Source organism: Zosterops lateralis (genome assembly GCF_965231275.1).
Source record: "Zosterops lateralis genome assembly, chromosome: 12".
Taxonomy (NCBI): Eukaryota; Metazoa; Chordata; class Aves; order Passeriformes; family Zosteropidae; genus Zosterops; species Zosterops lateralis.
In genome coordinates this window covers 14,558,723-14,628,650 of record NC_139772.1, presented here as the reverse complement: position 1 = coordinate 14,628,650, position 69,928 = coordinate 14,558,723, and the positions used below count along the sequence as shown (strand labels likewise).

Here is a 69,928-nt window from a genome sequence, read left to right as displayed (position 1 = left end):
TTGCGGCAGTGGTGCCTGCGGGTGAGCGTGGAGAACTTGGTGTGCGTGCAGCGCATGCAGATGTCCGTGGCCTTGTCGGGGATCCAGGGAGCCGCGTGCTCCCGGCAGGGCTGCCGGCCCGTTTTGGTCAGCAGGTGCTTGATGCACTCCTCCAGATGGCTGATCCACTCTTTTCTCTCTGTCAGGGAGGCTGCTGAAACCACAAAGGACTTCTTGGAGGTTTTAATCATCCAGCGGTTCTTCATCTGCAAGGTGTCTGGCAGCATCTCCAGAGTGACATCTTCAAGGGGGATGATGTGCTGGGAGTTGTACTTCCTTTTGTTGATGATTATGCTGCCGTAGACCAGGATGTCGTTGAAAAGGAAAAATATGCGAGGCTTCGGTTTCTTGCGGCATTCTTTGGTCAGAATCCCTTCTCCCAGCAGGACCCTGCCCGGCAAGGACAAGGGCTGTCCAGAAGCCCCAAAGCAGTTTTCCACAGCAGCAATGCGCTGGCTGTTGATCTCGGTGTTTGCCAGGTGGTCCACCATCTCCAGCTCACTCTGAAGAGAGGAAAACAAAGAGGGAAGTGGTGACACTGCAGACATCTGCACCAGGGTGAAGGTGAGTAGCCAGTGTAAACACAGGTGAGAGGCTTCTAATGCAATCTGAGGGTCCAGATAATCTCATCAGCACTCCTCACTTTAGTTTGTTACCTTTCTAAATAAAATCTTCAAATTTTCTGACCTCATTTCTCAACAGCCCAGCCTATAGTGGGATGGTTCAATTTGCAGCAATGGAAAGCCCTTGAAGGCACAGCCAGGTCTCCCTGGTTGTGCTTTTTACCAGCCTGCCTGTGTGCCCTTAGAAAAGAAAACTGCTTGGTCTGAACCTGATTTTATGCAGATCCATAGATCTGCATAAAAGGCTCTTGAGAGCAAGCCTCCCATTTCTGACTGCACACCTGCTGTCTCAAGGATTGGTTACAGACACACACACTCCCCACAGCTCCATTCTGGGCCAGAGCTGAGGCAGGAACCAAAGAAAACTCCGCGGTATCACTTGTTCCTGCTGGTCTTCCATGCATGACAAAAAAGGTAAAAAAAAAAGAAATTACAAAAGCCATCATGATGTGAATAAACCCACACAAGCTAAGCCTTTCCTCCATTATCCCAGGACTGATGGTGCTTCCAAATGAAAGACACATCATTCTGAAAACAGTGTGAGCTCTGCTGAAGGGGAAGTGGAATGCAGCACACTCATCTCTCCCTCACCTCTGTACCCTCCTTCTTACACAATCTGGGGGGTTGACAGAGTGCTGGGTTTTTGTTCTAACAGGAAACCCAGGTGAGGATAACTCTGAAGTGAAAGCAGCTGCTTGCCCTTGGCAGTCTGCAGTAAGGAAGGCGCTCCCTCCTGTAAGTCGATTTTTTTGTTGCCCCTTGTAGGCTGGAGGGTGCTGCCCCAAGGCCAGCTGGCCATGGGAATGTGAGTCATTTCCTCCTGCAGCGAGGTAGCTCAGGCATCACGAGGCAGCTCCGAGATCACAGGGGCATGTGCTGTTACCCTGGTGCCTGCTAATGGTTCATCCAACCACTCACCCAGAGCTCTCTCCACTGGCATCCCTGTGCTCCCTGCCCACATCCCTGCTGCCAAGGAGGCTGGAGGGAAGGGAAGAGGAGGATGACAATATGCCTGGTCCTGTGTGTGTGGGACAATCTAGCCTTGCCCCTCACCCGCAATAACCCCTTTGCTGTGCTGGAAGGGAAACCACAGAGCTGCTGCTGAAGGCTGCTGCACACCGTGAACCTCTCACCTGACCCATCTGGCAGACAGACCGGGCAATTCCTCTGAGTTCCCAAAACTTCCTTCTCCAGGGTGAAAAAGCACAAGGCCAAGACACAGGTTTAGCCATGGGAGACCCAAATGAAGTGACCTACCCTGCAGAAATAGCTTTCACTGGGAGGCACTGAGTGGCGAGTGCTCCTGAAGAGCTGCTTTCCCGAGGTCCCCCTGGAGCTGAGGGAAGGATGTGTATCCTCAGGGCCTCAAAGCACTGGAATGCACTGGATGGAGCTGGGCACTGTCAGGCACATCCACTCGTGGGTGGGCAGCTCACATTTACTGACTGCTCTGGCAAGGCTGCAGCCAGAGGGGGAATCCAGGGGCTGAAATCACACCCCAACCAACCTGCCATGGCACAGGCATGCAGCAGCTGGGCAAAGGGTCTGTTACTTGTCATCAGAGAGGAGAGAGCCTCCATCCCCCACGTGGACCCATCAGCCTGAGTGGAGGAGAGGAGATGCCCTGCTGCAATAAGCACCGTGTGCTTTTACCTTCTCCCTCTCAAATACACAAATTAGGCTGTAAAACACAGGCTGGGCAAACTCTTGTCCACAACCATGCACCAAACTGCCTGACTAGGGCTACCCAGACTCTCACCTGTCCTGGGATGTGGTCTCTCCACAAATCCCTGGATGAGGAGTTTCTGTGTGAAACAGCAAGATGAGCACACAATAAAGGAAAATCTCCAATTACAGCTTGGGATCCTTGGTGTGCAAAGAATGCAATAATATACGTCAGCTCAATGGAGCTTTTGGCACCAGCAACACCAAATGGGATAAACCAAAGCAGTCCCACCAGTTTCTTTTCCTCACACTGCTGTGTTATGGAGCTCTTAGCCTACCTCTTACTTTTATTTTATGTAGTTTAGAAGCATGGCCCAACCTCTCCAGAACTTATGGTACTTGACATAACTCTATTTCTAGGGATCTCTGCACACCAGATTCCAGTGGAAACTAAAATATTTTGTCAGATATAAAGACCTTGGCTGCACAGAACCAGGAAACCTGAGCTCATTTTCAAAGAGGAGCTGTAAGCTCTGCTGCTGTGAAAGCTTTAGCTGTTGCATTGACCTGAGTCCCTGCACAGGCCAGAAAGCTCTTGGACGTACTGCACAGAGCAAAAGGAGAAGGGGCTGGACACAATCCTGTAATGTGAAAAAAAATGAAGGTGAGCTCTCATTACACATTCTACCTGCAGGTATGTCCTTACTCCTCCACCCTCTGGTTTGCTACCTAGTTAAAGTATCTCGAGTTAACCTAAGAAAAGTCAATTCTGTTCTGTAGTGGGAAAATCTTCTCTGCTAAGACTAAAATTGTTGGCGACTCTAGCCCAGGTTATTTCTTGAAGGAGTTTTCCTGGGATGCAAAAGTAGAATGTTTTCTTTCCATCTCTCTCCCTGCTCAGGCGTAAGCAACTGGAGAACAGCACATACACATAATAAAAAGTAAAACAAAACAAAACAAAATAGTAGGAGTGGGATTTACAGTGCCTGCCTTCAGGCTTGGACAACTCACTCACTCTATCCCCCTGTGTGCTTCCTGTTCAGGTAAGGGGGGAGAAACAGCATCTGAGGGACTGACTCATCACATCCCACCACAAGCCAGATCCATCCTGCCCTGAGCTCCACACAGCACTCGGTTTGACTGACCACATAAAACCCAATTTCATGCTCATACTGTGACTCACTGCAAATAATCCACAGTTTGGCTTTGGAATGCAAGCGCTTTGTGAATCTGGTAAATAAAGATAGCTGCTGAGTGTTACTGTGGTCTCCTTTCCTGGGAGATGAGAGCCTCTCCCTTTGGAACAAGGAAGTTTTATCTACTTTATTCCTCTTGATAAATGTTTTTTTTTCCTGCTTGCTCAAGTTTGCTGTGTCAGGTCAGCAGGGTCACAGTGCTTATTACCAAGTGCTACATATGCCCATGTGCCACATGCAGCAGCAGCAGCTTACCCAGCTGAAATTAGGGTGGCAAGATGTGTTTTTCTGGCGTGCTGCTTTTCACAGAAGTTTTTGGCATGGCAAATTCTGGGGTTGTTTTTTTCATCAAGATCTGTTGGTTCTGCATGTGATCAAATACTATGCAGTGAATATGACATGTTCAAAGGAAAAAAAAATACATCTTGGCACTCCACTGCACAAGAAGCACACCACAACACTCAACAATGAGTGCTTGTTCACTTGTGATTATAAACAGCCCTGTCGATGCCTGCCAGGCACAGCATTTCAACTTAAGCTCACGGGTCAACAAGTCTGGGGTATGTTTTTCAAGTCTGTATGTATCCAAGGCTTAGGTGTACCACTGTAGAGAGCTGTTCTACCTGATCCTTCCCAGCAGAACTGACAGCCCTGGAATCCACCGCATACCTCGTGCATTCCATGCATGGGCTGGTCATGACACCGAGATCTGACTGCTGAGGGCTGCAGGCAGAAAATGCCCCGAGCCTCATCTCTCTGCGGCTTTCCCTGCCTCCCTCTCTCTGCTTTGCTCTGAGAAATCTCTCCTGGAGATAGGGCTGCCATAAGCTCCTGCTCACCACGGACAGCAAATAGGACACAGCTGCCCGAGCAGGCACTTAGAGCACGAAGAACAAAGTTCCTCTCCCTTTCCTGCCTGAGGGTATTTCAGTTTGCTGCTCCCCCTTTCCCGGCAGGCGGTAACCGCTGGGGCAAGGGGGGCAGGCTCTGGTCACCCCCTTCCTGCCGTGCTCATGAGGAACCCCCTCAGCACATTTCGGGACCGGCTGTCACATCAGGCCTTCAGGAATGTCACCAGTCCGGTGGGACACGGGCTGACGGAGCTCCCAGGCTCCTCTCCACTGCTCAGGGCAGGGTCAGGGCTCGGGGCTTTGGGGAGCTCAGATCGGTGTTACCAAACCCAGCGCCGGCAGCCTGAGCTCCGCTGCGGCTCCTGCAAGTGCCAGCCAGGCTCCGAGGCGCCCAGGCAGCAGAGGAAGGGAGGGAAGGGAGGGAGGAAGGGAGAAAACCACGGAACTCGAGGCAGAGCCTCCTCGCCCGCTCCGCTCCCCGCTCGCCCCGGGGCTCCCCCGCTCCGCCGCCCAGCGCACTCGGGACCTGCGGGCACGGGCTGCCGAGGGGGAGCCACCCAGGGAACCGACATCTCCCTGTCCCCCCCGAGCCTGGGGGCTCAGGGCCCCGCTGGAACAGGCGCCGGCCCGAGCGGGGGCCGCCCACAGCAGCGGGAGCAGCGCCCGGGCTTTGGGGAGCGGGCAGAGCTGGGAACTAAAGACTTCCCCTAAAACCCCAACAGCACACCCGGCCCCTAAAACCCCAACACACCCGCCCCTCCAGAGACCCCAACAGCACACCCGCCCCTCCAGAGACCCCCAACAGCACACCCGCCGCTCTGGAGCGGAGCCCGGGCCGCGCACAGACACCGAGGGACCCCCGGAAGGGCAGCGCACCCCGCGGGACCCCGGGCCGAGCCCCCCATCCCCCCGCCGCTCTGTCCCACGGGCGGAGCCGCCAGACCGCTCCTGTCCCCCGCCCCGGCCCGCGGGCGGAAAAGCCCCGGCTCGGCTCTGCTCGGCTCTGCTCTGCTCTCCCCCCCGCCCCGCACCGAAGCCCCGCTCGTCCCGTACCTGCCGGCCGGCCCCAACCTCGCTCCCCCGGCTCCGCTCCGCTCCAGGGCCGGGCCCGCCGCCGCTCCCGCCCACCGCCAGCGCCGCCAATGGGCGCCCGGGGCCGCGCCGGGCCGGGCCGGGCTGGGCTGGGCTGCCCTGCCGGGAGCGCCAGTGCCGTTCGCCTGTGTGTCCCGGGTGTCTGTTTGTGCCCTTTGCCCGTCTGTGTCTCCTGCCTTTCTGTGCCCCATGCTCACCTGTCCATTATGCCTGTCTGTGTCCCCTGCCCTCCTGTGCCCCATGCCCTCCTGTGTCCCTTGGCTGTGTGTCCCCAAGGACTGTGTGTATCCCGAGGAGTGTGTGTGTCCCCGGAGCTGTGTGTGCCCTGCTGGCACCCACCACCCTCCTGCACACTCTCCTCTCGGCCCCACAAGCATAACTCAGGGTTTGCTCTCAGTTTTGAGTTTCATCATCCCCTGATCACAGTGTATTCCATCAAGCAGAATGGCACACGTGGATGGTGTGTAAAGATTGTTTCGGTGATAAAGTACCCCCAGTGTTTTACTGTTAAGAAGAGGGATGTAAATGGAGCTATACATTTCACTGGTCCAAAACAGAAAGCAGATCTCTTCTCAAGCTTTGGATCACATCTTCTAACCATTTGTGATTCCAGTTACAGAGGTTTGTGTAGAGAACAAGCTGTTAACACCGAAATCGGCATTGCAGGGAAATCTTTTGCATTCCTCTGTTCCACCCACTCATCCCTCCTGCAAGACACTGCGGAGGGTGGTGGGACCAGTGGGCAGAGGCTGTGGGTACCCCCCAGCACTGCTGAAGGTGCTGCAGGGGAGCCGAGCTCTGGCCCTTGGCAGGTGCAGCCCCACAACTCCAGGCCTGTGCTGATCTATAATTCAGGTGCTTGCTCACTCTCTGTAATGGCTTTTCTATTTTTAATGGGAAGTGATGGACCTGTCAAGGTATTAGAAATATTTTTTTACCCAGGTTTTCATTTTCTTTGGTAATAATAATGTGGGCTGGGAAGCCCATGGTGCACTTTAGAGCTAAAGTGCTTGGCAATCACAGGAGTTTCCACAAGACCTTGTTTCTTTACACTTTGTGTTTGTGTCAGAGGAGCAGATAAATGAGGACATGGACTCAGTCCAGTGCAGTACACGGCTGCCTAGAAGTGTATGAGGGAGGGTCACAGAGAGGGCCAGCAGGTCACTGATAAACCCCTAAAAACCTGGGAGAAAGCTCAGCACAGAGGGGAGGCTGCTGGGCTGAACAGGCTCAGGTTATCACTTGGGCTTTGGTGTGGGGTCTTTTCAGTCCTCTTGCCTTTTCTGTGGGACTGAGGGGTCTGTCAGTGCAAGGAGCATGGTCTGCCTTTGCAGGCTGGTTCTCACACCTGGGGCTGGTCTGTGTTGAGCTGGAGTACCAGCTCTCTCTGTCCTGGCTGCCTTGGGAGCAGTCTGCTAACTCTGGGGCGATCTGCCAGGCTTACAAATGAATTCTCTACAGAATGCTGGGATTTTTTAAAACAAGATCTAACTGTAAATATATGTAAACTATAAATACACCAAGCACTGAACTAAATATGCCAGAGTTTGTCTTAGATGTCAGACCAATTCAGATCTAACCAGCCACAGATTATTACTCTGAAACTGTTTTTTTTTCTTCTTCCTGTGTGCTAAAATTATTCTGAATCTGCTCTCATGTTGTCCTAATCATAGTCTTTATTACTGAGATATAATACTTCAGTTTATTTTTCTTGTTGTTTCTCAGTATGCTCACCTGGACAATACATCAGCCAAACACAGCACTGGGTTGGCCAAACCACCTGGGATTTGGAGGCTTTTCTCCCTCTTCTGTCAGAACTGGAGATGTGTTCAGGCAACTGTTGCATAAGGCAAGGGAAGCCCCAGGAAACACTTTAAGCAGCTGCAATTGAGAGCAGACTTTCTGTTGGTATTTTGTTTGTTTGTTTTGGAAGCTCTTACACACTTGTTTGAATTCCTTACTGAGATACAAACCGGGAGTTTCACCAGTAATCTTAAGAGTTATTTGATAGGCAGGATCAGGAGCTCTGTTTTTCCTGGCTGTAAAACCAAACATTTGTGGGACCACTTGAAAAAGCTGCAGCCCAAATTACCAGCTTTTAATGCAGCCAGAGCAAGGTGAAGAGACTTCATCTGATTGCCTCTGGCATTTTCTCCAAAGCCACTTGTTTCTCAGTAGCAGAAGTATCTTGCCCAATTGGGATGCAATAATTTCAAAGCAAGTAAAGGAAACTGCAGCTGCTCAGCTGAGTCAGCCAAAGGTAAGCTCTGCAGGGGAGAAAATGTTTTTTTTTTATTATCTTCTAGTGGCAAAATTACTACAACAGCCTGCAGGAAAAGATTAGATTATAATAGTAAGAAAAACATCTGTTAAATTCTCAGCTCAGTGTATGTTTAGTGCAAGTTTGAAAAAAAAAAGGAAAAACAACCCAGGCATTTGATAAAATTCTTTTTAATAAAACTCAATATTTAGATTCATTTTGGGATGTTAGGAACCCACTGTGATCATAGGATAGACAGTGATTTTAACTAATTGACTACATGGGGCATTTAATCAGTGGACAAGACAGATTTTAGCCGTGGAGATTTTATTGAATTGAGCTTGGCATACTGTGACCTAATGAAGGAATAAGACAACTTGTGTTCATCATACAGGTTACTTGTAGGGATGAGTGACCTCTGTCCTGAGTGAGTGTGGTGTGTGAGGGGATGAATGTTTGTCTGATCTGGCTCCTGGGGGATTCAGCTCATCAGCCTCTTCTAGAAATGTGTGGCTTGCCATGATTGATTTGTGTCTCTGAAGCCCTACCAGCTTCATCTGCCTGCTTTAGAAATGAGTTTTTTTCAAGTCTGACAGTGCAGAAATCACATCCATGCTCAGCTCTGTCAGTACAGGCTGGGACTTCAGAGTGCCAGTTTCCAAATTCCCACTAGTCCATTAGTGCCTCGAAACTGCTGCCCAGCAAACCTGTTTCAGAGGATGCTCGTGCCTTTAGGGCATCTCTCAACCCTGGTGCAGGAAATTGCCCACTTCTTGAGTGGCTCTGGCTGCAAAATGGTTGTCCAAGTGATGAAAGTATTTCTGAAAGCAACCTTTGCTTGCTCCTCTGCCTTTTGCATAAAGCAATATTCAATCAACGTGCTTTTGTTTTTTACAGAGGCACTGCTGTGCTTTGCATGCAGCACTTTATTCTCAGGATCTTGAAGTGCAGCATAAATGCTAATAACTGTGAGGGTTTGTGCCCTTCTCACAGGGAGTTCCACTCTTGGGGAGTTTCCTTTGGTCACACGGTGCTTGGTCACCGGCACAGAGCAGTCAGTGGGTTATTTGCTATTGTCTTCAGCAGCAACGGGCTCTGGCTCAGAGTGAATCACTTGGGAGCTGAGGAACATTCCCCAGAGCTCCTGACTCACAGCCCCGTGTGCCTCACCACAAGGCCATGTCCCAGCTCACTGATCTCAGTGATCCTTACAAAAGCTCTTGTGTATGAGGATGACAAAACCTCTCACATTTGCAGATTCTAAAGTGTCCTGGATTTGTGAGATAAGAATGTATTCTATTTGCCATCTGTTGGAGGTGGGGGGCAGTTATCTTATCTCTTCCAAGAACAATGTCTCCCTCCGGGGAGATGTCTCCTGCTAATGGGCCATTAAGTGACTCACTGCATGACTGATAAGGTACATCATCCCATTGTGAGATGCTCCACCCAGAAGGAGGAACCAAGCATTCCTACCTGCATAAAATAAGCTTGGTCTAAGCCATCGGCCCCAGTTTTTCTTCACTGGATTCCCAGAGGAGCAGCCATCTTCGCTGGATTCCCAGAGAAGCAGCTTCTTCCCTGCTGGATTCCCAGAGGAGGACCAGGCCCATCTACTCTATCACCAGACCTTCACAGAGAACTATACCCTTCTACAGGATCTCTGCTTCAGCAGCATTTCATCTGCCACTGCAGGAGGCACAGCCACCATCCAACTGGACTCTTACCAACACCCTGACTCCTCAGGGTGTCAGGTTTTCTGACTGTATCAGTAGTTTTGTTTGTACTAATTACATTTGTTGTTCTTTTTTTTTTTAATTTTAGTTTTTTCTAGTAAATAACTATTATTCCCATTCCCATACCTTTGCCTGAGAGCTGTTTTTCTTTATTTTGAAATTGTGGTAATTCGGAGGGAGGGAGGGGGTTTACCTTTTCCACTTCACAGGAGGCTTTTGCCTTCCTTTACAGACTCCTGTCTTTTCAAACTAAGACAGATTTTGGCGCCCAACGTGGGGCTCGAGGGCATTGAAAGGAAAAAGGGAATAATAGTTCTTAAGTAATCTAATTGTGTGTACTGATATAGAAACATCTTTGAGTGTCACCATGTGGTCTAGCTTACCTTGGTTTGGGTGGCACGTGATCGTGGCTGTATTTCTCCCATTTGCAGGCCCTTATCTAGATATGGGTCCTATAACTAAGGCTACTGTGGCTGTTATCCAGTTTGGCTTATGGGTTAATAAGGTGAGGAATTCATGGATCTTTAACTTCCTCTGGAAGGCAGGTACATGGATTCAGAGCTATCATACACTAACTGTGTGTTTTTGGGGTTACCTTAATAATGGTACCTATTGTGAAGAAATGACACCAGGGGAGATTTTCTCCCAACCTTTTAACCATCTTTTTGGGTCTGCTCCACCAGTTTTTGAAGGGTTAAGATCCACTCTGAATGCTAATGATGTCATACAATGGGTGGTGTTGTTGATATGCCTGTTATACTTAGCACTCAGAGATAAGGGAAGATTAACATGGAGAACTACCCTGACACCTACACCAGAGACTAGGGATGCTGCTGAAGAGCCTGACACTGCCCCAGAGACTAGAGATGCTGCTGTTCCAGAGCCTGACCCTGCCCCACAGTCTGCCTCAGAAATGAACCACCCAGATTGGGTGGGAGTTCTGGTTAAGGAGATACGTGAGATGCTGAAGGAGTGCATTTCCCCAGCTATTGAGAAACCCTCACTTTGCCTCCAAGAGGGACAGCCAAATAGTACAGCAGTGGAACCCACAGGTGTTACAACTGTCCAGGGTCCAGCCGAACCACAAAGGCAGTCACAGCCAGCAGCAGTTGCCCCGGTAGAAACAAGGAGGTCTAAGATGAAAGCTGAGCACCCAGATAAGGATAGGAATGGAGGAACCTCACAACCCACAGGGGAGCCAGAGGTTGCAATCATCACCGAGTCCCTGAGGTATGAAAGTCTCCGTAACCTGCACAAAGACATTGTGCGACGGGGACGTGAGGCTTATACTACCTGGTTACTCCGGGTCTGGGATCTTATGGGTACAGGCGTGCAGCTGGATGGTGGTGAGGCAAGGAACTTGGGACCCTTGACCCAGGACTCAGGTATGAATCAGATTTTTGTAAGGGAGCCAGGGTCTCTTTCTCTCTGGGAGCGGCTTTTAATGAGTGTCAGAGAGAGGTTTGTCCACAGGGAAAGAATGCAGGAGCACCACCATAGGATGCGCTGGAAGACCCTTGAGGAAGGGATCCAACAGCTGAGGGAAGTAGCAATATTGGAGGTACTCTTCGGGAGGGATGGACAGCATGACAATGACCCCGACAAAGTCAGGTGCACAGGGCAAATGCTGTGGAGCCTAGCAAACCTTGGGCCATCTCAATACACCACTTTTATTGCAACAATTGATGCAGATACTAACCGAGAGACCGTGGGTTCTGTTGCCAACAAGCTGAGGAATTATGAGAGCATGATCAATGGCCCAATGCAGGCTCATATCTCAGCTGTGATTAAGGAGTTCAAAGAGGAGATGAGGGAGATGAGGGAGGAGATGAAGAAAGTTAATGCAGCCCCTGTGCGAGTTACAGGCCCCAAATTCAGTGCCCAACATTCCCCAGCTAGAGACAGAGGGTACACCCCAAGGGCCAATTTGTGGTTCTTCCTGCGTGACCATGGGGAAGACATGGGTAGGTGGGATGGGAAACCCACTTCTGTCCTGGCAGCACGGGTGCGTCAGCTCAAAGAGGGAAACTCTAACCGAGGAACTTCCACCAAGGTGAAGGTAGCCTCGACCTCCCATGACCGAGCTGCCGGGTATGATGTGTCAGATCCCCTTGAAGGAACCTCTAGTATGTATGCCCAGGAAGGGAATAATAACCAGTGTTAGAGGTGCCCTGTCTCTAGCCAGGGAGAGGCACGGGAAAACCGGATCTTCTGGACAGTGTGGATCCGATGGCCTGGCACATCAGAGCCACAAAAATATGATGCTTTAGTTGATACTGGTGCGCAGTGTACTTTAATACCATCAGGACAGGTGGGGGCAGAGGCTGTTTCCATTGCTGGTGTGACAGGGGGATCTCAGCAACTGACCCTGGTGGAGGCCGAGGTGAGCCTGACCGGGAAGGAGTGGAAGAAACATTCTATTGTGACCGGCCCAGACGCTCCATGTATTCTAGGCATAGACTTTCTCCGGAACGGCTATTACAAAGACCCAAAGGGACTCAGGTGGGCTTTTGGAATAGCTGCTGTAGAGGCAGAGAACATTAAGCAGTTGAACACCTTGCCTGGATTATCAGAGAACCCGTCTGCAGTAGGACTCCTGAGGGTGGAAGAGCAACGTGTGCCAATTGCGACCTCGACAGTGCACCGCCGGCAATATCGGACAGATCGAGATGCTGTGATCCCCATCCACCGGATGATTCGTGAGCTGGAGAGCCAAGGGGTGGTCAGCAAAACTCACTCACCCTTCAACAGCCCCATCTGGCCTGTGCGCAAATCCGACAGAGAATGGAGATTGACTGTGGACTACCGTGGCTTGAATGAAGTGACTCCACCGCTGAGCGCTGCCGTGCCGGACATGCTGGAACTCCAGTACGAGCTGGAGTCCAAAGCAGCAAAGTGGTATGCCACTATTGACATCGCTAACGCGTTTTTCTCCATTCCTCTGGCAGCAGAATGCAGGCCTCAGTTTGCTTTCACGTGGAGAGGTGTGCAGTACACCTGGAACCGACTGCCCCAGGGGTGGAAACACAGCCCCACCATCTGCCATGGACTGATCCAGACTGCACTGGAAAAGGGTGAGGCTCCAGAACACCTGCAATACATCGATGACATCATTGTGTGGGGGAGCACAGTGGCAGAGGTGTTTGAGAAAGGAGAAAAAATCATCCAGATTCTCCTGAAAGCCGGTTTCGCCATTAAGAAGAGCAAAGTCAAAGGACCTGCCCGAGAGATCCAGTTCCTTGGAGTGAAATGGCAAGATGGACGCCGCCAGATTCCCACTGAGGTCATCAACAAGATCACGGCGATGTCTCCACCGACCAGCAAAAAGGAAACACAAGCTTTCCTGGGTGCCATAGGATTTTGGAGAATGCACATTCCCGAGTATAGCCAGATTGTGAGCCCTCTCTACCTAGTTACCCGCAAAAAGAACGATTTCCACTGGGGCCCTGAACAGCAGCAAGCCTTCACCCAGATCAAGCAGGAGATTGCTCATGCGGTAGCCCTTGGCCCAGTCAGGACGGGACCAGAGGTGAAGAACGTGCTCTACTCTGCAGCCGGGAACAATGGCTTGTCCTGGAGCCTTTGGCAGAAGGTGCCTGGTGAGACTCGAGGCCGACCCTTGGGATTCTGGAGCCGAGGTTACAGAGGGTCCGAAGCCAACTACACCCCAACAGAGAAAGAAATCTTGGCTGCCTATGAAGGAGTTCAAGCCGCCTCGGAGGTGATTGGCACGGAAGCACAACTCCTCCTGGCACCCCGACTCCCGGTGCTGGGCTGGATGTTCAAAGGAAAGGTTCCCACTACCCACCATGCCACTGATGCTACATGGAGCAAATGGATTGCCCTTATCACCCAGCGTGCCCGTATTGGAAATCCGAATCGCCCTGGGATTTTGGAGATAATTACGAACTGGCCGGAAGGTGAAAACTTCGGTCTCACTGATGATGAGGAACAGGAACAAGTGACAAGGGCTGAAGAAGCGCCACCATATAACCAACTACCAGCAGAAGAAACATGCTACGCTCTTTTCACTGACGGTTCTTGTCGCATCGTAGGGATAAACCGAAAGTGGAAAGCAGCCGTATGGAGCCCCACACGACAGGTTGCACAGGCTACCGAAGGAGAAGGTGGATCGAGCCAACTCGCTGAGCTCAAGGCTGTTCAGCTGGCCCTGGACATTGCTGAAAGGGAGAAGTGGCCAAGGCTCTACCTTTACACCGATTCGTGGATGGTAGCCAATGCTCTGTGGGGGTGGCTGGGAAGGTGGAGAAAGGCCAACTGGCAGCGCAGAGGAAAACCCATCTGGGCTGCTGATATATGGAAAGACATTGCCTCTCGGGTGGAGAAACTAACAGTGAAAGTCCGTCATGTAGATGCCCATGTCCCCAAAAGTCGGGCTAATGAGGAGCACCAAAACAACGAGCAAGTAGATCAGGCAGCAAGAATAGAGGTGTCAAAGATAGACCTAGATTGGCACCATAAGGGGGAGTTGTTCCTGGCTCGATGGGCCCATGATGCGTCAGGTCATCAGGGCAGAGATGCCACCTACAAGTGGGCACGAGACCGAGGGGTGGACCTAACCATGGACAGCATTTCTCAGGTTATCCATGACTGTGAGACGTGTGCTGCCATCAAACAGGCCAAGCGGGTGAAGCCCCTATGGTATGGTGGACGGTGGTCCAAGTACAAGTATGGGGAGGCCTGGCAGATAGACTACATCACACTGCCCCAGACACGCCAAGGCAAGCGCTACGTGCTGACCATGGTGGAAGCCACCACTGGATGGCTGGAGACCTACCCTGTGCCTCATGCCACCGCCCGGAACACCATCTTAGGCCTGGAAAAGCAAGTCCTGTGGAGACATGGCACCCCTGAGAGAATAGAGTCGGACAACGGAACCCATTTCAAGAACAGCCTTATCAACACCTGGGCCAGAGAACATGGTATCGAATGGATATATCATATTCCCTATCATGCTCCAGCTGCCGGCAAAGTTGAACGGTGCAACGGACTCCTTAAGACCACCCTGAAGGCACTTGGTGGTGGAACTTTTAGAAACTGGGAAATGAACCTGGCAAAAGCAACCTGGATGGTCAACACCCGAGGGTCCATCAATCGAGCTGGTCCTGCCCAGTCTGAACCCGTGCACACAGTAGATGGAGATAAAGTCCCTGTGGTACATATGAAAGGTATTTTAGGAAAAACTGTTTGGATTAATCCCACCTCAGGCAAAGACAAACCCATCCGTGGGATTGTTTTTGCTCAAGGACCTGGTTATACTTGGTGGGTAATGCAGAAAGATGGAGAAACCCGTTGTGTACCACAAGGAAACCTAGTCTTAAGTGAGAAATGGGTGTAAGATTTCATTGTGATGCAGATGGAAATAGAATAAGGGGTGGATAATGTCCTGGATTTGTGAGATAAGAATGTATTCTATTTGCCATCTGTTGGAGGTGGGGGGCAGTTATCTTATCTCTTCCAAGAACAATGTCTCCCTCCGGGGAGATGTCTCCTGCTAATGGGCCATTAAGTGACTCACTGCATGACTGATAAGGTACATCATCCCATTGTGAGATGCTCCACCCAGAAGGAGGAACCAAGCATTCCTACCTGCATAAAATAAGCTTGGTCTAAGCCATCGGCCCCAGTTTTTCTTCACTGGATTCCCAGAGGAGCAGCCATCTTCGCTGGATTCCCAGAGAAGCAGCTTCTTCCCTGCTGGATTCCCAGAGGAGGACCAGGCCCATCTACTCTATCACCAGACCTTCACAGAGAACTATACCCTTCTACAGGATCTCTGCTTCAGCAGCATTTCATCTGCCACTGCAGGAGGCACAGCCACCATCCAACTGGACTCTTACCAACACCCTGACTCCTCAGGGTGTCAGGTTTTCTGACTGTATCAGTAGTTTTGTTTGTACTAATTACATTTGTTGTTCTTTTTTTTTTTAATTTTAGTTTTTTCTAGTAAATAACTATTATTCCCATTCCCATACCTTTGCCTGAGAGCTGTTTTTCTTTATTTTGAAATTGTGGTAATTCGGAGGGAGGGAGGGGGTTTACCTTTTCCACTTCACAGGAGGCTTTTGCCTTCCTTTACAGACTCCTGTCTTTTCAAACTAAGACATAAAGTTACAAGTTTGTCTTGGTATTTGCTGCACCCTTCCCTGCTCAGAGCTCAGCCCTGCTCCCAGGTCACATGAGTACAGTGCAGTAGAGTTGGAACTTCAGTCTTGAATAACCAAAAATGGTCAATAATTTCTGAGTGGATGGAGTAGGTTGGTCGTGATGAGTCTCCAGGTTGCACCCAAGAGCTGCCCAGTGCAGGGACTCACAACAGGGGGGTCAGGAGTTTGAGATGTCCTGAGGAGCAGGATGGGTGAGCGCACACTGATAAAGAAGCAGGAGCTCTGACATGCTGCCAGCCCCTGTTTCTGGGTAGTGTTCCCCAGTAGTTGGAACAGGCTCAAGTTGAAATACAAAAGGTGAAGGTGAGGAGAAGCTGAGGCAAGAAAATATAAAATGCCAGAATGTGAGAAGATGCGGGTGTTCAGTGCAGAGAGGGATGTGATATTAGAACAAAATGTATAACATTAATGTGGGAAAAGAGAGGTGTGTCTAGAAGAGCTGCTAGATGCATTTTTCAGCATGCTGTGAGAGAGTGCTGCACCTTCTGAGCTCAGCCTTCCTTCCAGAAGGCACCATTCTGTGCACGTTCTGCTGAACTCTTTTCCTACTGTTGCTATTCTGTCTGAACAGGGATCTCATATTCAGTGTGCTTTTATTGCACAAGATAAATCGTGGTGAACAAATAACTGTGAGCAAGTGTTTCAAAGACTAAACTGAGGTAGATTAGTCATTTCAAATATTGAAATAGGGAAAAAGCGTGGGGAACAAGAGTGTGATAATCACTGGTTAATGCAAAAAGATGTAAATGACTGATTGACTGATTAGTCAAAGACAAATAAAAGGGTGTCATTCCTGAACCCTGCTTTGCCTATGGATATAGCTTCTATTTATGTGAAGAACATGCTTTGGTCTCTTTCCTTTGTAGCTGCTACCCAGGCTGAATGTGTGTGTTGCTCAGAAAGGAAAAGCCTCTTTGTAAGGGACCTTGCCCCACATCAGTGTCTTTTGTGCAGGAAGGCATCTGCTGCCATTGCCTGGGGAAGTTTCATGCATTGAGTGCATGTGCAGAGAGCTCTGTGAAAGGGGAACAAAAAAGGAAATCTTTGCTTCCTTTTATCTTCAGATATAAAGGAACAGAGTCAGGTAGTGTGGCTTTTTCCAAGGTGTTCTGCTGACATCCTGGAAACCAAGAGAGCAAACCTCAGCTTGGCTGAGATCCCCATCCATTGACATGCGGGATCTTTAAGGAGAGGTGCTGATCTGAACGAGGAATTGGGGATTTCTTCTGAGGCAGAAGAGGTTTATTGGCTTCTAGAGATTGTGTTGCTGCCTGGGCTGTGCAGGATGTATGAGATGTGACACAGGATATATGAAGGATCACACCCTAATCTGTGAAGTGTAAAAATTGTTGTCTGGTTGAAAAACCAGAGGGATGTTGTGTAATAGGAGGTCTGTGGTTGCTGTTGGGGGACATCTGAAGGAGGAGTTGAGGATTCTGCTCTGTACTTAAGCTCCAGCTCTGCAAAAATTGTCCATGTCCAGGTGGTACCATCCTGCCTTTTTGGGAGAGTTTTGCAAGAGTTAACATTTTCCTGAGATTTCTCTCTTACTGGTGTACTGAAATGCAGGATACTTTGGTTTTCTTTTAATTTTTCTTTTTACTTCTTTAATTTTTGTTTTTGTTTTATCTGTTCCCAGAATGAAATATTTAATCTCTAACCTCACCCCTGAAGAGCAGCTGGGGGGAGGCAGGGGAAGGCACTGCAGGTTGGCTCTGTACCATTTGGGTTGTTTGATTTCATTAGCTTGGGAGCCCTCACAAACGCCTCAGGCCATGCACCTCCTCGTGGACCCAACTTGAGAGAATCTCTTGCCGCTACTGCATGCATTAGCTTTCATTAATACAATTAGCATAATAGCGATTAGGATTCATTATTCCCAACAAAAAGATAAAGCCGGTAATACATATCTCTGAATCGAATTCCACAGTGCCTTGTCTTGGGATTGCTTTATTTGGGAGTTGTTTGCTGTTTATATCCTTCCATCTTCTGGCAAAAAAAAAAGAAAGCCACTTAATTGTAAAACTGTTTGGGTCAAAGAAATGCCCCGAGATGATCTCTCACGCATGCTAAATAGGTGAAGTGATCTATGGGACCCTCGCAGCTAGCACAGCCACTCAACAGTCGAAACTGCAAACTTCATCTTCTTCAAGCACAAAAGCTACTTAGTTTCCCCATGTTGAAGACTTTTTATAATAGCAATAAGACAACTGTAGAGAGAGCCATCTAATATTAACTCCAGGGAGTAATCATCTAATCACAATCTGGGGGTGATTTGAAGCACTCATCTGGACCAAATGCCTCACAACACCCCAGGAGTGGTTTTATTGCATGATAGCAGTACCCCATTGAGCCTTATTGCTTAATTAAAAACAAATTCCCAAGTAATTTTTTTGCCTTTCCATAAAAACACAGTAGTACATAGCATGTATAAAACATCCATTAAATGATGGTAGATGCAAATTTACGTTGTGAGATACAATCCGTTTCTTTACCACTTGGGGTTGAAGTTAAATGTAAAACCATTTCCTATAATCTGTGCACTGCTGTGTTTAGAGAGGAATAAATATAGGAAAGAGAGGTTCATTGTAGGATGCCTTGTTTTTATTAAGTGATATGTTTGGTCCCTCACAAAGGAATTCAAATTCTCATCCATCTTGCAGACACAGGAGTCAGTCATCGTTGTGGCCTTTTCTGCTTCTTCCTGGAGATTTCCTCAGCTTGCACCATTTCAGGGCAGCGCTCCAGAGGAATGCAGTCCCTGTGTGTGGGATTGCCCTGGCTCTCTGAGCAGGGCTGCTGCTGAGTTTGGGATCATGCAGCTCACCGAACAGCCGGTGCCCAGGAGTCCTCTGTGGGTTCTGCAGCCCAGCAGGGATTAAGCCTGGTCGGGGCAGGGTTTATCCACTTTGCTGCCCTGCCTGTGGCTGTCTCCAAGTCCTGCAGTTTCACTGGGAAAGCTGCTACAGCTGTGCAAGGGACCCTGCTCTGCTCGGGACCCAGACTGCGCATGGGAAGAGTGTAAAAGTACTTTCAGTTTCTGTAGGGGAGTGCCTGGGCTCCCTCACACCTCTGCAGAGTGCTTTCATAGCCCCAAGGACTCTGAGTGCTGTTTACATATGAAAAGAGTAAGATGAATGTGTCCTTTCAAAGAGAGAACGACAATCTCTTGTAGATAGGGCGAAGGAACTTACAGATAGAGAAGCGAGGGAAGAAACCGCCAGATCCAGAAAATGTTACTAATTGACACGGGCTGCTGCTCGGCCAAGGCCGTGTTAAATTCCTCAATTTACAGAAAAAGGACAAAGGCTTAATACAGTTGTGAATAGTGTTTTATTATGAAAGAAAAAAATAAAGGGGGTGTGTATTACAGGGGGCATAGAGCAGGCAATTCTGCACCAGAGTCCCTCAGCCAGTGGGGAAAGGAAAGGACGATGTGGCCAGGAACTCAGGATAAAGAGGGGGCTGCATCCCCCAACAACTTGAGAGACCCCATGGGAAATGCCCCATGGCCTCCCCCTTTGTTCAAATAAAGTTACAGGACTCCTCTGTCTCCTTTTTGGACACAAACCTCTGGTGGTGTGAGTTTTTCTGTACACAGGTTACAGGCAGAGGAAGCAAATCCAAGTTTTTAAATGTTTCTCCAAAAATCATAGAGGGAGTGATGGAGCCACTGCTCAGAAGTCCTGGCAGCCAAAGCTGTAATTGGGCTTTTGGCCACAGCACTGAAATAAATGGGGGCAAAAAGGGATGATATGACATTTTCTTCAGATTTCTTGCTCGGGTTGCCTTTAATTGAATGGAGACAATCTTGCAAACACAAATTTTAAAATAAAATATGAGAATTAATAGTAACTATTACTCTGATTGTTCCAGATGCTGGAGCCTTCTCGTGGTATCTGCCAGCTCAGGACAGAGGATGACACTTGTGTCAGTCTCTCCCATCGTGGGCCCCACTCAGTGCTCTGCAGACCCTTCTGGTTTTCCCTATCAAATGGTTGTTCCCCAAGGCAGCAATGTGTGAGTATCTGCTGCTGACAGGTTGCAATATTTGGGGTTATAGAGGCAGCATGCTTTCTCCTGTAAATCCTGAGATTTTGTAAAAAATAATGTTGAGGGTTACTTTTGGTGAACACTTTGATAAAATGCTTTGCAGACTTCATTTTTAATGTGTCATTAGAGAAATGTTAAATGTTGTAGTGGAGGATTTGTTACAAAGTTACAGCATTGTACTGAGAAAATGGATGAGAGTAAACTGTTGCCTGCTTCTGCTGCCTGAGAACAGTCTGAAAGAGCAGCTAAAGGAATAATTAAATGTGTATTTAAAACAGTTCTGAACTAACCTGGGACATTGCCAGGTCAGAAAAGGATGTGAAAGGATCTGACAGTGTTCTCAAACAATAAACATTTTTACCTGAAAGATCTCTGCTGGCATTATTAGGAATGCATTATCTTGCTTTGATCTGACTCTCTAGGACTGGCTGCTCATACAGCTGACACAGAGCAAGCAGCCAACAAAGGAAAGCCCTAATGGACTTTAATACCTTTAGTGAAGGCTTTCTGTGCCCATCAGATGTGTGTCATTTTACAAAGGCCCCTTTCATCTCCATGTGCCTGGTGGGGGTGGCTGGCAGCAGTGGGAGCAGCACAGCCCTTGGCTAAGGGCAGCCTTTGGCAGAGGGGCTCTCACTTGTCCAGCCCTGTCCCCTCTGTCCTGCTCAGGGTGGACCTGCCAGGGGTCAGCAGGGCTCTCTGGCTGCCCTGCCCGTGGAGCAGCAGCCTGGCACTGCTATAGCCTGGATGCTGGGCAGGGGATGGCTCTGCTTCAAAACCTACTGCAAAAAAACCCCAGACACTGAGAGATGCCCCACCATGGCTGGTTTTTAGGTGGTTTTGTATTGTGGGTGATTTGGTTGGTGGGTTGGTTGGTTTCTTTTGGTGGTTTTGTTTGTTTGTTTGTTTAGTTTTGGGGTTTGGGGGTTTTTTTGCCAGTAGGCTTTGAAGCAGAAACAGGGATTTATTGCCCCTCTGGAGTGGGCAAATGCACACCTTGGCCATGTGAAATTCCTGCCTTACTCTGACTGCAGCAGAGCTGAAGAGTCAGCAGAGCACAGACCTAGCCTGTTCTGTCATCCAAGCACATACAGCTAAGCTTTAGGACACAGAATAAAAGTAATTTCTGCCTTTATTTGGCCTTTCAAGATGAGGAGTCAGGAGTCGTATGTTGATGATTCTGGGATAGTTATGACTCCCTTTAAGAGTATATCCTTCCACTGAGGAAATGAGGGGTGTGATATTTTAGCCGTTGTAAATGCCTGGCTTAGTTTGTTTCTGTTTCTCGATTTCATTCTGACATGGTAGGCAATTCAGAAAATATATCTGCAGCAAGGAAAATGGAGTTGTTATGGAAACATGGGAGCGAGGCAGCTGACACAGCGTAAGGCAGGCACCCGATTCGCTGTGCACAGACACACTAAAACAGCAAGTTCATGTAAGGTAAGGGAGCAGTTTCCAGGCACTGTCTGCTTCATGGGTGGGTTTTCTGGCGCAAGAGGGAAAAAAACCCACTTTAAAACTGTGAGCGTGTGGCTCCATCTTCTGGTACAAAAGCAAAGTGTGTTGCTCTGGATATTGGTGAGATTTCTGTATCATTTCTATGTTACCTTCTACTAAAGCAACAACAAACCCAGCAGCAACAATAATAATAATAAATTAAAATATCTGTGCCCTAGAGTCAAGCTACGAATTATGAATGTAGATTTCCTGAAGCTACATCGTGCTGGAAGAAAACTGCGTTTTGAAACATTCTTTTAGATGTTTAGCCCCCAGGTGGCTTGTCTTTAGAAGCACGACACTGCTGTCCTGTGTGAGAATGGTGTTTGCCCATCATGGGCTCTCCCCGTGCAGCCCCTGCCCATGCAGGTGCTGTTCTCTGCTCCTGGCTGTGGGATGGATTTCTTTGTTTCTCTATGCAACAACATCTTCGGCACAAGAGCTAAAATTCCTGATGCATCCTCATGGAAATGCTAGCTGGGTGGAAGCAGGAATGAATGGCTCTTGGAGGTAGACTGCCAGAAGTCAAAAGAAAATAAAGCTGTTTTATTACTTCACCAAAGAGTGAATGTTGTTACAGCACATATTGCGCATGCTTAATTGAGCTTGGTTACTCAATCTGTTCACCTTAGTAACTCATTTTGGTTTAATCAGAAGTAAGACATTGTTCAAAACCAGGAGGTGTTATCATTTGCTGGGTAAACCTTGGGTTTTCTAAATAATCCTGAAGGTTTGCCCCAAATTTGCTGCTTTAGAACAGCACCCAACACAACGAATCAGAACAAAAGATAATTATCTTGTTGAGGTGCTGTCCTAAAGCTATTGTTTGCAAGTCCTTGTAAATCAGAGGCACTGTTCTGTAAATGCAAAATTAAAACTATGGAGCACGTATTTTACTTGGTTCACTTCTGTGTGCATATGTAAATACATTCTTTTTTTTTTCCCTGGGTAGTGAGCCTAGGATAAAAGGACCCAAAAGTTCTTTGTATAAAGCACTAGTTTTCAGTCCAAACTATTTCATGGCTGAACTGTGACAGGGAAGGTGAGGGAATATAAATTTAACAGCCCCAGTGCTTGTGGCACTCTAAGATCACTAACAAGAGTGAGAAGTTACTTGCATGCAGCATTTATCCCTGGGGAGGGTTGTGTGACCTGCTTGGAAAGAGTGCATTGCTGTATGGCAGGGAATCATATCACAAAAATCCTTCCTAAAGTAAGCACTAGCCAAGGCTTCTCATCACAGCCTCAGCAGCAAGGCTGTGTATCAAAACTAGAGTGAAACCTGCCTTTACTCTTCACTGTGGTGCTTTTCAGGCCCCACACAGAGGGAAGTATTTTAAGTGGCCATAGGCTGTGCTGATAAAATACAATTGCAACCTCCACTCCATAGCTGGTATTTAGTGTTTCTAACCTGTCCCTGAAGCTGGGGTACATTGGACTTCCCCTTGGCACTACCTGAGGTTTTCTCTCAAGGCTGCCTCCAACTCCTACAATCTTTTTTTCCCCCTCCCTATATTTAACCTTCAGTGTCATCCCATTTCATTGGTGAAACCAAGCTCTAATTTCTAGGGTCTGGGTCTCTCTCCACATCCTGTAGATTATTCCAAAAGGATCTACTCACCTTTTTGAAAGGTGTCACAAGGGTAGCACCTTTCACTGACACTACCACTAAATAAATACTCCAGACCTCTTTTATTAGGAAGTACAAATCCTACCCAGAGTGTGTTTGATAAATCAGGTCTTTTGCAGGCATCTGGAGATTGTGTTTGCAAATCCCCAGCCAGCTTGTTTTGTAGTCATTGTTACCATAATTCAGGTTAATGTTGTTGCCACTTTTTACTTGCTAAAACACATGTGGTGCTTTATTGCTTAAGAAAAAAAAAAAGAAAAAGTGGCTGCCTTGGAACAGAAGTTCTTTTAAAACCCTTCCTGAAAGTTTGCTGTTTGGAGAAACAAATGTCAAATCAATTGTCCTATCTTTGAATTGCCATTCTGAAAATGAAAACTGTGAAAAGAGATTACTTGGGTTCTGCAATGAGGAGAGAGTGTAAGAGTCTAGATTGAGAATTATGTACCAATGGAGACCTAAAATAACAAGTGGAACAAGTAAACTTTTAGCTTTTCCTGTAAAGATTTGCTTAAAAAATATTAGATCCCAAGCGAGGCTGTTCATGCCAAGTTTTAAATCTCATTTGAATTTTTATAGCTGTTATAATCTCTGATATATAACCTTGGAAATAGGGTCTCGTAACAGAAATGCCGAGTCCCTTGACTATTGCATCGCAAAAAAGAGTTGCTGTAATAGGCTGCAATTCTGAGACAAGTTTGCAAGGCTGGTTTATGTCTGCACATCATCATTCAAATGGGTCTAAGCTGGGCTCTTGCCATTATTTGGGGTTATTTGTGTGTAGGTGATCAGGCGTGTGCAGCTGTTCCAGACATGCCAACCTCCCAAGCACAGCAGCACAATCCAGCATATCCTTGTCCACAGAAATATCGCCACAGGGAGAGACTTGGAGCTTGGACATGCTGTTAGGAAAAACTAAAGAACAGCTTATTTTCTGTTTTGCTGTCTTTATTCTTCTGCATTTGTGCACAGAAGAAATGGAAGTTCCCAAGGAGCCAAAAGGATTCCACGTGCCAGTGCTCTTCTCCCTCTCATTATCATACGCTTGCAATCAAACTCTAATTTTTGAAATAAAAAACCTGCAGGATTCTTTATTGGGACTATTAAACCTTCAATCTTCATTATTTAGGATGGCTACTTACCTTTTACTCAATGAAGCCATAATGCAACTGCTCCTATAAAAACTATTGAAATGGCTACTGTGGCAGTGAGTAGATTTTCCTCCGTGTAAAATAATCTTCTGTGAGTAAGACATAACTATCATTCACATTAATTAGGCAGCCATATAATGGGGTGTTCAATAGCTATTACATCATTTAAATTCTTCAGTGAGCACCTCAGCCACCCAAGAACTATCCAACTGAACATTTCTGAGTCCATAATTTTGAAATAATCCTGTACAGGAAGAATATGCATGGCAGGGTGTTGCAGACAATTTCACCAAGAAAAAAATTAATTTTATTCAGATTTATGGAATTATTTTAACATTTACAAGAAGTGCATAATCCTATTCTTCCTTCCCTCCCAGAATAATGGTGCTATAAAGTGGACCCTATTTTGGGGCTGTACTGTGTGTACACCAGAGAATGTCCAAGGAGCTTGCAGGCAGAGACCTGTGATGGCAGCTGGACACACATGCACACAACAAGCATTTCAGTGATAAGGGTGTGTGCAGTGTACTCTGTCCCCCCAAGGGGAGGCTCACCCTGACCAGCAGAACCAAACCAGCCAAGAAAGGCTCCTGGGCAGCCTGCCCCCACCTCAGCTCAGCCTTGGCCTTTTGCATTCCCTCCCCACATGTCCAGGCTTTCTCTGCCTACCCCAGGCAACCATGAGTGTGGATTACACAGCCACACCGTCCCCATGTTTTGATTCTGGGCTCCTCTGCAGGGAGGAGGGGACCACTCTGGAGTGACCCAGCACAAGGCAGACACTGACACGCTCGAGCATGGACAAGGACTAGGAAGTAGGGAGAGGATCCTCCCCAGGCAGGACTTCATGCACTTGGAAAGGGCTATGGCCTGAGACACTTAGACCTTGATGGGGAAACAAGCAGGGGTCCTGCCAGTGGACAGGGAAGCTGAATCTCCCAAGGACCCTGCTCACCCACAGAGCTGTGCAGCCACAGTCTTTTCTTCCCCAGTGGACACCCTTGGATCCAGTCTCGCTGGGCTACAATTGGCATCTTTCCAGCCTCCATTCACTCTTTACATAGGCAGCCTGCCTATGGCTAGCCCAAAGCCAAAGCACCTTACAGCTTTCCCCCACGGGCACCCTGAGGCCTTGGCCTCTCGTCCGTGGGCATCACTAGTGGGGTTGGTGGCCAAGGTGTGTCCCCTTGTCCCCCGTGCCTGGTGTGTCCCCCTTGTCCCCCGTGCCTGCCAGGTCTCTGCAGGCAGGCCCCAGGTGGGCTCAGACCCATTTTCCTGCAGCATATTGCAAAGAGCACAGCAGGTTCTTAACATCTTTATTAGTTTGTTGGTTTATTTCCAACACAGTAACTCCTCTCTACAGCAACAGGTTAGTTAACTCCGGTTTACATATTGCTGTCTCGTGAGTGCTGCGGCCTCAGTGCCGCTGTGACAAAACCAGGCTGCACTCAGACAGAAAAATGTGTTAAATTCCGCTGTGACTGGGAAAAAAAAGGAAAACCAACAAAAATCAAAAGAACAAACCACCAGGGAAAACCAAACCAACCAACCAACCAAACCAAGGTGAGGAACTGAAGGCGAGCACGGCCACACCACCTCCAGGGAAACCACACAGCACTGCTTGGACAAGAATGCGAGGAGGAGTGAACCCAAAAAGGTCAGGGACTGGGCAAACCCTTATATATATATTATGTATAGGTATTTATATATATATATCATCTGGAAGGACACGCTGAGAAAACAAGAGATCGCAGCGGTATCTACCGTAAAAAGGAGCTACGTAGCTTTCAGAGTCACACCAAGAGGGAAGCACACAGCAGAACAAAGTGGGGGACAAAGGGGGACACTGGTGTTTTGGGGTGGCCTTTTACTATGGGAAGGTTTGGGTGGGGCTCGGGTCTCAGGGCCACAAGCCCTCATACACCCGCTGGGAGCCCCAGGACCTCCATGCCCTTCACTGGGGAGCAGGGATGGGGTCTGAGGGTAGAATGCTTTTGTGGGGCTGGGTGGGACCTGCTTCCAGCGGGCTGGTTCTGCTCGCCCAGGTGGTGGCACCTGGTGGGTTCCCTGCTCAGGTTCCCCCATGGACCACCTACAGAGACCTGAGCACCCATCACCAGAGCCAGGACCATCCTTAACTATGCCTCAGGGTGTGCACAGGAGGGGCTGGGCACTGCTGCTCTGGCAGCAGAGGCTGGGTGGCCATCACTGGGGTTATGCAATGACAGGGTCTCCATGCTGAGGGCGAGAGGCAAGAGCCACCTGGAGTTGGTGGCCAGATGGGGCCCCACAGCCCGGGGGGAGCCAAGCCCTTGAGACGCCCTGCCCCACTCAGAGTGCAGGCAAATACCAGAGCTGGGGACGTGGATTTGGGGAGCCACGGTGGGTCTGGCCAGCTGTGTGGGCAAAGCCAGACCACAGAGTGCTCCCCACATCCCATGGGTCACCCCACACTGCCAGCACCTTGTGGGGAGGCACCCTGCGGGGCAGAGAGTGCTGAAGGCTCCCCAGCATGGTGGGGGAGTGTCTCATCTTATTGCTAATGGCTCCTCGGTGATGACACCCACAGGTTGTTGCAAAACTTGAGGTGGGATTTGCTGTGTGACATCCCCTAAAATAGTGGCCTCTGGACCCTGGCAGGCTCAGCCCAAGAGCTGGGAGTGGAACTGACAGTGTGGCAGGGGCCAAGCCAGCCAATTCCCCCCTTCCCAGTACATATCTGGTGGCAGGCAGTAATTGTCCTTGTAACAAGAGACAAAGGAAGTGCCTCCACTGATGAGGGCATGGGCAGAGGCAGGGGGACATTCATGCCACCCTCCTGCCCTTACAGCTTCTGGAGTAGGGCTGACCCCTCTTCACTCACCCCGGGGCAGCCCTCGGATACATGACCAGGGCAAAGGGACAGTTTGGGATGTGATTTCTCACAAGGCTCAGCCAGCTCTGGGGTAGCAAGTCCTGGGTGTGCTGGGGGATCCCGTGCTAGCTCTCACTAGAGAGCACCATCAGGGAGAAATGAAAACTGCATCCTTAGGAACAGACCAGTGACCTCCCAGTAAGCGCTGCTCCCTGTTTCCGTCTTCCTTTTGGTCAGCCATCAGTTGAACTTGGGAGACCAACCTACCTCTCGTGTCCTCTCCATGTGCTGTCCCATCCCATCATCCCAACCCACCCCAACATCCCGTCCCCATCTCACCACCCTGACCCTGCTACCCCATCCTGGCCCTGCCCCCTGCTGCCCACCCTCCCAAGCCGGGGCCAAGCCGGTGCTGGGGAGGGTGAGGACCAATGCAGAACCATGTGTGACTGCTGGACGAAGCCCCTCTCCTTCTCCTGTACCAGACAAGGGGATGAGGCCAACGGCAAAGAAGACAAATTGACCCCGAAGAAGCGAGGGCCCTGGTGGAGGATGTCCACGGGGCGGGTGGGTGCTGGCGGGATGCTGACGGATGGGAGATGGCTCTGAAGGAGACGTCGGCGGCGGGCGTGGGCCTCAGCACGATACCTCCATGGTGTGGTTGATCTGCCCCATGGCCTCGGTGCTCTCCGAGTGGGTGCAGGCCCGTGGGCGGGTGCCCTCCACGGAGCTGGCGCTGGTGAGGGAGGCCGTGCGGGAGCGTGCCAGGCGGGTCATGCTGGCAGATGGCACTGCACGGGCACAGAGACACAGCCGGGGTGCTCAGATCCCTCTGGAAACCTGAGGGGCCTGAGCCAACACTGCCGCCAGCCCTGCTCCCCGATGCAACAGAGCTTGGGCACAAGCTTGCAGCAAGCGGTGCTGTGACAACATGAGCAGCTCCAGGCTGGTAAGGGATGGCAGGACAGGGGTGCTCTGGGGCAGGCTGAACACTGGGCTCACTCCTGGGCATGCAACCTCTGGACATCAGGCAGTGGGGACCCCTCACTACCACGTTCCAGGAAAGGAGTGAGCTGGGATCAGAGCTCCCCTGGCTGCCCAGGGTGTGCAGGGAAGGTGACACCCTCCCCCAGACAGCATGTGCCTTGGTGGGCACAGCTCCTAGACAGCCTGGAGGAGGGTACAGTGGGCACACTGCCAAGACTGTGCCTGCATGGAGGGGAGATTCTCTGAATGCCATTTCTCAGCCCCCAGCCCTGGCTCAGGATGCCATGTCAGGCAAAGCGGAGTGAGGCAGTGGGCATCCGGCTGGGAAGGGCCAGTCCTGCACCCAGGCTGCTCCCAAAGGTGCCCAGGCAGCTCGAGGGCACAGGCCAGGCAGGCACCATGCAGCAGCGGGCACTGAGCGGTACCTGTGCCTCCACTCAGCCTCCGATCCTTCAGGTGGGTGACTGGCAGGGGCGGGAGGAGGGCAGGGAGGGCAGAGAGAGAGAGTCAGCCCTGTCTGCCACTCCACTGGGACAGGAGCCCCTGCCCAGCCCACGTGTGCCTGCACACGGAGCTATCCCTGTGCACACAGACTGCACACAGACTGCACACATACACACGTGCAACAGACCTGTACACACACACACACACGTGGACAGGACTTTTGCAAGCGTACACACACAGATATAAACACACACACACATGGTCATAAACTGTGCACACACACATGCAGAGACTTCTGCACATGGGCTCTGCTTGTCTTTGTTGCACACACGCAGCCCCTGCTCGTGCATGCCCACACACACACACGTGCACACCCACATAGGCAGCCTGACACACACATATGTACACGCAGAGCCCTTGTACACACATCTGTGTGCACACAGAGCCTGTACACCCCTTCAGACACACGGACAGACAGACCTGCAGCAGGTCAGCACACATGCACACTAGCACACACACAGACCCACACCAGCCCCACACCCAGTCCCAGCACTCACTGTAGCCCATGCCTTGCAGGAAGTACTTGAAGGCTTCAGTCAGCTTGCCTGGCTGTAGGGAGAGAGCAGGGTGAGCTGAGATGAGGCTGCACTGAGGCTGAGATCCCCTCTCAGCCCCAGGCAGCTTCTGGCAGCCCCAGTGTGAGATCCCTATGCCCTCATCAGCCCATCCCCAGCTAGCCAAGGACAGCACCAGTGCATGTCTCAGGGCCCAGTATGCCCAGGTAACTGGGGAAATTTTGAGGGCTCACCTGTGTGACCTGGGGCAGCCCACCAGAATCAGCCATCTGCAAAGAGAAGGTCCTGCTTAGTTTGGGAGGGTGCCTGTACGACCCACCACCCCTCAGTACCCGCTGGCAGGAGGCCACTGCTGGGGTCACCCTGCTTTCCCCATACACCCCCATCTCCAAGGGCCATGATAGACCTGGAATGGGGACAAGGAGACACCCTGCAGCCCTGGGGCAGAAGGCAATGGGGCACTTCATAGGCATCAGGAACCTCCCTGCTGCCTCTTGCCACCAGCCTACCTTCAGGAATGTGGTGTTGGTGGGATCCAGCTTGGAGTTACACTCCACCTGCGGGCAGGAGAGATGATATTAGCACCCTAGGAAGCCAGGAGCCAAGCAGAAGTTATCCCCGTGTACCACCACTGGCCCACAGCATTCCAGCTGGCAAATCCCACCCCAGCCAGGAGCAGACAGGCCACTAGGGGAGCCATGAGCCCACAGGACCACCTCCCCTGCCATGGGACAGAGGGGACTTTCCTCTTATCAGTCTGGGCAAGGGTGGGGACTGCAACAGGAGGTGAGGGGGACTGGGGAGGCATTGTGTCACACGTGTGTGTACATGCAGACAAGTGTGCCAGCAGCTGTGTGGGTGCACGTGGCCAGGCAGGGAGCGTGCCTGTGTGCCAACACACCCGAGTGTGCACAGCATGAGCACATCTGGGCATACGAAGAAGGGGAAGTTTTCCAGGTGTGGCAGCCACATGCAGCTGCACGTGCACAGGTGCCCAGAGGAGCAGGCGGGTCTGCACACGAGCACACTCCCACTCCCAGGAGCTGCTGTGTGTCTGAGCAGGCAGGGAACCCGAGCGTGGGCACCGCCCACTGCCGCCCCGCGGGGACTGCCCTGTCACTCACCACCCCCTCCTCAGCAGGCGCGTTGTCTCCCACCACCAGCATCACAGGGCAGCTGGAAGGGAGAGGAGAAAGGGGCCTGGTCAGGGCTTGGTCTGAGTGAATTCCACTGCCCCAGCACCCCTCTGTGACCTGCCAGTGTGACTCTTACCGCAGCGTCTTGGCATTGGGCACAGTCCCAGGCCGGTTGATGTCCAGGTCCCTGCGGCTGATGGAGGAGAAAGAAGACCAGTGTGAGCCCATGGGCAGATGCCACCACTGATGCCATTGCACAAGAATCAGGACCCTGCCAGCCCTAAGAAGCCACACCCAGCCCTGCTGTCCTGGCAGTCTGTGCATGGAGGATGCCATGGCCATCTCTGCCCACAGCCCAAGCAGAATCTGTGCCACAGGATGCAGCATACAGCAGAGTGGCAGAGCTCCCAACCCTCCATGGGACAGCATCTCTGCCCCACTTCTCAGGCCTGTGCCAGCACCCAGTGCAGGAGGAAACATGGGAATGTGTACCCATGGCAGTGGGCTCTGGGACATGGCAAGGCTTTGGCTCAGGTACAACCATTCCCTATCCTTAGCCAGCAGTGTCAGACAACTTTGCACTGCTGCCTGCATGCCCTGGAGGGTGATGACAGCACCCTACAGGGGTCTGGGTTCCCACAGTGACCTCAGAGCCACCCATCAGCACAGACAGGACACAGCCCAGCAGCAGGGCTGCCTGGAGCACTCACCCATTGTACATGTTGAGGAAGAGCTGGAGGTTGAACTGGTTCACCACACTGCCAATCTGCTGCCGGTAACTCTGCACCAGCTCCGTGTTGTTCATCAGCTCCTCCTGTGGAGGCAAGGATGGAGATCAGGGCAGGTGCTGGGGAGACACCCTGCTCCCCCAGTCCTGCCAGCACAGACGAGGAGGAGGATGCTGGGCAATGCAGCTGGGCACAGTGCTGCTGCAAGGCAGGACATGGGCATGAGTCACACACTCAGACCAGGCAGGGCTTGACTGACCCCAACCCTGCACATGGGACAGGTCCAGTGGCACTGTGGCACCTGGCAGGGCACAGCCCAGGTGACCCAGCTGGGATGCCGGGCTGGGGGCTGGTGGCAGGGGCCCGGAGGCTGCACAGCCCTTACCTGGCTGAACAGGTGGGACAGGACAATGTCCGGCAGCGTGCTGGTGAGGCCAGAGAGCTGTGGAGGGAGCACAGGGAGTTACTGTACTGCCCTGGCTGCCTCCTGTACCAGGAAGCCACCAGGACTGCGAGGAGGGGTCGGGGCCGTGCCCACCTTGGCAGCTGCCCAGTCAATCCAGCCTTTGCCATTGGGGTCGATGTTCATAAGGACCAGCCCTTCGACCAGGTCAGGGAAAATGAGCTGCAGTGAGCAAGAGGGGAGAGGCTCAGAGGGGAGGGGAGATGTGCCCTTGGCAGCCCCCTACCAGAGCCACTGCACAGGCATTGCATGGAGCTGATGTGACCCTGCCCTGGGAGCAATGGGAGACCTGTGGCAAGACTGCCCAGCCACTGTGGCCTTGGCACTGCTGTCCTGGGTCCCCCAACCATCCAGGAGCCTTTGCAGCAACAGAGACTGCCTGGAGGTATCAGCTCCTGCCCTTCCCCATGCCCTGGACTGACAGCAGGTACAAGAAACTCAAGGCCAGCCCATCCCAGCCCCAGGCTCACCGCAAACTTGGCCAGCACGTAGGCTCCTGCCCCAACACCGATCCCAATCACATACTTGAACCTGGAAAAATTGAGAGGTCCATATGAAGGGACAGCAGGATCCAACATGTTCCCTGGGACACCCCTCCACCCACAGCAAGAATACTTGCAGGATGGAAGTTTACAGGGACAGCTCCCCAAACCCCAAATCCTTATCTTCTGTCCATTTCCCTACCCAGGACCCTCAGCCAGCAGCTGTGGAAGAGAGGCTGACTCACCCAAAATGCTGCACCACACTGGGTAACATGGCAGCCAGCTGGTCCATGGATGGATACTGGTACCTGTGGCATAGGGAGGTACAGGATGGTGGTTATGGAACCTGCTCAGAGCAGAGTGTCCAGGACAGGGCAGCTGGGCTGCCTGAAATGGGCAGGGAAATGCGACCCACCTGCAAACCACCCTATTGCCCACCCTTCATCTGCACAGGCTTTGGCACAATTGGGAAAAACCCACAGGCAGGGCACAACTGCCAGGCAGCAACAACCCAAGGGGCAGGGAGGTGACACCCCAGCAGGCACAGTGAGCCCCTGCAGCTGGCACCTACCCCTGAGGGAACTGTGAGGCTCCTGCCTGCTGGCCTGGTGCATCCACGTGGCACACCACAAAGTGCTTTGTGATCTCCTGCATGTCCTCGTAGTTGAAGAAGGTGTTGAAACAAAGCTTGTCTGTCAAAGGGCAGGTGGGTATCAGAGACCAAACACCCTGACACTGGGGCCTGATGGGACAAGGGAGCATGGACAGAAGCTGACCACCCTCCCACTGCCCTTCAGCCAGGAGGTGACATGCCACCAAAATCATCCCATCCCCTTCCCTCCAGGCTCCTTGCCCCCACAGCTACTGTTAGCAAGGGCTGCATCCCTACAGGTGTCAGGAGGCATGGGGATGGACACACACAGCCAGGAGAATGAAGAGTTCAGGGTGACCTCACTGGTGAACCTCAGAAGGATGGGACTGAGGGATGCAGAGCCCAGGACTGCAAGACGACCCATGGGCAGCAGAATTAGAAGACTGGGGTATTAACTCCGTCCAAAATCCCCAGACAGGGCTCAAGAGAACACAGGATTTGAGGAACAGCTGGAAATCTCCCTGCATGGAAAGGGCCGAAGAAACATCCCCAGTCCCCACCTCTGCAGTGGGACACAGACACTGCCAGGGCTTGGTGGGGTCCTGTCCCATGGCATCAGTGCTGGCACATCCCTTCCAAAACGTGGGGTGAGGCAGGTTGTAAGGCCCGTTGCAGCCAGCATGACGTGTGCCTGAACAGCCAGAGCTGCTGCAATGGTGACACAGCTCATGTAGTGTGTCAGTGACTCAGCCTCAGCCGCCAGCGGAGCGGGAGACGCTTCTCCCCACTCTCAGGGAATTGGGCATCCCAGCTCAGCTGGAGGGCACAGCCCAGGACAGGGCTCTGGGTGCAGCTCCAGGGCTGCAGGCTGACGGAAAGTGCAGCATCTCCACATCAGAGCCCCAGCTCGGGGTCTCTCCTTTCCTGCTATTCCCAGTCTCTTTTGTCCCCCACTATGCCCTGCTGCCAGCTGGGTCCATGCTCTGAATACCAACGGGCTGGCAGTGGCAGTGAGGACCAGCCCAGCATCCCCCATATCCCATCCCTGCCTGGTGTGGGCAGGCAGGCAGCCAGCACTGGGGTGGCCAAGCACTCCTGGCTGTGCCTGGCCTGGGCTTTGTGTCCAGCTGAGCATCCAAACTCCCTGGTGCTTTCTGATGCCTGGGGGGACCCCTGTGCAGCCACAGGCAGAGGAAAAGGAGCTGAACCAGGGGTGCTGTCCTGGTACCCCATGGAGCCTCGGGCTCACCCCTGCCTGCCCTGCAGCCCCAGCCCAGGAGCAGCACTCACGGTTGAGGCCCACATCGTGGTAGGTCAGGATGGCCGGGCGGTTCCCCTTGGGAGAGCCCCGGATGACCACGTGCAGCAGCCCATAGGGGGTCTCAATGTCGTGTTCCTGGGGAAGAGGAGAGATGGGGTGATGCCCACCTGCCCTAAGACATCCTTCCATTCTCTCCTGCCCTGCCATCACACCCTTCACTGCTGCTCCCCCAAATGGCTGGGTCCCATGGGAAGACACAGGAAAGAGGAGCAGCTGTCCCAGGAAAAAGAAAAGCTCTGGGCATCCCAGAGGGGGTAAAAAGCAGGACAAATCACATACAAATGCTCGGGAAGGGGAGGGAAGGGGAGGGAAGGGAAGGAAAGACTTTGGATAGGATCATAGGATGTAGAATTGGACATGTTTATCATGGGATGGGATCACAGGATGGTATCAAGGGACGGATGCAAGAGGGCTTGAGAGAGGAGGATAATAGGATAGGACAGGTGGACCACAGGGCAGGAGAGGAGATCTTCAAGGGCTTGAGGCTGAGAAAATTTTGGCAACAGGGTAGGGGTTCACAGCATGGCCCAGTTGGTGCAGATTCAATGTATCTGGGACAAACTGGCAGAGGTCAGACCCGGGACAGCACTCCAGGAAATGCTGCAACCTAATCACAAAATTACAGCGAAAGTAACTTCAAAATCCCTGGTCTGAAATGGCAGCGCCCCCACACAGAAACAAAAACTACCCCGTGCCTCAGTTTCCCTGTCTAGGAGAGCTCCTTTCCTTCCACATCCTGGCCCTAGCACAGGAAACTGAGCCCAGGTGCTCCACAAGGACAATGGACCACAGGTCCCCTCCAGATGCCCATGCCTGCCTGCCAGCCCAGCAGCAGTGACCTCGAGGCTGGGATCTGCTGGGTGCAGGAGCATCGTGCACTGAGCAGGGCAGGGCAGGAGATGATGGCAGGGTGCCCAAGCATCACGGGCCTCGCTGCTGGCACTGGCAGCCCCATGGCTGGGCTGGTGGGAGGGGAGCAGGTACGTGGATGCTCACGCGGGTTACGCGCCACCAAGGACTCTGAAGGACATGGGCCTGGATGGGAGGAACTGCCTGGGGACAGGGTCTCCTCACTGCAGTCCCTCCCCTCCCTGAGACCTGCTGTCCCTGGGGGAGCACAGTGGCCAAAAGCAGATCCAAGGCTCTGTGGAGACATCTCTTGGCTCCCAAGGACACCCTGACCCCACCCCTCATCCACAGCTGTCCCTCCACCCCCTGCAGCTGCATCAGGCAGAAGTCCCTGAGCAGTGACATCCCTCTGCAACAACAGATTGGGACACTGAGGCAGAGCAAGGGCCTGGCCCAAGGTCACAGAGGAGGAGACATCCATGTGGTCTGATCCTGGGCACAGGGTTGCCTTCTTGCCATCATCATCCTTGTGCTCCCCATCACAGCCCCAACAGCTCAGCTTTCAATCCTACCCCAAAATCGCCCACCCAAGGGAGCGGATCCATTCTCAGCACTGCTCCTTCCTGCCTCTTGCCAAGCCAGGCACATCCTGCCCGTGGTGCAGCCTCTGCAGCACCGCTGGCTACCACAGCCCTGCCCTTTGCCGCAGGGATGCTCGCTGGGGGAAGAGGCTTGGGATGCAGGAGATGCAGGGGATGAAGGCAGCAAGGAGAGAGGGGCAAAGACAGACCACGGCCCTAACAGGGAGGGCCATGGGGGTCTCGACACCCATAGGTGTCTGACAGAGCCCATCCATGTCCAGGCTACCTGCTCACTGCTGCAGTGCTCCCACCTCCCTCACCCCCTCTGCACCAGCCTGTTGCCATCGGGTCTTGCCATCACCGCAGAGGCCAGAAAGCAACTGAGGTGTTGATTCAAAACAGACAGAGACCCTGTCCCTCTGCAGCTCGGGGGGTGGGCAAGGGGCAGTTGTGCCCCGTCAGCACACAGCCCCAGCACGGGCCACAGCTGCTCATCCCCAGCCTCGGCACAGCATCTCTGCCGGCTCGGGGAGGACGCGCTCAAGGACAATGTGTCCCCAAAACCTGCAGCACATCAGGGATGCGGCAGCAGGGCTGGGAGAAGTAAGGGCTCTCCAGCAGTGGGTCCTCCCTGCCTCAATGCCTGCCTGACCCACGCCGAGCCCTGCTGGGTGCAAAGGCCCAGCCTGAGCAAGCGGGAGAGACGCTGGGGCAAAACACCTGGGGAGGGAGGGAGGGAGGGCAGCGAGCACGGGAACGGCGGTACCTACCCCATCCCAGCACTCCGGCATGGTGAGGAACCGGGCGGACGAGGATGCTCAGGCGGTGTGGGCCAAGCTGGAGGTCCCGGTGTGGGGCACAGTGATGCAGCGGCCGGGGCGAGGCTGAGCTCTGCGCTGGCTCAGCCCCTCGCCCCGATTTATAGCGGAGCCCCAGCCCTGCGCTAAGCCCTCCCTCGCCCTTCCCCCTCGGCAGGTTTGGCCTCCATTGCAGGCGAGCGCCGCGATGGAGCCAGCACTCAGCCATTGGCTGCCGCGGGAATTATTCATGCTCCAATTGGCCCCAAATACCCTTGTTTATGAAGAAAAAACGCCTGGCACCGTGCGGTACCTTCTCCATCTTCCCTCTCTCGGCAGACGGAGGCAGGCGGGGTGTCTGGACTGGCCTCCCGTAGAGCAGCCCCAGCACGGGCAGGGCAGGGCAGGGCAGGGCTCCCTGTGCCCACCGCACACACCCGGCTCCAGCCCCACACCGACACACAGAGCCGCGGCTGAGCCCGGGCCAAGGCCCTGCAGCCGTGCCCAGGCACGGGCAGCACACACAGAGCCACAGATGGACACGGGCACACCCCAAAAACCAGGAGAAGGACACACAGTGTGCTGTGCACGTGAGCACGCGTGTGCATGCACAGGAACACGTACCAACATAGACACACAGGGGCCAGGCAAAACCGTCTGGCACTGCAAAAGCTGCAAAAATTGATACCATGCCCACATCAAAGCATAGGCACTCCATAAAATGCTCGTGGCATTCCCCCCCCCCCCCACCCAGGGCAGGCCCTGTGTGTGTCAGTGCGTGTTCCTGTACATGTGTGTCGTGGTGATGTGCACACCAGGAGCACACCTGCTGCATCCCCCTGCCCTGTGCTGGGCATGGATGCCACAGCCATCACTGCTGCTGGTGGGTGCACAGCGAGCTGCACACCTGCAGAACCTCGTACAGAGGGGCACACTCATGTCCACAGGTAAACACTGCCCAGACACCTGTGTCACCTCAGCCAGCAGCACACTCATCCCACCTGCTGTGGAATGATGGCATGCAGGGCGTGTGCAGGGTTTAGCCCCGACCTGGGCATCACCAGTGGCAGGTAAATAAAGCAAAAGGAGGGACAATCCAGCAGCTCCAAGGGGTGGATCGTGTCCCTGGACTGACACATGCTGTGTGCATACACACACACATGAGTATTCCCATGTGCACATGTGTGCAGGCAGATGATTTCTGCCCTGATTCCATCGAGGCCTCTTACCACCACAGCCCCAAACCCCTCAGCAGTCTGTGGGTGCCCTCCCCCTGCACCTTGCCTGCCCCTGCATGGCATGACCAGCACAAAGCTGGGCAATCGTGGATGGAGAAGGAGTCCCACAGTCCCTCTGATGCCTTTCAGGAACTCACTGAAAGCCATGTCTGACAAACAAGCCAGGACTGCACAGCCAGAAGGTCTGGATGTGGGAGAAAGGACAGACAGGCAGAGGGATGACATTCATGCTGCCTCCACCAGAGAGGCTTTACTCTGCACTGCTTTGTCCCATGAGGAGCTCAGACACAGGCCTGGAAAGAGGCATCTCTGTGAACAAAGGACTGTGTGTGGTGGGGAAACCCAGCTCCCAAATGGTTCCTGACACTCCAGGTGCCATTTTTCCTTTCCCCAGTCCTGTTCACTGTAGAGCTAAAGACCATGGCAGCTGCAGTCCCCAGGAAAAAAAAAAAAAAAAAAAAAAAAAAAAAAGAGATGCAGAGGGACAAAAAAAGGCAGAAAGTGGTTAATAGAAGACAGAAGGGGTGGAAGAGCCAAGGTGAATTCAAAAGGGTTTCAGGAAGATGAGAGGGCTGAGCAAGGCTGACTTTGCTTGAATAGCATCAAATGGGATGGCCACAGCCTTGGCTACTAGCCCACTTGCCTGGCAGGTGGCCCAGGCCTCCTGCAGGATCCAGGGCACCCAGATCCCAGGGCACCTGCCCCCAGCTCTCCTGCACCTTGGCTTATGTCCCAAGGGCTTTACTTTGGCTGGTGGCAGAAGTGGGGGCTTCCCAGTCCCCCCCACTGCCCCAGCCAGGCCTGAGCATCCCATCAATGACTGGCTCTAGGGAGGAGCAGACAGACAGTGAAGAGTTAAGCTGGGGGGTGGATTGGATTATCCCAAGGAAGTGAGCCTAGAAAATGGGGTAAGACCTCCCCAAAGAATGGCAGGCAGCCCCCAGCCTTTGCACAGCACCAGCTTGCAAATGTCAGAGTGGAGAAAAGGAGGAGGTTGCCCTGGCATAGCTCAGGAAACTCAGCCCATCCCTACCCTGAGGCTCTTGGAGGGGAACCAAGAGGACACAGGGTCTGGCTGGCTTGGGAAAAGCTCTCTTGATCATTGCCCAGTTCCTTTTTTAGGTCCTGAGGGCATGGAGGTGTATCCCTGTGACATTTGCTGTCCATAACTGCTCCACTTGGGCACCACCAGGGACACAGTTCAGTGCCACCACGGGCCAACCCCTGAAATACACAACAATTGTCCTGGGAAGGTCATTGCTCTTTAATATCCCCTGCGTGCCAACCAAGCCCTGCCCCAGCACAGCTGAGCGAGAGCCACACTAGTGCTCTGGTGCTACTGAGAGCTCTGGGCAGCCTGGCACTGCCACCTCCCTCCCCTCCTCACCTCCCTCTCCCTCCTCTCTCTCATTCTGTGACACCAGGAGGTTTGGTTTCCTCTCCAGTGGCCAACAAAAGCCCAGAGCAAGCAGAGCAAGGAGCAGCCCAGCCCTGCACACCCTGCTGCTCCCAGTCCCAGCACCTCACCAGATTTGGAGCTGCTGGGAAGGGCACCATTTCAATTATTTTGTGGCTTTTGAGAGGGCCATCAGATATGTTCCACTCTGTGAACCACAGCAGCCACCACTCAGCACCCTGCCAAAAGCCTTGCTCCCTTACCAGCTGCACCCTCCCACGCACGTGGGTGACAGACACTGAGTGGGCCAGCCACAAAATTCTGGGCACTGCTATAAAAGAAGGACCTGTACTCCCCTGCCCTTGTCCCAAGATGAATGAAATCCATATTTATTTTGTCCTTACGGGTGCTGTTGTTTCAGTGCCATATCTGCAAGGGCTCAGTCATCACCACCCAAGCCCATTCTCCCCATGGTCCCACTGCTGGCAAAGTGGCAGCACATAACCTGAAGTCAATCACTGGTGTCCCTTGGCAGGGGAACACTTTGGGACAGGGACAGGCATCAAGCTGGCAGCCCCACTTCCCTCCCTCCCCACCACCCTGGTCCCCACAGAGGGAGCCTGGTGCAGGATCAGCCTGGGCAGAGGTGTGAGAGTCATGCAGACCAGCATGGGAGCCAGACACGAGCTGAGCTCCCATGAGTCCCAGAACTGTTTCATGGGGCTTGTTTGGAGAGCAGAAATGAAGGTACAAAATCAGCAGGTGCCAGCCAAGAGAGCAGAGGGGCCCTGCTCTTCAAGAGAGGTGGGTGGTATAGGGGGCAATGCCCCAGCCCTCCAAAAGAAAAAGAGGCTTTCAAAGATCCTTATGTAAGCAGGGAGCTGGCATTGCCTGGGAAACCATTACCATGGTAATGATAGAGGGGCTGGAAAAGCAGCTTGGCCTTCCTGAGAAGAAATTGCCTGTTTTAAAGGTTTTGTCCCCAGCCCATGGCCAAGTGCCCATCAGCCACATCCCAGCGCCAGCACAGAGATGCCTGGCAGCATCCCCCTGTCCCCTTCTGACAAGGACCATGATGGATGTGCAACCCCAACAGACAATGACCAGGCACTGCATCCCCACGAAAAAAGGGACAGCAACACTCCTGAGCCCACTCAGAGCCCCGCAGCCTTCCCAGGCACAGGCTGCTGTTCCATGTGAAACCCAGGGGTGGGCAGCACCTCCCATGGCTGGTCCTACCTTCCAATCTGTGTCCACAGTGGAAAGGAAGACATCCGAGTTTTCCTGGGATGAGAAGAAGCCATTAGGGACAGAGACACCCCTCAGTTTTGCAGCGCCCTCCCACCCAGCTCACAAAGCCCCCCGACACCACAGGCACTCTCTGCCCGGGGCTGCAGGGGACACAGAGGACACAGAGCTCACACGTGTGCACACACACATACACCTCCACAGCAGCTGCACACAGGTGCATGTGTTACCTGCATGTGTGCACACACACAGGTGTGTGTTAGCATGATGCAGAACCTCTGCACACACATCCATCATCCCACCAAACCTGAACCTGTGCTCAGCCATGCGGGCTCATCACCACTGGCACACACACACTGGGGACCACAAATGTGCCCCCAAACCCAGCACACACACAAAGTACCACATATATGCCCAGTGCCACACACAGCCCCTCCCAAGCCCCCACGTGCTGGTGCCCCACATGCAGGAGCCAGAGCCAGCGTGGTCACCAAACTCACCAGCTCGGCATCCTGTCCCCGCAGCAGCGGCTTCTCCTCGGTGAAGCGCAGCTCGTGCAGCCCTGCCATGGTCATCTCCTGCAGCAGCAGCCCTGCCCAGGGCAAGGGACATGTCAGGGCAAATCCTGCCTCGGTTCTCTTTGCCCCAGCCCTCCAGAGCCTCATGGGTCTCCCTCCCAAAGGGATGGGACCCAAATCAGCTTCACTCCACCCATCTACTACAGGGACTTGGTGCTTCAGCTTGTCCAGGGGCTGCAGTGAGCCCCTCTGCTGGGAGCTGGCAGCAGGCACAGAGCAGACAGTGCCTAGGTGAGCTCAGCTCCCAGCCCCTACCCAGGTCCAGTTCACCCAGTTAAGGACAAAACTATCTCCAGGGCATGATCTTGGGCAAACTGAGGGGCCAACTGTCCGTGCAGGTCACCTTAGTAAGCACTCAATCCACAACAAGATCATACAAATTCCCATCACAGCTTTCAGCATCAGCCAAAGACAGAAAATCCAGGGTTTTGGCCAGTTTTAGGCTACAGATAGGTATGGATGGGACAGAGGGAAATCTCTCTGCACAGGCAGAATGAGGGGTGATGTTTCTCAGCCATGCTGGGAGGCAGAGGGATGTTCCAAGCAGAAAGAGAGCAGAGAGACAGCCTGAAGTTTGTATAGCAATGATGGGAGAAATCCAAAGGTGAAGCCTTTGCTCCCAAAGTCTTCTCCTTGTCTGTGAAACAGGTGCTGGCCAGTTGGTACCTCAGCCCCAGGACTTGCAGGGACAGACTTCTCCATGGAGGTGCCGCTCAGCAGCAGTGTGAGACTGGGTGCTGCTGACCTCAACCAACACTGGCATCTTCAAAAACACCCCCAGGCACAAGCCCAGCTCAGAGAGCAAAAGAGAGCAAGGTGATGAGCAGCTGGCTGCACACAGAAGGTGAAAGATATGGGAAAAGTCCGGGCTCCCCTGTGTTTAAATGGGATGGGTTAACTGGCAAGTCCCAGTGCCAGGGGATTATCTGCACTCAAGCAGGATCCAGACTTCAGGCATTGCCTTTGCAGCCTCTGTTTTCACCCTTTCCACAAGACCAAGCCTTTGGACAAGTTGTTGCTTCTCCAAATGGGCCAGCACTTATCCCATGTCCCCTCAGCTGTCTCCCCCCTGTGCAATCTCCCTGGACATAAGAGGGATGGTTTGGGCGGTACAAGCACCACAGCTGACATGGACCTGCTCCATCCACACAGCCTCAGCCAAGCCTGCTTCACACTTTGTCCACCTCCAAACCTAGATCAGTCCAGGCTGACGATGTGGGAAGGCCAAGAAATGCCACCAATATTGTAAGGCTACCAGGAATACAGGAACTGGTCATAAACTCCCCTCTAAAGTCGGGTTTTGCTCCTCCGACCGGGTTTTCCATTTAAAACTCAATCAGGCTGTGCCACCTGCCTGCTTTCTGCAGACACAGCACTTTGCCTTGCTCCTTGGGAGCCATCCAACAATCCAGGACTGTTTGGAGGGAGAAACACCACTGTGAAGCCCCTCGAGATTCCCAGGGCACCCAGCACCAGGAGTCTCTCTGTCACCCCCTGCCCAGAGGGTCCCACTGGGCCTGGGGATGTCCAGAGGTGCCATCAGCCCCATGGAGAGGCACAAGTGAGGGGCACACTGCACCAGGCTGGGCTGCTGCTGCTGGGGAGATGGCTCTGTGCACAGGGACGGCCCTGGCCCACAGCCCACCAGCACAGCCAAGCCAACACAGCCTGCAGAGCCACCAACCGAGCAATCCCACAACCCCAGGGGGAAAAAACAGGAGAAAAATCGGCCTCACCGATAGCTGGGTCTGGGAGAGAGCAGGAGCGTCCCACGCTGAGCACACCAACCCACCGTGTGGCCACGGCCCCAGGCTGGCTGGGAACAGCACTTAGTGTATGGTGAATGCCTTTAATAATTACAGCCTGCAGCTAATATGGGAGGGAGGGTGGCTGAGCCATGAGGAAAGGCCCCGTGACCTTGTTTGCGTGGTGGGGGAAAGCAGGCTCAGGGGGGACATGGCAGATCCCTGCCCCAACCAGCATCCCCAGCATGGGATGGGCAGTCTCCTAAAGTGGTGCTGACTGTGGGAACAGAGGAGGGATCAGTAAGCAGGGTCAGTAAGCAGGGTCTCAGCCATGTCACCACCTTTCCTGGGTGCTCTGCTTCCCATGCCACCCCACAGGAACTCTTGGCCCTGCTCCTGGCAGCGTGGCTGTGGGGCTGTGGGCAGTCTCACCCAGCCCCACTGGGCCACTGTCACTGTGAAGGACTGTTGCTGTCAGTGAAGAAGCTACATCTCCAGGTCTCCTGGCCAAAACAACTTGGTTCCCATCTTATGCCAGGATAATGTGCCCAGCAACGAGCCCGTTTCTTTGCAGCTCACCTCAATGCTCCTCGACAAGCACACATTCCCAGGGTACCACCCCAAACACTCCCCACTCTGCCTTCCCAGTGTGGTGCCACAGTTTCTGAGGCACAGCCAGGACATTCCTCTTCCCTAATTCCCAATCAGTTCCAAACCCAGCAGGACATAAGTGCCCTGTCTGGGACTGGTGCTCTGCCCCACCAGGGCCCTGGCACTGTGTATATAGATGGGGACAGGAACAGCCACATTGGCTTACCTTCCCCAGCGATCTGCAGCTCACTGCTGGCTAACTGGAGGAGAACCAGCATGTAGCACTATTATAATTATTATAATTATAATTATTATTTTTATTATTATATCATTAGTATTATATCATGATCACAACAAGGCTGTGAGCTCCCTTTCACACTTGGGAGTGTGTTTGGTCACAGGGCAGGGATCCCCCAGATGTTGCCTCAGTCTCACAGGAGTCTCCACAGTGACTACCTGTGTCTTGCCCTGGCACGGATGTGGTGCCCACAGGATGTTGGCACAGATACCTCGGGTTGACTGAGCAGCGTGCAACAAACAGGCAGACAAATCAAGAGAAGTGAGGGCTGGCTCCTGCCAGGCAGTGAAGCCAAGGCAGCCTTCAGTGAGGCTGGGAGAGGGAGGAAGGGAACTTGCAGCTCAGTCTGAGCCACGGCCGTGTGCCCACAGCATTGCCCCCTGAGCAGGACTGATGGGGGAGCGCAGTGGGGTGAAGGAAAACCCCAGTGTGACACAGTCTGGGCTACATCCTGCTCCACCGGTGCAGGAGGAACACCCACAGCTTTCTCTGGCCCCGTGAGGGACACAGGTCTGCACCCAGCAGCCCCCACGAAGCAGCCTGACAGTGTGGTCCAACTGAGGGGTGCAGGACCGGGCAGCCACCCCACGAGAGCCGCCAGGCCGGGCACACGGTGCCACTGATGGATGGCCTGGGGGTGGCGGTGGCAGCAGGGGGCTTGGTGGGGGCTCAGGCTGTCTCGCAGTGGCTGTTGCTAAGAGCAGCCTCCTTCCCAGCCCAGCGCATTCGTCGGGGCAGCGGGGAGACTCCCAGGGGAGGCTGGCTGAGGAGCGGGGAGGCACCGCAGGGATGCTCCAGCGACCCCCCGGGCACCCCCACCCCCGGCTGTCTGCTGGGCGGCCCCTTCGCCAGGAGACTGCCGGGTTTGTTCCCCCTTCCCCCAGCACCCCCAGGCCGGGCTTTCCCCGCTGCAGCCAGGCTTCACCTCCCGGAGCCCGCAAAGGAGCCGACCCCGCAGCCCGCACCTGCGGGAGCCGCGGCAGCGGCGGGGCGGGCGGGGGGCAGCTCCAGCCCCAGGCAGGGCTGGCGGCTCTCGCCACTCCGGCCCCACCGCCCCATGGCCCTCCTTGTGTGACACCCCCCGCTCCCGGCACGGGCGGCCGGGCCGTACCTGTCAGGAGCTCGATCTTGTGCCGGAGCACCTTCATGCCGGGCGGCGGGTCCGGCGGGCGGGGCGAGCGGAGCCGGTGCCGGTGCCGGTGCCGGTGTCGGAGCCGGTGCGAGGTGCGCGGGGCGGCGCAGGGGCTGGGCTGGGCACGGCCCCGCCGGCCGGATCCTCCTCCCCTCGCCGGGGCCGGAGGGGAGGGACGGGGCCGGGATCGGGAACGGGGGCACCGGGAGAACAACTGAGGGAGGCGGGAGCGAACGGGAGATGGAGACCGCGGGGGTTCCGCGGAGCGCCGGGGGCCGCGGGGGCTGCACGGGGGATGGAGCTGCCGAGGGCACACATCACCCTGCAGGGAACCGTTTAGGTCCCATAGCGGGACCGGGATGGCCGGTAGGTCCAACAGGTCCCTGTGGTCGTGGAGCCCCAGGAGCAGGGGACAGTGCGGACCCTGGGGCTGGACCGTGCACAAGGGGTCTGGGTCTCCCCGAGAGGAGGAGAAGGTGATAATCAAGGTGCTTGGGGAGGGTCTGGGACAAGAGGGGAACTGTGCACAACAGTGATACCTGGAACACTGCCAAGGGATGTAGGGAGTCCTGGAGAGTGGGGCCACGAAGGACAAAGGGCTTGGGAGTATCCAGGAACAAAACCATGGATGACAAGGGACATGAGGGTCCTCTGAGGCATGGGAATGCAGGTTCCCCTGAGCATAGGATGGTTCTAATCAAGGTTGTCAGGTAGTTCCAGGATAAGAAGAATCTGTGCAATGAGGGTCCTCACAGCAGGTCTGGGGCTGCCAGGGAGTGCAGATACTGACAGTCAAGGAGGATCACCCAGGACTAGATGGTCATGATGACCCCACACACACTGATGCTGGAGGTGTAGGGTGGCAGCTGTTTGGGGCAGAGCAGGAGGTCGTGAACTACTTGAATTCTCCTGAATTGGGAAAATTGGGACATTGAGGACAGAGGGCCCTTGTCTGCCCCAGAGCAAGGGTTGAATCTTGCTTGTCTCCAAACTGGACAAGCCCATCCTGCCACTGTTCCTTCTTCTGTACTTGTTTGTATCAGTTTAACTGATTTTTTCCCACATCTAGGGATGTAACAGCCTCCACTCCCGGGCTGCCTGAGGCAATTGCACAGGATATACCATCCCAAACTGGCCCTTATCAAAACATCCCCATGGGGAACTCCTGAGGACCCCATCACCTCCTCTCAATGGGCTTGGTTCCTCACCACCTGTGTTGAATCAGGTATCTCAGAGCTCAGTCCTGTCACGCCTCAGCCAGTGGCCAACAAACCCCTCTGCTTCAGGGCTCTTTTGCCTGCTGGGCCATGGGGTGCCTTGAGAGCAGCCACAGGCAGCTCATCCTACAAACAGCAGCTGAGGGGCTGGAGAAATATCTGCTCATAGTGACATTCATCCCTGGTACATCCATTTTAACAGCTTGTCCCAGGCTTTTTGGATGGCAACCAGATTTCAGCTGATTTCAACTTCTCCCGCTGAGTCACCACGAGTTCTGCATCCAGGCTGCATTCGCCTTTTCACCTCCAAGAGAGGAAAAGCCCATGATGTCAGGGACTCTTAAATCTCTCAACTAGGAGCCAGCCCCTCACCTAGCACTTCAATGGGATCAGATCTTCCCTGCCTTCAGCACTGCTTTTCCCCCTCTTCTGTGAGTCCAGCAGCCAAGGGGTTTTCTCTGAATTGGTCAGGGATGAGATAATGTTGGTTCTCATCTTCCTCATCTAAATCCCCTCCCCCTCCTTCAATTGCCAGGGGGTTCTATGGGAATAAATTATTTTTCATACTTGGGATTTTTCTTCTCCTCAGCAGTCAACCTTCAAGCAGAGAGGCAGAGGGGGGCAGAACTGCTGAACCCCAGAACTAGCAAGAAGGAGGTGGCAGGACTAGAGTCCCTAGGATCTTCCATTTTCCCTGTGTCTAGAAGAAACCTGGAAAGATTTCTTTTAAAAGGCAGAGACCATAAAACTCCAATCAAAATGCTCCAGCATGACCCTGTTTCTCCCCAAAGTTCCTGTTGTGATTGGGCCAGCTCGACCTGGCAGAGGCGAGCTGAGACCCCTAACCCTTTTGCAGGTGGCTCTGCACTCCTTGGCCACCCTTCCCACAGTGGCACCCAGTGCTGGCAGTGCCACAAGGACCCATCCTGCAGCTGGTGGTGGACAGAGCACACAGCTGCCATCAGCAGGGAGGGACGTAGAGGTGACTGTCATGGGAAGCAAAGGCCTGAATCCAAGCCCTGAGGCAGGGCAGGGTTTGACACAGTCCAACAGCTCCAGGCTGCATCCTGTGCCGCACACAGGGCTGATCTGGGGGCAGGAGGGGAAGCAGCCTGGGGCAGATGTGCTGGCTGCCCACGCTGGCTGTGCAGGGGAGCAGAGCGATCGATGTGCCTGTATCGAAGGGCTTCACGGGCATCAGGAACCACCCCGAGGCACAGGCAGCCCAGTGATGATGTGCAGAGGAGTCACAGCTAAATTTAGTCTCATTTGTGCGTGAGTGTGATGGTTTTATTCTTGCTCTTAAATAAAAACATTGTTTGGAGCCAGTGGCTGCTGGTTCTGCTTTGCTCAGCCCTGGACCTTGGATGGGTTGTTTCAGTCAAGCTATTCAAAAAAGGGAGAAATGAGAAATAGAAGTTGGTGAGACATATCCCAAAGACCTATTTTCAAAAATGCTCAGCAGCCATTTCCCAGAATCCAGCAGTGCACACAAAGCAGTGAGAGTGTGACTTTGGTGGCTGTGGGGGTGTGCTGGTGCTGAGGGAGAGGTGTCTTCCAGGTAAAGCTGCTCCATAGCCATGGGATCACATGCTGGAGCCTTGACCAGAGTGAGGGGTGTCTTGGGATTGATGCAGCAGCGCTGGAGTACCAGCTGTTGGATATGGGCCTCATCCTCTATCCCACCTTGGCTGGACATCCCACCGCTAGGGCAGGCACAATCTGCCCCAGCCCTACATCCACAGGGCAGCAAATGGCCCACACCTTGCTGGGTCCAAAATATCAGAGCCAGAATGACAGCAGTGAAATTAAATCTTGGGTGCCTCAAAAAAGACACCTTAAACCCTGCTCAGAAGTCCCAGATTAGTGCCAGGATGGGTTGGTGCCCCCAGAACTGCTTCATGTAGAACAAGGTGGGGCTGCACTGTGGCACTGCCTGTGCGTGAGCTCAGGGCTGGAGCTGTGGACAGGGACAGGGACAGGGACAGGGACAGGGACAGGGACAGGGACAGGCAGGAGCCAGCCCTGCTGCTCCACATCCTGACACCACGCATTCCACTGAAGCTGAATGGGAAGGTAAAATCCTGCAGGGAGCTCAGTATCCTCTCCCTGCACACAGCCCACAGGGCCAGGAGAGGAGCAGAGGCTCTGTGACCTGGCACAGAGCTGTGCTGTGCCCTGTGTGCCCCACAAAGCATGCGCTGGGGCTGGCGAGCTGCCCGTCCCCCCCGGCTGCCTCCTGCCCTCCAAACACAGGGCTACCAGTAATTTTCCATCCTGGCTGTGAGCTCTGCCCTAACGAGATGTTCTCCTATGTCCCTCTAATAGGGCTGGGCCCCATTCAAGTTTCTCTGTTCATTCAGCCCCTGAGTCCCCTCTCCACCCCGGTTTTGCTGCTTAAGATGCCTACCAGTTCTGCAGGACAGCTGCTCCTCTGAGCCCTGCTCCTCACAGTCCTCACAGCCCCTCTGCCTCAGGGCAATGGGATGATTTTGTCCAAAAGCCAGGGAAAAAAAAAAAAAAAAAAAAAAAAAAGACCAGCAACCAGCCAAGAAAAATTCCCATGGCTCAGCTGCACTGGGGCCAGGAACAAGACAGCCCTGGGGACTTCACCCTCAGCCATTTCCAAAGCTGCCTCTGCACAGGCACCTCTTCTGGAATTGAAGGTCTGGGTCCATCAGCTGCACTGGTTGGCCCAGCACATCAGAGTAAAGTTGATTTCCAGAGGAAGGTGCCAGGCCCTGAAGCGCTGTGCCTGCAGTGCCTGTGCAGCAGAGCGCTGCCTTCAACTCCTTCTCCTTGCAATGAAACTGCTCAACTCTGACCTCAATTTGGGCTTTCACTTTGTGGGCCTGGAGAGCCACCCACTACCAGGAGACACCTCTTCTGGAGGGAGAATTCTCTGCCCATGTCTCCGGAGCAGGTCCCTCCATCCCTTCCTGCCTCCTCCCAGCCACAGGAGCCAGCAGCAGCACTGCCCACTGTGCTGCTTCTGCCACGGGCTCTTTTCGGAGCCCAGCCAGGTTTTAAATAAATAAATACCTGTCAGCAGAGCCAAGCCGGGTGCTTAGTGACGGCATGTGTGTGTTTAGCAGGTTGATAGGCGTGAGACAGAGCAGAGACAGCAGGGGCTCTCTCCTCGGAGGCCAGAGACCGGCACATTCTCAAAGGCAGCATTAATCAGCATTTTCAACTGCACAGCACCTGTCACAACACTGCAACGTTGCCCACTCTTACCTTCCCTTGGAGGATGGAATAATGCCATTTCCAAGGGCTGACCTCTCTAGCTGCAAGCTGCTGTGATGCTTTAGGGGGAGGGTGATGGATTGGGAACACTCAACTTCTGTTCTCAGTGTTTCCACAGTTCCCCAGTCCCCACCAGCTGCAGCCACCTGCAGTCCCTCCTCCTTGATGGTCAAGAAAGCCCTCACAGAAGCAGCCCAGCACCCAGCTCCCCTTGCCTTGCACCCCACTAACTCTGCCCCTGACCTTTTCCTTGGCCCTCAGCTAATCAATACCTCTAACTCTGGTCCATCAATCCTAAAAATTTCAACGCACTTATCACTAATGTACTCTCTTGTTTGGCTGCATTTGGGCCATGTACCCAGCAGATGCTGGGAGAGGGGCAGAGGGCTGGCCAAAGGTGTGTCACTGCTGTCCCAGGACAGCATGTCGACTGAAACACCAGCCTCTCTCACTTCCTGAGACAGGTCTTCATCTCTTCCTCCCACAGTTCTTGGCTCACTGGACAAGCACAAACCTCCCTCCCTCAGCTAATCAGCTCCCTACACACTCATCCTCTCCTTCCCTTTTTTAACCCTGTCCCTTGCAGAAGCCTAAGACAAAACCAAGATGAAGTCCCCAAACCAGTTTGGGGAGCTCTGGACACCAGGTGCTGCCCTGGCCTGTGCATCTTCCCACCTCAGGGGCTTTAAATCCAATCACCCAGCCCTGGAAAGAGTGTTTTGCCCCAGTGGGTGCCAGATACCCACCCAAACCCACTTCTCTTGGAGTCTCCATGTGCTCCTGAGTCAGGGTGTTGCCCATCCCGGGGGTAAAATGCCCCCTGACGTGGCTGCTGGCTGTGTGACAGTGCTGCTGCCTTACAGCTGATCCTGGCAGGGCTCCTGGAGCCCCATCCCCCGTGCTGGCGTGCACCAAACCAGGGCTCTGGCCATCCTGGCACTGACCTTCGCTGCAAATCCAGTCACACGCACCCCATCAATAACTAAGTGCAAGATAACAAAATGAGCTGTCACAGCCAATTAACATGCTGAGCTTAATCGGCTTGTGGTCTTTCAGGGTGGAGGTGAGGGGCTGGCTCCAGGCTGGAAGGGCCAGAGGGAGGCAGGTGTTTCATGGATTGCAGCCACCCCTCTCTGCTGGCTCCCTGGACCAAGAGCCAGGAGTGGGAGGCCAGGGCAGTGCTTCCTGACAGCCGTGGGATTATCTCAGGAGGGTGTGGACACCCCAGCCCCAGGCACGGCCAGCAGAGAGGGACAGGCAGCCACGGGGTGACTGGTGTCAGACACCCCACACTGGGCTTTAGCCCCAGGGCAGACCTTCTTGCTAGGAGAGCAGCCAGCACAAATGCCAAACCCAAAAGGCTTCCACTTAAAGCCAGAAGGGATCTCAATAGCTGTCAGTGAGTGCCTCTCAATTAATTAGCATCCTGCTGATTCTACAATTGAGGCGATCGCTAAGGAGATTAAATCGGTCTCTGCCATAAACCAAATGCTGTTCCCAAGGTCTGATTTGCAGTGAATTTCTTTTCCTCAAGCCCTTTTCCTGCCCTGTTGACTCAGCTGAAGCCCCAGGGTGCTGGGTGCAGCCAGGACACAGCGGAACTCCAGAGATGAGGGTGGGACCACTCAGCCAAATGTCGCTGCACGCCCGGGGAGGGCTCACTTGGAGGACGCTGTGTGAATCCAGAGTAGTGCTGGGTGAACAGAGCCGGGCCACCCAGGGAGGCCGTGATCTGTTCACCCCATTCTGCCTGCATCAGCAGGGACAGACTCAGCCAGGAAGCCAGAGCTGCATTTGTGCACCTGAGAGCCCAAACTGAAAGGAAAAATAACAGCTCAGCCTCCGGGCAGAGATTAGTAAACCCACCACTACTGCAATAAACCCTGCTGATTTGGTGCAAACTTGGAGTAACCCCAAATGTATAGGGGCAGTAGAGCAGAGTACAGCCCTGCCCAGGAGGCTTGGCTCCATTCCATCAGCACTCCTTGGATCTCCACCAGCACAGCTGAGGAGAGGGAGGACTTTTCTCTGGAAGCCTTTGCAAAAAATGTGACTCCCACAGTTGATTTGCTGGAGCTGCCCAGGGCCTGTGCATGTCTTGTTCCCTCACCTCAGCAGAGAAACAGCCATTCAGCCACCCATGGACACAAAAAGCACTTAGGAAAGGGGCTGCAGGATGCCAACTAAAGAGCCAAAACCCTGCAAGTCCTGTATTTGTGACACGAAGGCAAGAAATTCATCTTAATGAATTAAGATGAATTAAATCCTTGCTGTGATGGGAGCCTGTCTTCAAAGATACACCCACCCAGCCCAGGATGATCCCACAGCAAGAGAAACAAGCACATGTGAGGGATGCTTTGATTGCACTTTGATTACTGCATCTGCTTCCCTGCTTCCTACCATGTGCATCGCTGCCAAGTCCCACAGCCACCTCCTCACTCCACATTGCTCTAATGCCTGAGAAAAAAAGAAAAAAAAAAAAAAAGCCACAGTATATCCTAACCATTTGGCAGCTTCTTGATCTGAAGTCAGGGAGAAAATTGTCTTTTATGTTCAGCAAGGGTTTGTAAGGGTTTCTCACAATCCTCCTCTGCTCTCCCTGAGGAGAACCCAGGGCCCTCGAGGGACCAACAGGACAACTAGAGACAAACCCTGTCCTACACAAGCCACACAAGCTGAAAGTCCAGTTTTCAACCTCCATTTGATTTCTGCCACCTTTTTTTTTTTTTTTTTTTGTATCACAGCATCACAACTGAAATGGAGCAGCATCATCATGACCCTCAGGAGAAATCTCCTTACCACTGCCCATTTCTAGACACAGAAATCCAAGGGTAACTCTGGGACTGTCTTTAGGTTTGCAGTTTCTCAACCTCACCTGCAGGCAAACTGGTGATTCCTTATTCTGTGTCCCTCTGTGCTCCTCACACCCCAAAACCCTGCCCAGCCCAGCTGCTGCCTGTGCCTTGCCTCCACCCAGCAGCAGAAAAGTGGCTTTTTTTCCAGCAAGAGAGGAGATTTCTGCCTTGCACAGGTCCAGCTGGGAATCCCAAAGAAGGTGCATTTCCCCCAAGGTGTGGGGGAGCACTGCAAAGAGCTGCAGCTGTAAATCCTCACAAAGGCTGAGGAAAGGCAATGGACCAGTGTGTCCTGCCAATCCAGATAGAAAGGATACTGAGGCCACTGGCACTGCTTGGCAGCCTGCCACGAGGAATAACTCTTCAAAAATAGAAGCACACTAATCTGAGGAACCTGCTGGTATTGTCAATGACATTAATGAAGTGTTTGGAAAATCAGAACAAATGCCTTGGCTTTTTGGGGCTGTGCCCCTTGTAATTTTCCACATCAGCTGAGGAGTGTTCTGGCAACAGCAACAGCGCTCCTGGTGCTGTCCTGCTCCCCAGGGCAGAGCAAGGAGTCGGCTCTGGGGGCTCCCAGCAAGCCTGGCCAGTCCTCAGGGAAGTGGCTCCCCAGAGCAATTTCCACTGGGAGACAAAGCCCATCAAACTCAGTGTGCCCAGGGGAGATGGAAGTTCACTGTCTCCTCTTCCTTCTTGTTTTTATTCCTGGTCTCAAGCCCCCTCTGGGTTCTTTTTCACCACCATGCTCAGGACCCACAGGATGGCAAATTTCTCCCTGGCAGAAGGGTTTTATGTTCTACAGTTTTCTCACCATTTTCCTCCTTCTGCAGCAGTCAGTAATCCTTCATTTTCTTTGCCAACCATGACATCCAGTCTTCGAGTATGCTCTAATCTAGGACAAGGTAGCACAAGCTACCAAACCCAGATTTCAATTAAAATTGTGAACAAAGCTTTTGTTGCAGCTGGTTACCCAAAAACTGGTAGAAAATCACTGGTTGAAGATCAGAATAGCTTGTGCTCCTAATTCAGCCAGGTGCCACTGTGTCTCTCATAAAAATAATACGTGGTGTTACAGTATGTCACCTCCCAGAACACTTCTTGTTGCTGGTCCTCCTGGTTGCTGCTCAAATGTTGCCTATTTTTTCACTTGATTGCAATGAAAATATTTGTGGCAATACTGTAAAATGTGCCTATAGATTGCTTTGTCATAAACATCAGCAGTCCTTCAGTTTAAAAGCTGAAGGACACGGGGACAAATAAAACTTAAAAGTCCTTTTCAGACCTTTCCCAGGTAGTTCTGTAATGAAGATTTATTGTACCATTCTGAAAACACACAAGTTCAAACTCCTCTAACTTAAAGTTTGCTGCAGTGCCATGGAAAAGGACTGCTGTGTTCACAAAAAGTAAAGAGCACTCTTGTACTTCTGGACAGAAAAAAACTAACCAAGATTTACTAACCAGATACTGTAATTTAAAATTACAGAGTCAGAGTTTTTAAGGGTCTTAAACTCACGGTTACAAGAAGTGGCATTGCCTTCTTACAAAAAGCCAGTGACATTGAAGACTACTTCAGAGATTTTTTTTTTTCTCCCTATTCTGAAGGCTGTTGCACAAAATGTTGGCAAGTGAGCAACCTTCTGCTTGGACTTTGCATCCAGCAGTAGAGAAGAAAAATGCTCTTACAAATGCAAGAAAATTAGCTTGGATAGTCACCAAAACCAGTCCAGAAATTGATGGAATTCATTATTTTGGTTATAAACCAGCTACATCCCAAAGCCAACATCTCAGTAAAACAGTATTTCCAGTTGAATGATGCTTCTTGTCACAGATGGACTTCAACTTGCGCCCCTTGCAGCACTGATCACAGCTCTGTCACAGTACATGAAGTGTTTGCCACAGTGCCTGGAGCAGCAGGATCTGGATAGAGACAGCCAATTCCCACCTCCCACCACCACTACAACCAAGCTTAGGTAACACAGAGTCATCTCTACCCATCTCATGTTCCCAAAAATGCAATTCATTAAAGCAATAGTTCATTGATTGGCTGGCAGGGTGTCTGCCACAACCTGTCAAGCTACTAGTCCCCACCTGAGCTAAGTCAGACAGGAACTATTTCTACACTGGCACAACTGCATGAGTTAGCTCCTGACCACATAATCTGTAAGAGCAGAGGATTATCTATCATGGCCACACTTTTGTAGAGACCTGGACTTTCCATTTGATTTTCTGCTGTGGCACAATTAACAGACTTTTCACATTACGAGCATTCCCTTACAAAACATTTATTCAGGATAAAAATGCAGAAATGGACAACTGACAAATGCATAAGCCATTATGTGCCATTAAGTCGTTAAGTGCAGCAGCATTTCATTCTGCACATACTTAAAATACTTTGTCAGGCAAGCTTCCAGCTGGTCTCCTGTGGCAGGACAGCTGGCTCTGTGCAGCTGAGGGGGAGGCACCAAGATAATTCTGAAGGCACAACACTGTCCCCTGTCACCACCTCCACAGGCTGAGCCTGAACATCTCTGGCCAGGGAATGGCCCTTTGTGCTCGAGGTCTTGTTTGAAGCATCCAATATCCAGGTGCATCTGCAAGTCCAGTAATAGCTCCTCTGAGACTTGGATCTTGCTGTCACCTCCCAGGGATTCCCACACAAGTGGAAGTGCTCAGCAGGATCAGGATCCAGCTCCTCTGCTCAGGTTCTCAAGGTCCTCCTTCTACAGAGGCACAGAAGCACCTGTGAGATGTCTAACACTGCTCCCAAAGGACAACCACCCTGATGACTGCAGGAACTAAGTCCTACAGAGATAACCATGTCTTCTTTCTCCAGTCCAATGGGACTTGAGATGATCTAGGTTTAAGGGCATCCACATGGGATGATAACCACTGTGCTGTTTAGCAAATCCCAAATCCAGTCACTCCTACTGGCAAGGATGACATTTACTAGGATCATTTTCCTAGATTCATTTGGATGGATCAGAAGGAAGGCAACTACTACTTCTACTGAACCACTGTCCCTTCTACTAACCAAATTTAGAAATCAGAAGAATTTCTCTTGGAGAAACAAAAGAGTTTCCATTAAAGTTTCTGCTTTTGATCTGGTCCAGACTTTATTCTTTGCTGCCTTGTTTCCTCCTCTGTAGAACACCCATCACAGAGACACATCCAGCACAAAGGCCACAGGCATCAAACAAGAACACTCTTTACTAAACAGCACCAAGGTCACAAGGGCCAGAACGGGAGAGGACAAAGCAGCACCAGACCTGTGCAGTCACTTGTGTGGGTTTGAGGTATTTCTCTCCAGGGCACTGGCACTGTGTACAGGAGTCAACAAAGAAAAACATTCCTGCCTCACAAAGAGCACCTGTTCCACCTCAGTGTATAAGAAATGAAAAAAAATGAATGCTGTATCACATTTTTTTCCACATCACTGGGACTCTCTAAAGAACAGGGAACCTGGAAACAGCTGTTCATAGAATCAACAGCTGTTTCCAGGAGGTTGGGAAGGACAAGATGAAGTATATTAATTACACTTCTTTCCACATCTGGTATTGTAAATATCAGTTTGGAGCAATACTTAGTATTTATTATCCTTTTAGAAAATCCTGTCACAGCCTTTCAGCCACCTAGCAAACACCTTAGCTGCAACTCCTCAGGAGTGCTAGGAGTAAGCTGTAAGGCTGTTCAGTGATGTGGTCTAGTTTTTATACTCTTGCCCTCTGCCTTTAAAATTTTCATATTATAAGACTATTCATAATAGTCTTATCCAAAGCTGTTACAGAGAAGAATTCCCATTAATGGACAAGGAGCCTGTCCTCCCCTAAATTGATTAATCTTTCTCTTCTAGGACAGGCTGTAAATCTGTGTCCCTCACTGTAACTTCACGTTCTTCAGGCTTTTAACCATCCACTTCTGTGAGCTTTCTTTTCCCGTAGTTCTGCACCAGGCTGGAAGCTGTGATTTGAGAAGCCTGTCCCTTTTCCCAGCTCTGGAAGTCATTCAGGCCTTTCTGTCCCACTTGAAAGAGAGCCCGTTCCAGCTGGTCCAGCCGAGCCACCAGCGCGGATGTGTCCTCGTTGTAGGCGTTCTGAGAGGAGTCCATGATGCGGCGGAAACGGGCAACGAACGTCTGCGGAGAACAGACGGAGTCACTGACCGGCAACACAGAGCCCCCCCAGCTCAAACAGGGAGGCCTCAGCTTTCAAAAGTGAAAAGCCAAAGGTTTAGGCTCCTGTTCACAACAAGCCAAGGGTCTGCAAACAGAACAGCACTTGTTTGGCTACAAAGACAGAACCACTTCATGCCTGAGCTGGGACACCAAATGCCTGATACCTGACAGGAAGCAAACACAGAATTGGATTTTGGCTGCTTCCTCACAACAGGCTTGAGGAGACCACAGGATACAACACAATTATCTATTCTGTCTCACCTCTCAAGCGATCATTGCTTTAGAGCAGGAGGAATGAATCTCATGCCACAGCAGCTGCTGCAGGAATGTACAAGCTGCAAGCTGTCAGTGTCCTGGAAGTTCAGTCAAACTGCTACTGTGAAGCATTTAGTACACTAGAAAAAACACTTAACCATGAAAAAAGTAAAAAAAAAAAAACAAACAATATACAACTTATAAACAGTGTAACTTTGAAACGCTAAGCAACAAGATGTATTTAAGGTATTTTATTTTCCTCTCTATCTTTGCTTTTGGGAACTGGAAAAAAAAAAGGGTCAGAACTCCTTGAAAACTATGTTTTGTTATTTCAGAAGCTGATTTTAGAATCACCAGAGCTTATAGGATAAATATATTATAAATTAGTAACTGTCATTTTGACTTTGTCAGCAAACAGTTACACTTCCCATTCATAGTTCCAGAACATTTTGGAGCAGGTTTTTAAGTCAGTACAACTCCCCTCCTGTTTGTTTTTAAAAAGAGGAATCAAACCTAGCATGCTTTGATTTTTTTGTCAATAAATAATGAGTTCTACTGTGGCTTTTTTTTTCCTAAGACATCCATTAGCAGAAAGAGAAAAGACAAGGAAAGGAGTGGGCACCTCCTCAGTGCACAAAGCACATATTCAGTGGACAACTCCAAGAAAGCAGCAGCACTTAAAAGCCTCTCTGCATCAGCCTTAATGTAAAGCACAGAGAAAGGAAAAAAAATGCAATAAAACTCATCCCAGTCCACTTAGAGACCTGGCTGAAGAGATCTCAGAGCTGTTAGTGGTTATGTTTAAAAGCCCAAGAAGACTGAAGTCTGGTAACAGACAAAGATGACATCTATCTTTCAAAAGAGAAAGGGGAGATGGAGAGGGAGAAGGGAAGAGCCAGGGAATTATAAATTCATCAGCATCAATTCCTGGAAGCATACTGGAACAAAGAAGCAATACAGAAACTTCTGCAAGACAATAAAAGAATCACAGCCATCATGGACTTGCCAAGAACAAACTCCCAGAGCCCAGGCTGGTTTCCTGCTAGGGCAGGATGCCAGGCCTTGCACAGGCAGGAAGAGCAGCAGAGGGGTGTCTGTCATGGGGCATTCTTGGAAGATTTAGCCAGACCACCCAAAGATGGTCAGGAGAGACAGCCATCATCCACAGCTCCTGTCAGGATGGAAGAACACACTGACTGGAGTTCCACTGGGGTCCCTGTGGGACCAACTGCTGTCTGAGATGTGAATTAATGAGCTTACAAAGGAATAGAAGTTATGCTTATTAAATCAGCAAGCAACATGCAGGAGAAAGGATGACTATAGGCATGTGGGGGAGCAGAACTCTTGATTTATAACAATCCTGACTGATTAGAAAGATGGTGTGAAAACAACAGGATGTCATTCACCCAAGACTAACAGTAGGTTTTACATTAAGGCAGAAATAGTGCAAAGTCAGGAAATTATTTGTTTGCAGATGCAACTTGTACCATCTCACTGTGGACTGCAAACCAAACACAGATCCATGTGCCTGCATCGTGATAAACCAGATGCTGCACCAAGATGAGCCAAGAGCATCACAGCCACACAAAACTCACAAAGAAATCCTTTTGTTTTCATCAGCTCAAGTCCTGAGCATGAGACTGCACTGCTGTTCAGGGACAGCACAGTGGATGCAGCTCCACTGGAGGGGCACCAGCAGTGCACAATGAGGGCAATCAGAGGTTAGGAAGCATGACCCATAGAGAAATATCAAATGAACTGGGACTGCTGCAGGAAGGAAGAGAATAACCTGTCCTCAGCATTTACTTTTTATGAGACAAACAGAACAGAGCTTGTATTGCTGTGAAGGAGCTTTGGTTCAGACACTGGAGCAAACCTCCTGAGGTGAGGCTGGCGAGGCACTGAAAGAGATTGCCCAGAGCAGTGTGAGGTCTCTGCTTTAGAAAGATTTAAAGACAGGTATAGTTAAAGAATCTTACATCAGTTCTAGTCCTGTTTTACAGGATTCAATGAAATACCGTATTTACAGTGTGGAAACACCGAGCTAAAATTACACTCCTGGATGCACAGTGGAGGCTTCCAGCACCAGCCTGTGCAGCTGCCAAGAGGGTCATCCATATTCAATCCAGAAGTCATTTGGACTAAACCAGGATGTTTTTCCTGAACACTGCTAAGCAGCTGGGAACAAAAGGAAGACAGAAAAATGCAGATCTAAATTTCAAGCTCTGATTCAGATACTTGCCTGCAGGATAGTCTGAGCTATCTCAGGATTCTCTGGATTCTCAAAATTCAGGAGCTGTGAGCCAAATCCATAGTAGTAGGGCCCCATTTTATGCAGATCAACCACATTGGCATCAGCACTGAACACCGTCCTCCAGGCTTCCTTGTAAATCTTTGGCAGTTCCACAGAGATGATTCTCCTCTTGCTGTCATGCAGCCCTTTAGCAAGCCACAGAGGGATTTCCAGCTTGGATCCCTGGAGGAATGAGAGAAGACAAAAGTTATCCTTGCCGTGAAAGTGAAAGTACACCTGAAGCAGCCCCAAAGACACAGAGGGAACTTTATTAATGGAGATCCAGCATTACAAAAAGTCAATTTTGTTTTCAGAACAGTCTTTTGTGACTGTAACATAAACCAGACACACTTTAGAGGCGTTATCATCGCACGACTCAGGAAGTGGACTTTTCAGTTTAATAACTGTCAGGTTGTGAAACAGCAAGAGGAGGAAAAGAAGGAAAATCCAAACAAGCAAAGCACATATAATAAAAGCAAAAATAACTTTAGAGAAAGTAGCGGAGAGCATCATTGCAGGAACACGAAGAGAGGGCGGCCGTGCCTGGGGGGCGCGACAGGGGTGGGGGCGAGAGGGTGGCCCTGGGGCAGAACCCCCGCGTCCCGTCCCCTCCTGAGAGCGACAGTCCCGTGTCCCTGTCCCATGTCCCTGTCCGCGTCCCCTCCCCCGTTACCTCCGGGATGGACTCGGCGCTGCCGGCGCCCTGCCCCAGCAACACGGCCAGGCGCGGCAGCGAGCTCTCGGCGCGCCCCGGCAGCTTCTCCTGCGACATCAGGATATCGTCCAGCGAGAGGAAATTCTCCTCCGTGCCCAGCCCGGGGCCCACGGGGAAATACGCCTCGGACATGGCCCGGCCGCGCTTCCCGCCGGCCGTGAGGGACAGCCCGCCGCCGCCACCGCGCATGCGCCGCCCCGCCCCGCCCGCCTGAGGGGAAAGGGGGTCGGGATGGGAGGTCGGGGTCGGGATCGGGATCAGGAGCGGGAATGCGGATCGGGAGCGGGATCAGAAGTGGGAGCGGGAAGGGGTATCGGCACCTTGGCTGCCCCACCGCCGGGGCTGCCCCTCAGCCGGTGCCGTCCGTTCCCCCGCAGAGCGGCCCGGGCTGCGTTACAGAGGGGTCTGGGGCCAGTATCGGGATAGGACAGGGGGATGGACTCACACCGGGATCGGGGTTTGCGGGGAAATTCCGCGCTGTGAGGAGGGTGGTGGGGCCCTGGCACAGGGTGCCCAGAGCAGCTGTGGCTGCCCCACCCCTGCAAGTGTCCAGAGCCAGGTCGGGCGGCGTTTGGAGCCCCGGGACGGTGGAAGGTGTCCCTGCCCATGGCGGGGGGTGCACCAGGATGGGCTCTGAGGTCCCTCCAACAAAGCGCTCCAGGGATCTCTCCAGGGGTCTCTCCAGGGCCGGGCACTGCCGCCCTGTCCCCCTCAGGAGGCTGCCCCAGCAGGGCTGCTCCCAAGGCAGGGGTGTTTCCCCTCCATCCGCCCCGGCGGGCTCATTCCCAGCCCGGGGAATGGGGCATGAACGCTGCCCGGTGTTTGGCCGTGCCGTGTCTCCCCTTGGAGTGAAGGGCGCGGCCCAGCCTGCGGAGCGCAGGGCCCGGCTGGGGGATGTGCCTGTGCTGGGTAGGCAGGAGGCAGTGCGGGTGAACTGTGTATGCCTTCGCTTTCAAGGGGAGGCTACAGCCCAAAGTAATTTATTTTAGTGCTGTAATACAAAGAATCAAGTCATGTTTCGATGGCAGAATCAAATACCCTGTGCTACCATTCTGGGTACCATTTTTATACCACCATTCTGGGTTTGGTGGTGTAAGGATAAAAGCAGTGGTTATCCCCAGTTTTGATCAGAATTTTACTTCATTTTAGAACCTGGCCTTGTGCACTTTTTTGCTCATTGTTTTGTTGTTTGGAAAGTAGTTCATTTTTCATCAGATTAAAATTTTCTTGCTATTCCCTGAGCTGTATATGCTGAAAGCATAGCTTTTTCTATAGACAGTGGTCTATAAAATAACATTTAAATAATCTAGTAAATATTTCAGTCTTTGTTCTGCTGAAGAAGGAAAATAATTGAGCAGTGTTGAAACACCCGACAATTTCCCTGAGAAATAATCATGGAGTTATTTATAGATAGTCTGATGATTTTTTTTAATGACATTTTTAGTCCATGACTAAGGCGTAGCCCAATGCATCTTTAATTATCTTTTAATTCTTACGACCTCAGCATTCTTCCTGCTGCTGTTTGCTCAAGCTGGATCCGCTGTTATTTGTTACTGTTTTGTCATCATTAATTAGTGGGTTGGTACTTTAACATCTTCGTCAAAGTCAGACCCATGCAAAATAATAAAATCTGAAGCAGTTTATTAAATCTTGTGCTATTTTATTTTGTACTGAGAAAAATAAAGCACAGAGAGTGTGGGCTGAGACCTCAGGATGATGTGCTTCCGTCACTTCCACGTCCCCTGGGTACCCTGGCAGTCTGTGCTATAAAAATCCAGCCACCAAAGAAATGGTGAGATTTTGTGTGCCGGGTGAGCAGAAAAAATGTACCCATGTGTGTTTGTCAGTGTGACACCCACACACTGCTGACTCCAGTGTCCCCTTTCCCAATTAGTCAGGTACATTAAATACTGACAGCAGCAGTAAGGGCAATGCATGCCCCCAAAGAGAGATTTAATGTAAAGGTCATTTCCTGTAAGATGCTGTTTTGTTGGTTTTTTTTTTTATAGCCTAGAAAACAGACATTATATTAATTTTAGCAACACCAACTATTGTCCTGTATTGTTTTTGTGGTTTGGATTTATTTTTTTTTTAATGACAGATTAAGACTCTCTGTTTGGAAAATAAATCCTTCTATCTGTGCACATTTTCCAGATGAGTTGCAGAGCAATTTCTGAAAGCTCTTTCTAAAGGACAGTTCTGATAAAATTATAAGTTGCTGAATGGGATTAGTATAATATTCCCTGCTTAATGAGGTTTAGGAAACAAATCTCTCTGCTAAATATGAAAGTGTGCACTTTGTGAGTGAGAAGAGAGAACAATGCAAATGAAAAATGCTTTTTCCAGGCTGCACAGCTAAGACATCTGGAAAAAGAAGAAAGAAAAGCACAATTTCCCTGTGTCCTGAGATGCCTCAGCCTCCAGTGTGTGATACAGAAATAAGCACCAAGGTGCAGAATGCCCAAAGTACTGGGTAAAGCTGAAAGAGAGGGAAAGGTGTTTTACACTCACTGCAAAATCAGTTGAAGAATGGTTCTTTTGTGAGAATTTTAAAGAATAATGTGGCAAAATTGGTAGACAAAATTATGTCACCCCTTTTTGTACAGTTTACCTTCTCATCCCAAGAAAAGCACCAGGTGGATTCTTATTCTTGAACTCTTGTGTGTGAATCTTAGTGTAAAAATATGCATAACAAGCCCAGCATCCTAAACAGTATTATATTTTCATAAATATGATTTCAAGGCCTTCCTCAAGGAAAAGGAATGTCCTGTGTCATAACTGATCTATGCCAAAAACCAAGTAATGACTGTAAAAAGTGTTGCAGAATTAAGGTTGAACTGTGATGAATAAAACCCAAATTACTTGAAGGCACAGTAGATAAATTAGATGATTGCAAAGTGCAGGAAAGAGTAAAATCTTAGAAATCAAGGAACAGCCTGTTACATCTGATCTATGTCTTTCTAAAATCTTGAATACCACAGAATTCACCCAATTCAATATCAGAAAAAATTAAGGGAGCAGGGTTGTTACCTGCTTCTCGACGGGCCTTTGATCAGAGCAGGCCGGTGTGTCTGTGCTGCAGTTGCTGAGCTCTGTCACGTCAGCATCTGCATGTGAGCTGGTGACAGAGGCAGCTGATAGAGCCAGCCCGGGTGATCTAAATAGCATTAAATACAAGAAGTACGTCAGCTGAAAGAGCTGCGGGATGCTGATGAGGGAAGGAAGTACCTCTCTCCCTGTGGCCTCTCCTTACCTTACTTTTTAAGGTCAAAGTGGGAGAGGAATCATCGTATTGGACTAAACCACAGCATAAATTAAGGTTAATCTTGAGTCTTTTCCCTCTCTGAGGTAGAGAGGATTACAGAATGATTTGCTTTTCTTATTTGCATGTGTTATCCAGCAATCAGAGATGCTGGCAGGGTTTATCGCTGCCTTAAACATCCCTAGATGAGACATCTGACGAGCCCGAGTGTCACTGTCTAACCCTGGCCGAAAGACCATGAGCTGAACGGGGCTGGCGCTCCTGAGAGCAGAGCTGGAGGAAGGTAACACGCACTGTACACACATCCCTCACCCACAGCCCCCGGCGGAACGTCTGAGTTGCCTTGGCTAATTATTTACTAAGTAGCTAATGCTACTTAGCTACTCCTTTCCCTCCTGGAAGTTACACTCAACAAATTTGCATTTCCTAATCAGTTAACTTGCCCGTGGCAGTGGGAGACCTCATTTGTCAGTGGCACTGTGTCTTTGCTCCCCCTTTGTTGTGCAAATACGGGTGTATAACTCCAGTAAACCAATTGGCTCCAGTGGGATTATCCTGAGGGAGTTACGTGCTGCGTCATATGAATAAATTCTGCTCTCCAAGGACAGGTTCTGCAGTCCAGCAGAGCTTCATTTTTTATTTTTTTCCCTTAAGGAAAAGGGGTAGCAGCACAAATCAGTACTTAAACTGAGGAGATAATCACTTTCCTGTTTAATTTATCTGTAGATGTGAGATGTTCAGCAGTAGTAGTAAGGACACACCATACTCATATTTACATTTCAGAGTATCATTCATTTTCATGTGGAGGAAGTGTGGAGGATTGTGTCCTCACATATCCACACGTATTGCAGATGGGAGAACAGCCACAGATGAAATTACGAGATTTAGGGTAACCAAACATCCTATGGGAAGGATCTTTCCATCTTCCAGCAAGGGTCTCTGAGCCAGAAGGCAGCAGGGAGTTTGGCCAGCTTATAAGGTGAATTTCAAAATCTTTTAAAAAGGAGTATTGAAGTCATAAGATCAACCAGATGCTATAGCTAGCATTGCCAAAAAAAAAAAAAAAAAAAAAAAAAAAAAAAAAAAAAAGAACGAAAACATTTCTAGAATTCCAAATTTTTTTTTCCAACTGTCATTCATTCTGTTATTATGCAGGAGTGGATTCAGCACTTTCCACGGCTTTTTTCAGCCATTATGTAGTTTTTCTGGTAAATGGAGAGTCACAGCATTTGAAACAAGTTTCTTGTTTTAAGGAGTGGTGCCATGTTGCTATAACTTTTGATGGTTTAGTTGGAAATGCTGCCACCACTGTTGATGTTTCTTCCATTTGGAGTTCCCTAGATGACAATTCACTATTGTTTTTGTTTAGAAGTGTGGGGAAATTGTAATTGTGATAACTGCCTTTAATAAGAAATTAAGGAAATTGCTGATGACTGTGCAGAATTGCTGATGACTGTGCAGCAAATTCTAAAGGGGTGACATTTCTCAGACTTTTAGTGTCTCAAGGTGACTGTGATGATGTGAGTAGAAAACCCGCAGTATTTTAGTTGCTTTCACATCCACTCACATGATGAGGGTGAAAGAAGTGTTCATTCTTGACAGGGAGACCCCTTCCTACTTGTAAAGCACTCAAGCTGCTGAGCAAAACAATGAATCCTTTCCACAGCATAAAACATTAAACATCAGCAATTTCTTTTTCTTGTGTCTCACCATTCATAGTAGATATCCTAGGGAGATGTTGGAAATGATGCTCTTCCAATTAAGTTGCATGAACTCCAACTCTATTCAGCTAAAGACTGTTCAATGCCCAGAGACAAAAAACATCTAATGAATCAATCATTGTGCTCAGAAAAAAAAACCTTTTTTTTTTTTTCTTTTTTTTAAAGGAAATTACATAAAAACTAGAAGCTGATGACCTCTTTAAAAGGAAGAGACAGGGGTAGGTTGCTATATAAGCTTCACTTTCTAAATTATGTGAGGGCTTTTTTTCCTGAGCTATCCAGGACATTTCCAGTAAAAACAAGCTAAAATATCCAGCTTTTACTGCTGTGAAGAAAAGATTATTCTTTGTGTTTCAGACTCAGATAAGCAATTGTAAATCTGGCTACAGATATTTTTCATGCTTTTCTCTTTATATTCTAATACTCCTTCAGTCTAGGTTTTCACTCTTATTTATATTACTCTGGAGACTTTTATTTAGTGAGTTATTGGAAAAGAAAAAAAAAACAGCAACCCTGCATTTTTCTCAAGATCCAGAATGAAGAGCCTGAATTCTGAATTGCAGGGAAAGTAGGCTCCTACCAATTCAAGTATATGTAATCAGTCAGTTACCACAACATGAACGCCAACAATTTCTTCATTCAGATTTCTTCCATCTGGCTTCTTCAGCATCACAAGCTGGAGAGGATGCAGTCATCTGCACTTCATATGTTCAGCTGCCTGTGCTCTTTGAACCATGGTTTCAGTGTTGCTCCAGCCCTTCATCTGTCAGCACTGGATAAGCAGAATGCTGATGTTCCAGGGCTTTTTCAGAGCATAAATGCTCCTTTTGGCCCATGGCTCACTGTCTTCAGCCAGCAGAATCTCTGAATTATTTAAATCTGATTGCCTCTTGGCTGCTGCTTTTCAGTCCTGGACTGTGGATATGTGGTCAGGCTGTCCCGTGGCTTTTTTTTTTTTTTTTTTTTTTTTTTTTTTTTGAGACATACTAAAACAGGAAAAGATCCAAATTGTTTCTTCTCTGATCAAATATGGGAAGGGAAATCTAACAGCACCTGGCTGAAGCACACTGCATTGTGTCAAAAAGTAAAGAATCTTAACTTGTGAGCAATCTTTTCATTCTTCAATGAAAGAAATGCTGTAGAAATGTCAGGTTACACTGAATACATAGTGAGAATTTGGCTGATATAATGGGATTGCAGTCAGGATAAGCACAGCAAAAATTCTGTGTCCCAGTGAGAAGGACTGTTAATATAATATCAACTAAGAGTTCCATGAGGAGCAGAGCAAACCCAGTTTCTTGCTGGCATTCCTGGTGTCATGGGGAGATAGAGAGGTGGCTGCTGTGGATCACTTTCTAGAGGTTGGCTGGGAGCAGCAATTTCTGAGCTGTTCAAAGGCATCAAAGGCAGAGTGGAAGATTTGGACAAGGTTTATCAGGAAGAACCTCCCACTGAGTGACAAGAAGCAGAAAGGACCCTCTTGCTTTCTAAACCCTTTCTAAGAGACAAGATGCAGCTGCTTCCAACTCTACCCCCAGACTTGGTCAATGGTTTATGTCTAAAGGATTATACAGGTGTAATTAAGCCTTTGTACTACTTTGCCCTTCAGGAGTAAGGATGGTAAATCAAATATATTTATCTGAATAAAATAACTTATTTATTTGAATTGATGGTGATTAGATTAAGAGATCTTAATCAGAATTATTTACTACACAGAATAGGTTGGTGTAACTCCCTGTGCACTATTTATTGCAGCATTATCAAAGCAATTCTATCCAAGCCAGCAAAATAATTATTAAGTAGAGGTTGATGTTACCCATAGCAAGGATCATGGGCAAAGCTCTTTTGCTCCTGTGATGTTTAACTTTAGGATTGATGACTCTGGCTGGTCTCAGCATTCTTCAACACCAAAAGCAGCTGACCCTCCTCCTCCATCCTGCACTGCTCACTTTTGCACTGTGGGTGAATTTAGAGCTGTTTCACCCCCACACAGACAGAGCACCCTGGCACAAAGGGGTACCTGGGGGCCCTGCAGGTTCCTCTACCCACTATCATTTGCCAGACCACTCAAGGGATCCCAGGTGGTGGGAGCTTGGGAAGCATGGGGAGAGAGTTTCAGAGGTTAACCATTGGAGTCCAGGGATTAAGGGGAAAATGCAGTTCATTTTGAGCATCCTATCTGGAAGAATTCCAGTGATTCACAGCGTGGGGGAATGCAAAGAAGAGACGAGACAGGCAGCTTGCATCGTCTGACAGCTGAGTGGCTCTGTAGTTCTGAGAACATCCTGTCTCGGTGTATCCTCAGATCTGACAGCTTTGCTCTGTCAGGCAGGGACTGCTCTGTGATCCTGTAAAGTTTATCTTGGTTTTCATCAAACACCCCTGTACATGCCCAGCAATATATCTCATTGCCAGTAAGTCAGCAGTGTGCAAGTGCCAACAGCTAAATATCCAGGAATGTTATATTCAGAAGTGACAAAACCCCATGAGATGTGTTAAAAGCAAACACATTTTCTCTGGACTTTGTGGCTTGTACTCAGTGGCAGCCTTTATCACACAAACACAGATGAGGATTTTTGACAGGGTTTTAACCTCTTCTAGGAGAAGCTGCATATATTTTGATTTTCTCATTTTTCTTATGATCCTGTATTTACAAGCAGAGCTTTATTTTCTGTAAAATAACAGAAAAATACATTAAGTGGGGAAGGTTTGGCAAACCCAGCATAATCCCATCGAGATGACTGATGGGTTTAGATCTTGCTTTCAAAAAAAGTTCAAAAATCTATCTTCTCACAGAATTACGGACAAAATATCTCCATGGTATAAGTAGATGTAAATCCACTGCAGAAAGTACAGCTTTCATCAAAATCACTGAGGGTGATTTTGTTGTTTTGTTGATAACATCAACTGTATCAACATGTATCTGTTGATAATTCAATATTACAGTTAGCAGCCCTTAAAGATATTGGTACCTTCTTTGATGGGTGCTTCAATGCACATGCTTTGGTTTTGTTCTCTTTTGACTAATAGCCTCCATCCTGGAGCCTCAGAGTGCATTAAATGTTGTGTCATAGACATTTTTGCCTTTCCCTTATGTCCCGTCTGAGGCTTGTATGCAGAGCAGAGTTGTTTATGTGCTCCAATTCTAAATGCCCACAATTCTATGGCTTTCTAGTAGAGATGTCAGACTGGATGGTAGTTGTTTTTTACTTCAGGTGAAACATGATAGAGTTTGTGGTTCCTAATGAGCTCGCTCCACAAACCAAGTCCCAGCTTTTCGACAGTGAAATGTGTGAGTCAGACGTTGAAGATAAAGGTCTTACGCAACTGCTTAAAATTGCAGCAGGTTGTTTACAACATCCTTTGCATTCAAGCCTACTTTGGCTTTAAGCATCAGGAATAATTCTGTGACAGAGCAGTGCACTGGATCTGTCAGGGTTGGAGTTAACTTTCTTCACAGCCGCCTGTGTGGTGCCCTGCTCTGCCTTTGTGCCTAAAGCAGTGCTGCTGCTGCTGCCCCAGAGTTTTGGCTGAGCAGTGTTTGCAGTGGCAGAGCTCCTTCTGCTCCCTCCTCCAGTCAGTGGGCTGAGGGCGAGGTGGGAGTTGGGGAAGGGACACGACCAAAGGGACATTCCATTCATTATGACATCGGCTCAGCAATAAAAGCTCAGCAAGAGGAGGTGGAGGAGGGGGATGTTTGTGGTGTTTGTGTTCTCAAGCAATGGTTGCACATGCTGAGACTCTTCTTCCCAGGCAGTGACTGGACATCTGCCTGCTGATGGGAAGTAGTGAATGAGTTCTTTTTGCTTTTGCTTTCCCTGTTGAACTTGATCCATGAGTCTTTTCACCTTCCTCTCTTTCTCCCCACAGAACGGAGTGAGCAAAAGGCTGGATGGGTGTTTGGCTGCTGGTTGAGGTCAGCTCATCAGAAACACTAGAAAACAGACACTCAGCTCCTGTTCCTAATAAACATCTCTCATCTTGTTTCCCTGCATGAGGTGACATTGTTATTGCAGAATGTTCCTCTGCTTTTACATTTTCACCTACTTTTACATTTTCCCTGGCATTCAATTTCCTTCCAAATAATTAGTTGTGGATGTAATGACATCATCCCAGTTTGCTCTGACCACCTACACCAAAAACAGCTGGCTATTTCTGCAAAGCTGATTAGGAGTGGCACCTTTAAAAACATTGAATTTAACTAAGTTCGCATTTAGTTTTCAGAGAGAATGTCTCATGGAAACCCAACCTCTGAGATGTCAGAGACTGATACTGATTTCCTTCCCTAATTCAGCAGGTTTGTACAAAAAGATTGGAAGAGACTGGGCTACACAGTTTTGAAAGGAGCTGTTTAAAACTTGATTCTTAGAGTCTCTGCCCAACTTTTTCACTGATGCCATTGCAAGGTGCCCCATCCACAGAAGGTTGCTCACAAGGGCAGTCTGATTCCCCCAGGAGGATGGCTGAGCAGCTGGCCAGGAATATGCTTTGTCTTATTTTCAGCCTCATCTTTTCACTGTGTCCATTCTACACAACTTCTGTTGAGCCCACGGACTCAGAAGCCTCTGGTCCATAAATGCAACTCCTGACTTGCAGCAGCCTGATGGGTGATCCACAAGGAATTTGTAGTTTGCCATTGCTGCCAGAAAGTTCAGCCCAGCCCAGCCTCTGGGCACACAGATCAGCCATGTCTTCACACCACTGGAGAGTACAGTTATTTCATAATTTTTATTATTTCCTTCTTTTCAGCTTTTCTTTTGCTCGTGCTTCCTGCAGTATTTATAGAAAGATATTTTTTTAAGTGGGTGAACTGGTTCATTTTTAATTGTGTTTGCTCTGGATAATGATGGGTATTTCCAGCAGAATCCATCCTTTTAATCCAATTCTTTGCCACATATACACAAAGGGAAATAAAATGCCTTTAGGACATCATATTTGTAAAGAACATTAGTAATGCAGTGAGGTAGATCAGCTTCATGCATTCATTTGAAGACTAGGGTCTAAATTTAGATTCATTCCCAAAGGAGAAGGGATTTGTGGCATTAATTTCAATAGTTGTTTCAATCCAAAACTACCACAGGAGTTAGTGCAATCAGAAGTCTTTGATTTGGAGTCTGGGAAGGAATGGTAGATTAGAAGCTGGACCTCCAGCCTTCAGTGGAAATTTGTGGCAGAAATTCCTTGGATGTCTGACTTTGCTCTCTGTCCAACCTTTCAGTGAGCTCTCAATTTCACCAAATTCCCCTTGATTTATGGCAGGTTAGCCATAAGGCCCAGGTGTCCCTGGCTGATACAACAAAGCATTCATGTCTTTCTTAGGGTTGTGGTGCTGAAAGTGTAGGTTTGCTGTTGCAGCCTCTGAAGTTGCTTTCAGTGAGACACTCCCTGCTGTGGAGTGAAAGCCATAGCCCCAGGTGAGAGATTTGGTTTGGCTTGGAAGTGTTACCCTGCTTTACCAGCAGTGCAATAGCAACATGTCCCAGAGCTGGTGTGGTTGTCACTGTAGAAGAGCTTCTGTGTTATCTACGAGCCTGAAAATGATAAAGCATTTAAAAGTACGTGGGGAAGACTCACTAAGTTAGTGTGTGGCTTATGAGCAGGTCTTATGCAGGATGCAAAGCTGGGATCAATTCTGCCATTTTGTCCTTCTATATTAAGTGTCATAATCTTTGCCCCTTGTATATGTGTAGCCTCCATCAGGGAAAATGGTAATGAGTTTTCATACCAAGGGGATATTAAATCCCCATTCCCCTTCAGTAATGTATAATGTCAACAGCAGCCTTTGATGAATTCAGCTACTTCTTAATTAGATGCTGGAGCAAGAGATTATTAATCCATTTATCTCAAATTATAATTGTACCATGAATTGCTTGCTGTTTCATGCCCAAGTTTATGATCATAGTTATCTTCTTACAACCTTTAAGGAGTCATACTCATAAGTGAATGTATTTCTGGAAACTTGAATCGTTGTGTTCTTATTTGTATTACTTTCCTCAATAGGTAGATATTCTGGGTAGATACTCTGAAAGCCCCACTCCATCAGCCAGGACTATCCTGCAGCACAACAATTCAGCAGTTACAGCTAGATGCCATTTCCATGGAGTGACATCACACCTTTAAAAAAATGAATTTCAGCACCAACTGGATGCTTCTCATGGCAAAATCTGGGGGTTTTAT

The 69,928-nt window shown here is 50.7% G+C and overlaps 3 protein-coding genes across 8 annotated transcripts in view; all 3 read right to left on the bottom strand.

Moving 5' to 3' along the window:
- The window catches only part of PLEKHF1 (pleckstrin homology and FYVE domain containing 1), a 4,653-nt gene extending 1,905 nt beyond the window's left edge, over window positions 1-2,748 (bottom strand). The window contains exons 1-2 of one of the 2 annotated variants that reach the window (XM_083869858.1): window positions 2,422-2,748; window positions 1-542 (exon numbers count right to left, since the gene is read on the bottom strand). The exon at window positions 1-542 is cut by the window's left edge and continues 1,905 nt beyond it. In XM_083869858.1, the coding sequence (XP_083725984.1) occupies window positions 1-530 (530 nt within the window). In that variant the 5' untranslated portion in view covers window positions 531-542; window positions 2,422-2,748. Of the gene's footprint in view, window positions 543-1,919; window positions 1,951-2,421 lie in introns of those variants that run through there. The other variant, XM_083869857.1, reaches the window with a different exon arrangement.
- Window positions 2,749-25,277: 22,529 nt separating this feature from the next.
- On the bottom strand, window positions 25,278-44,059 carry NDRG4 (NDRG family member 4). Of its 5 annotated transcripts, none has more exons than XM_083870526.1 (17): window positions 43,993-44,059; window positions 40,170-40,261; window positions 39,661-39,705; window positions 33,530-33,635; window positions 32,219-32,339; window positions 31,893-31,955; window positions 31,636-31,696; window positions 31,241-31,327; window positions 31,088-31,144; window positions 30,685-30,788; window positions 30,111-30,167; window positions 29,963-30,014; window positions 29,348-29,395; window positions 29,072-29,107; window positions 28,821-28,872; window positions 28,245-28,283; window positions 25,278-27,623 (listed from the first exon to the last, which is right to left on the bottom strand). In XM_083870526.1, the coding sequence occupies exons 1-17, from the start codon at window positions 44,027-44,029 to the stop codon at window positions 27,469-27,471; spliced, it is 1,212 nt and encodes a 403-aa protein (XP_083726652.1). In that variant the 5' UTR covers window positions 44,030-44,059; the 3' UTR covers window positions 25,278-27,468. The 5 variants fall into 5 exon arrangements, with proteins under 5 accessions (XP_083726652.1, XP_083726654.1, XP_083726653.1 ...); XM_083870528.1 differs by lacking the exon at window positions 43,993-44,059 and adding an exon at window positions 41,984-42,083; XM_083870527.1 differs by lacking the exon at window positions 28,245-28,283.
- A 10,976-nt stretch (window positions 44,060-55,035) lies between these two features.
- GINS3 (GINS complex subunit 3) lies at window positions 55,036-58,919 on the bottom strand. Its single transcript, XM_083870388.1, has 3 exons — window positions 58,727-58,919; window positions 58,003-58,236; window positions 55,036-55,466 (listed from the first exon to the last, which is right to left on the bottom strand). The coding sequence occupies exons 1-3, from the start codon at window positions 58,898-58,900 to the stop codon at window positions 55,236-55,238; spliced, it is 639 nt and encodes a 212-aa protein (XP_083726514.1). The 5' UTR covers window positions 58,901-58,919; the 3' UTR covers window positions 55,036-55,235.
- Between the last annotated feature and the right edge of the window lie 11,009 nt (window positions 58,920-69,928).

Excerpts from the sequence above, each read along its gene's own strand:
- NDRG4 (XM_083870526.1), bottom strand. The coding sequence starts at position 44,029 with ATGAAGGTGCTCCGGCACAAGATCGAGCTCCTGACAG. Across the intron at positions 31,956-32,218 it reads GCCTCACAGTTCCCTCAGGG|GTACCAGTATCCATCCATGG; the intron begins GTAGGTGCCAGC and ends CCTATGCCACAG. Across the intron at positions 30,789-31,087 it reads TGTCCCACCTGTTCAGCCAG|GAGGAGCTGATGAACAACAC; the intron begins GTAAGGGCTGTG and ends TTGCCTCCACAG.
- GINS3 (XM_083870388.1), bottom strand. The coding sequence starts at position 58,900 with ATGTCCGAGGCGTATTTCCCCGTGGGCCCCGGGCTGGGCACGGAGGAG. Across the intron at positions 58,237-58,726 it reads GCGCCGAGTCCATCCCGGAG|GGATCCAAGCTGGAAATCCC; the intron begins GTAACGGGGGAG and ends TCATTCCTCCAG. Across the intron at positions 55,467-58,002 it reads TAGCTCAGACTATCCTGCAG|ACGTTCGTTGCCCGTTTCCG; the intron begins GCAAGTATCTGA and ends TGTTCTCCGCAG.